The sequence below is a fragment of the Callospermophilus lateralis genome, chromosome 2 (assembly GCF_048772815.1).
Source record: "Callospermophilus lateralis isolate mCalLat2 chromosome 2, mCalLat2.hap1, whole genome shotgun sequence".
Taxonomy (NCBI): Eukaryota; Metazoa; Chordata; class Mammalia; order Rodentia; family Sciuridae; genus Callospermophilus; species Callospermophilus lateralis.
The window spans coordinates 134,705,251-134,777,339 of NC_135306.1; the positions used below are offsets into that span (position 1 = coordinate 134,705,251).

The 72,089-nt window shown below is 34.1% G+C and overlaps 3 protein-coding genes across 5 annotated transcripts in view; 2 read left to right on the top strand and 1 right to left on the bottom strand.

Annotated features, from left to right (window-relative positions):
- Nucleotides 1–2,686, top strand: part of Chordc1 (cysteine and histidine rich domain containing 1) — a 17,419-nt gene extending 14,733 nt beyond the window's left edge. For both annotated transcript variants that reach the window (XM_076846532.2, XM_076846533.2), the window contains exon 11: nucleotides 172–2,686. In XM_076846532.2, coding sequence (XP_076702647.1) covers nucleotides 172–318 — 147 coding nt within the window. In that variant the 3' untranslated portion in view covers nucleotides 319–2,686. The remainder of the gene's footprint in view (nucleotides 1–171) is intronic.
- Nucleotides 2,687–12,267: 9,581 nt separating this feature from the next.
- Nucleotides 12,268–56,314, bottom strand: Naalad2 (N-acetylated alpha-linked acidic dipeptidase 2). Of its 2 annotated transcripts, none has more exons than XM_077108685.1 (19): nucleotides 56,025–56,314; nucleotides 55,098–55,209; nucleotides 48,236–48,422; nucleotides 46,339–46,440; nucleotides 45,394–45,519; nucleotides 42,877–43,063; nucleotides 38,396–38,489; nucleotides 37,295–37,393; nucleotides 32,385–32,470; nucleotides 32,007–32,126; nucleotides 31,838–31,920; nucleotides 29,697–29,760; nucleotides 28,694–28,761; nucleotides 27,722–27,813; nucleotides 22,483–22,573; nucleotides 19,431–19,695; nucleotides 16,120–16,201; nucleotides 14,743–14,835; nucleotides 12,268–12,510 (listed from the first exon to the last, which is right to left on the bottom strand). In XM_077108685.1, exons 2-19 carry the CDS (start codon nucleotides 55,151–55,153, stop codon nucleotides 12,321–12,323), a joined length of 2,085 nt encoding a protein of 694 aa, XP_076964800.1. In that variant the 5' UTR covers nucleotides 55,154–55,209; nucleotides 56,025–56,314; the 3' UTR covers nucleotides 12,268–12,320. The 2 variants fall into 2 exon arrangements, with proteins under 2 accessions (XP_076964800.1, XP_076699998.2); XM_076843883.2 differs by having other exon boundaries at nucleotides 56,021–56,303.
- An 11,316-nt stretch (nucleotides 56,315–67,630) lies between these two features.
- The window catches only part of LOC143387965 (tripartite motif-containing protein 43-like), a 6,261-nt gene continuing 1,802 nt past the window's right edge, over nucleotides 67,631–72,089 (top strand). The window contains exons 1-4 of the mRNA XM_076842033.2: nucleotides 67,631–68,038; nucleotides 68,873–68,968; nucleotides 69,554–69,784; nucleotides 70,567–70,589. Coding sequence (XP_076698148.2) covers nucleotides 67,631–68,038; nucleotides 68,873–68,968; nucleotides 69,554–69,784; nucleotides 70,567–70,589 — 758 coding nt within the window. The remainder of the gene's footprint in view (nucleotides 68,039–68,872; nucleotides 68,969–69,553; nucleotides 69,785–70,566; nucleotides 70,590–72,089) is intronic.

Genomic DNA, 72,089 nt, shown 5'->3' on the forward strand with positions numbered 1-72,089 from the left:
GGCAAATACTTTAATAAGTGAACTACAGATATGTAACTTTATTGTCCTACAAAAAAATCTAAATATTGGTATACAAATGGCCTTAGAGTCTTGAGTTTGGGAAGACCAATGTTTTCCTCTGGACTCTGAGACCCAAGTTTATTTACTCTTACACTCCTTGATATGTTACAGGTGATTGATGTAAAACGAAGCTATGTAACTATGACTGCAACAAAGATTGAGATCACCATGAGAAAAGCTGAACCTATGCAGTGGGCAAGCCTTGAACTACCTACAACCAAAAAGCAGGAAAAACAAAAAGAAGATATTACAGATTGAGGTTGGGGGAGGGCTGTTGCCTATATCAGAATTCTGAATGTGTGGTGAAGTGGTGGCTTGCTGCTGTAACTTTTTGTTGTTGAATCAGGCATTTCAGGGTCATATTAGGTTTTTGTTTTTAAAAGCCAAAGTCAATTTATCTTTTTGTGTTGCCATATTTTGCGTTCCATAAGATAGATTATTCATATCTTCTCATTGGTAGAACCATAGTTATGTCCCTTACTTGAAGAAGCTGAAAAATAGCTCGAGTGTAATTGCAGTATTTCTTAGTGTATTATTATTATGTTAAACAAAGAAATAATAGGGGACATTTGTTTTTTATACTTCTGTTATCCCATAATTATTAAAGCAAGATGAAAATGTCAACTTTTTAATCAGTTTTTTTTTTCCCCCCTTTTTGGACCTTTTGTTCCTATAATACTTGAAAATCTTCAAGAAAGAAATGAAGTTCTGCATTGCTTTTGTTTGTTTTTGTTTTCCATGTGGGACAGTCACTTTTTCCAGGAGGACTATACTAGGTAAAGTGGGGGCAAAATATATGCACTGACCAACAAATTACAATTTATTCACGGTTAATTTAATTTTAAAATTACATCATTACCTATATTACTTGCCAAACAGTATGACTTAAGAGTAAAGGAAACAAGACTGGAGAGAGATCAATTTGGTTAAAATTCACTATTTTTATAAGACTTAAGCAATAATGTTAAAAATCTTTCTCCTGATTAAGGGTCTTTATAGGATGCTATGACTAAATGATACCTGATTTCCAGTCTAAACCCTCTTAAAACCTTCAGTTACCTATAAAAAAAAAAAAAATCTATATCTGGTCTTATTGATTAAAAAAAATACCTAAAATTGTATCTTAAAGGTTTGTGGAAATACAATAGAAAATGAGAAAACTAAATAACATAAACTTTGCTTTATGCCTACTATTACATGTTAAATAAAATAGCTTAATTCTCCCAGAGTCATTTTTTTTTTTTTAAGGCTTTCAAGTAGAGCTTGACAATTATAGTAATACAATGTTGATCATATATTGTATTTTATTGGTATTAAATATATGTAATACATGCTTTGATTTATTTATGCTTCTCAGACCATTAGTGAATAGATCGCTTTTTGAGGTAATACAGAGCTCAAGAAGGAAATTTTAAGAAATGTTATGCCATTCAAACTGGCATAACTTAATAAATTTGGTTATTATTAGGCTTATACAGATAAATGAAAGTCAAAAAGTTTTCCAAACCCCCAGTATATTCTAGGTTAATAGAACTCTTGCAAAGAAAAGTGTGCAGAAGTACTATTTTAGTTCATAAGAGGTTTGTATATATCATTCTATTGCTCTTAGCAAATAACTAGTAGATATATTAGTTATAATAATTATTTAAAGATCTAGCTCTGTCATAGTTTTACAAAGTTTGGCACCCAGGCTTTGTTGACATTAAAACAAATGGCAAGAAATTGGGGGCAATAAAAGTGTGATCCAGATAGAGAATGTAACTATTAGTACTGAGAGAAGTATTTAAAGTTTTGATAACTTGTCTTTCTGGAATTAGTAACCTGTGTTCTTTGTAGGCATGGAACTTTGTTTGGAGAAAGAAATTGATTCGTAAATTTGATTTAAAGTAATTATCATTATACCTTTTGTAATGTTTTCTTCTTGGGGCTGTTTTCTCCTGCAAAATGTCTTCATTTTTTAGGATTTAAATATTATTTAAAGCAGGTGAGATATTCAAACCTCAGACTTAGTTACAAAGCACTGATTATTTTCTTTTTCCTTTTTGATACAACCATGTAGTCTAGTTATATTAGTGAAACTCATAAAAGGACACAGTTATAGATAGGTAGAGTATGTTTTACTCTATCATTTTTTCAAAAAAGTTAATAAATCTTGTTAATTTACTGAGTCATTTGTCTAGAATTATGCTATGTTTTTCATTTCATTCAAAGTAATTAATATAACAAAGCAGTCGAAAGCTGGGTATGTGAAACATTTGGTAACTGACTTCAACACAGGAAACTTGAAATGCCATTTTTATTGCCTAGCTAGCACATTTGCTAATATAAAGGAAGTAATGTTGAGCTTACTTTTTTAACCTCTTATTTTGAGATAATTTTAGATTGAGTTGCAAAAATAATAGAAGTTCTTTATATATCTTTCTCTTATGTTAAAATCTTACATAATCACAGAACTTTTATACAGCTAAGAAGTTAACTTTGGTACAGTATTGTTAACTAAAATAGAACATTTAATTTTAACCAGATATTTTTAGTAAAACTCTTGAAGACCTATCCTATTCTTGAGTCCTATTCTAGTTGTAATAATTTTAGTTAATATAAATGATTAAAAATATTAACAAACGTTTACAGACTGATGATGTAACTTCTTGGTTTACCTATACATGGCAAAGGGTTGATTTTACTTTATAATTTTGTTTTCTGCCAGAAATTTTAATTCTTATTAAGTATAAATTGTTCAGTTTTCTTAAACAGTTCTTCAAGCTCCAAGAATGAAGAGAACCTTAGAGCATTCTTGCACATATTTTAAGGGGCCTTAAAGCTATTGTTAACCCATCCCCCACATTTAAAAAAACAACAACATTCATTTCTAAGCCTATAAATGGATGTCTTGAATACACAAACAACATGTAAACTTTGAAAAATCTCATTTATGAGATCTGGTATCCATTTTAGGGCTGTTTGAATGTTAAAAGATTATTTTTTTATTGTCTTATTGCAAATTAAAGTCCAGCTTGTTTTAGTGTTGTTTTGATAGATTTTTGTTTTTCCTTTTTTTGTTTGGTAGGTGAGAAGTTGTTTCTCTTCCAGCTCCTTCCCTAGGTTCTTAAAATTTAAATTCATCCAGTGTTGCCTGGCTTGCCTTTTCTAAATTGATTATAGATGCCTATGGCTTTGTGCATGTGGCATTGTCCCTAAAATACAAGGCTTGAAAAGTTTTTTTTTTCTGCAGAGTATTGCTTAATTTTAAGTTTTCATGGTGTTTGTTGATGTAGTTTCTCTAAGAAAGTTTTCTAAAGATCGTGTTTTCACTAAATGCTTAATTAATGACTTTTTTTAATTCTCCAGTTTAGTAGGACCCCTTTAATGTACAATAAAATGAAATAAAACAACAGTTAAATGTTTTTATGTTGCTTAAAGCTGCATGTCAAAATAGTTTGTTATTCCTTTCCCACTAAGCAGATATCCTGTTTAGATGAATAGATTGTTAAATTATTTTTTTAAAGAGATTTTGCTAATTAAAATGATATTAGTGATTCAGCTTAGAAAAGACAAACCTCCCTAAATGTACTTCACTTCTCCAACAGAGACATTAAGTGAATGTATTAGTTTTATTTATTTATATTAATTTGTTATTATCTGTGTCCTTTTCAGACTGCATGTAATCTTAACTGTGGGTGTTTTGACCATCGGTATTTCTGTTTTTTAGTAAAGTACTTAGCATATTAGTTGGTTCTTTAAAATATCTTACATGCAGCATTAGTGGGCTACTCACTATTCAAAAAATTTAAATGAGTATGAACATAGTCATAATGAGGTAGTTTCTATTGTTATATTACAATTGGGGAAACTGATTTATTGCTCTGGGTAAGCAACTTAGAGTTTAAACTAGTGAGTTGGGGAGTAAAGATTTCAGACTTAGGCAGCCTGACTGTATTCTGTGCTCTTAACCACTATTGTGTGCTGCTTTTATTTACCCATTGAATGCATAAGTTTTGCAAAACATTGACATATAGCATGGAAAATTATTAACAGTATGTTGATAACTAGGAACAAATTTTTTGTTAGATGTGTTTGGTTAGAAAATAAATTTATAAAATAAATTACACAGTCCTTTTGCCTGGATGGTTTGGTTTTAATAGCCTATTAAAAACTTATCACTTGTTATTTGACAACTTTTAGAATAGTTTCAGAATCCTCAATGCAAAATACCATGAAAGTTTCCATTGCCATTTTGTTAAAGACAATACATCTTTTAAATGAGAATTCATATTTCTGCATTAATGAAATGGCATAACTACTGAAGTATAATCAGGTTCTTTGTTTAATTTGGAATGTCTGGAATATCTAACTGAGAATGACGGAAGATAGGATTGTAAACATGGGGACTAGATAGTAAAGGATCATTTGAATTTTGACTTCATCGTCAGGCCAAGATTATCAGAATACCATTTCTAGACAAACTCTGTCACTATCAGTAGAAACTTATTGGAAATGCAAATTTAAGTTATCAGGCCCAAACCTAGACCTACTACATCAGAAACTGGAAATAGGGTACAGGATGTGCAGAATAATTCCTGGATTCTGATAAACAGCAAAATTTTCAAAATTTTAAAGCCACTAAGAACATGGTAATCTCAGTAGGCTTTTTTTTTTTTTTTTAATGAACTTTTTGTTTTAAGAAAATTTGGGATTTGTAGAACAAAGGTGATGATATTGCAGAGTTTCTATGTACACAACCAATTTTACCCTTCCTTGATGTATTAGTGTAATATAACCCATTACAATTAATTGAACCCGTATTGATTCATTATAAACTATAGTCCATGTTTTATTCAGATTTTCATAGTTTTGCCCATTGTCTTTTTTCTTCAACTATTTTGTCTAGGAGACCACATTATATTTAGTCATTATTCCTCCTGTGTTTCCCCTTGTTTTTTAGTTTCTTAAACTCAAAACACTAACATTTGGTGTGGAGTATGCTATAGAATGTCCCTCAATTGGGATTTGTGTAACTGCTTTTTTAAAGATTGCACTTATTTATGTGTTTGGGAAAGAAAAAACACAAAATTAAAATGCCATTCTCATCTTGTGATATCAAGGGTATACACACTGTCAAAGTCATTTGAGCAACTGACTTGCTCTATGAAGATCTCTTTTATTCACCCTGTTGATCTTCCTCCTACTGTATAGTTCATATTCATGAGGGAGTGGGGAGTTATTTTCTTCCGTTTCCTTTAGGACAGAATATAGAAGCCACTTTGCACAGATCTGTCTCTTTCCATTAGTCATTCATTTGTATTAGTATAGACTCATAGATATTTTATATTTGGGGTTAAAATTTAATGCTACTTTATTTTGCTTAATTTATTCCAAGTTATTTTATCAGTTGGCTCCTATTTTAAATTTTTAGCATAGTTGTTTCACTGTTGGGTTTTGTGTGTGTTTATGATTTTTCTTTTTGTTTTGTGTGTTTGAGCACTTATTTTGTGGCATTTCAAGATGTTCTGAGCTCAATTGTGATCCAAATTGAAGAGTCAGCCATTTCTTTATTGGAGAATAGTTTAAAAACCAGCATCTAAGTACTAGGCATGTTTATTGCAATTGGAATGTCTTTGCCCTTAGGCAAGGAAACATGTTTTTACTAACTTGTGTGTTTCTAATCATCTGTGTCTTTGTTGAGCTAACCATGAACTCATATGTCTCTTAATTCATTACTACATATCATTCCAACGTTCTTCCCTTGCTTATCTGTAACTTCCCATGGGTTCCAAATATACTATATCCCTTTGCTTAATTCTAACATAACATATTGCAGTGTCAGTATTGTTAACCTAATTGCCCATGGGAAACAACTTTATCACCTACAGTGTGTGCATGTAATCTTTAGTTTTAAAACATTTCTAGATACCTGCATATTCAAAAAGTTGAGCACTTCTTCCTTTCATCTCCTTGTTATATTTGTAATACAGTGTGTATTTTATAGAAAGATCATTTTGATAAAAAGGAGCATTTAGAAATGGTATAAAGATCAGTTAGGATCAGGGCATGAAATACAGCAGGAACAGCAGTAAGAGGAGATATATAAGAGACTATGTCTTGAAATGAAAGGAATTTGGTACTAGAGAGAAACTTGAAGATAACTCCTAGGTATGAGAATAGAACAAGACAGGGAATCTAGACAAGATTTTGGAGGAAGTGATTTTGTCAATAGGACTGTAAAGTCAAACTTTTACAAGTCAATATAAGCTATCTGGGATGACAACATTAAGGTCTGAAGCTTGCAGTGAGGGATCTGGCTCTCAGAATTTGGAAATCACAACTAAATAGGCATAATGTAAACGCATCATTTACCTTTTGGGAATGCAAGGTTGATGCATTGTGAACTTTGAGGGTATGTTATTTTCATTCAAAAAACAATGATAATTCTGTTTCTGAGTATGATGTAGTACACAAGTGTGGAAATAAGTAAATCCAATATAGAATCACATAGGTGTATGCTAAATATTGAGAGTATGCTACCCAAACCATCTGAAATGGGTCCTCCGTATGAAAAAACTTTTTGTTATCAGAAGAATGGGAAAGGAAGGCTGAATGAACAGAAGCAACAAAAGTCCATTACAGACCTTGATCTTGTGTGTAGAAATGATAAAGCAACTTAGCCATGATAGATTCTTAGAGGAAAGTGTCAAAGTTTTGTGTGTCAAGAAAAGCCACATTTAAAAAATGTTCATTACTTAAGTCTGATTACAATTAATGAGATCATTATAATTGCAGTTTTATGTAAAACTTTAGGTTCCCCACTAAAGATGTCTGAATTTTAGTAACTGATCCCAGACTACCTACCTCATACTAGAGACCAACTTTGTTCATTTTTGATGCCTTAAAGAATTCTTTATGTCCCTTTTGTTTCCCAATAAGGTTACTAAAATTTATCAGCACAAATGATGAAGTAGCGGGCAGAGAAAGGAAACAAATTTGTAAAGCCAGAAAGCCTATGAAAATGGATAATGGGAGTCAGAATTGGAAGATGGTTAGAGGAAATCTAGTCCCATTTTTTTTTTTTTTTTTTTTAAGTAGGGAATTAAAACTTTCAGGAAAAGTGGGTGTCTAATTACTTCAGTAGAGTAGAGGGCACTTCAAAAATTACATTAGTTGTCTAGGCTTAGGAATTTGAGAAGTATTTTTTACAAGTAGTAACTTGAAGCTGCAGACATAATAGCTATTGCACAAATAAAATGTATCGAGCACTTTGCTAAGTATGTCAGGTTTTGATTTACTCTTAACACCATTCCATGAATATACTGTGTTCTGTTATCTGCATTTAGAGACAAAAGAAACCTTCATAACTTGCCTCAGATGGAAAATGGTGAGATTCTGTTTCAAAATTAGTGACTTATGGTTTAGATATTAGGTGTCTCCCGAAGATAATTAACACAAGGTTTAGAAGCAAAATTTTTTTTTTTTTAATGATATGCGGGCCTTAATGTAATCACTGCATTGATTAACTACGGGTGGTGACTCAGGGTTGGTTGGAGGGGGTGGGATGATGGGATGGGGCCAAGCCTCTTGGGATTTGTATTTTGTTCCTGGTGAGTGGAGCATGCTCTGCTTCTTGCTGGCCATGTCCTGTCCTGTTTTCCTCCACATACTTTTGCCATGATTTGTGCCTAACCTCAATCCCTGAGGAATGGAGCCAGCTATCTATGGACTGAGACCTCTGAAACCATGAGCCCCTGAAATAAACTTTTCCTCCTCTAAAATTGTTCTTGTCTAGTCTTGGTCAGAGGCAGTGAAAAAGCTAAATAAAACTTTTTTTTTTTCCTCGACTCCAGAGGCCTTAAATTTTGGACAGTGAGACAAGACATCCAAGTCAACATGCAAAGCCAAAAACAGACTGCCATATCTTAATGAAGTTTATCCCTGCCTTTTTTGTATCAAATAACTGAATTATGTAAAGAATGTGCTGTCAGTTTTTGCAATAGTCAATTGAGCCATTTACTTTTTTAAAAAAAGAGGAGAGAATTTTTTAATATTTATTTTTTAGTTTTCGGTGGACACAACATTTTTATTTTCATGTGGTGCTGAGGATCGAACCCAGTGCCCCGCACATGCCAGGTGAGCGCATTACTCTTGAGCCACATCCCCAGCCCCAAGAGCCATTCACTTTTTAAATAACTGTTTAAAGGGCCAGTGAGCAGGGATGGATTCTGCAGGACTGAGTGAAAATAAAAGGCTCATGGCTATGAATTTGTGCCCTTTAGGCATTTTGTTCTAATAATCTGTGCCTATAAATAGCCTTGGGCTGATCATCAGTCGGAGTCACTTTTTTTTTTTTTTTTTACATCTCTGTGTTAGGTGTAGACAATTAGAAGGCAATGTACATAGATGGTTCTCTTTGAATTAGGAAACAAGAAGCAATATGTTAAAGTTTAGTATATGAGGCACACAAAGTTGAATCATTTCAACTTGTGTAAAACCAAGGAAAGTTAGGAAAGATATCCCATCACATTACAAGAGAAAAACAGTTCCTAAACTCTTGGTGTTTTAATGAAGAACCACATATACAATTGTTATTGGACACGTCTGCGTAGTTTATCTACTTTCTGTATTTATGTTTTGTCAAAATCTTGAAGTGTTGAGATTTCTGAGTAGTTTTTTTCTCAGAAGAACTGTTTTAATGGGTGTGAAATTTATAAGTTTTACTTATGTTTTTAACAAGATGAAAGTGTCTCTTTAATAGTGTAGTCATCACTTTGCTTAATTAGTTTTCATCAACAAATGATCTTTGGTGTGCTGGGGATAACTGATCAAATAAAGACACTTTACTTTCAAGCAAGATTCCAAAAAGAAAAACAAGATCATTAAATAAAAGTATGCCAAGCTGGGCATGGTGGTGCATGCCTGTAATCCCAGTGGCTTGGGAGGCTGAGGCAGAAGGATCACAAGTTCAAAGCGAGCCTTAGCAAATTATAAAGAGCTGGGGATGTGGCTCAGTGGTTAAGTGCCCCTGGATTCAGTCCCTGGTACAAAATTATATATATATATATATATAAATGTGGCTGTGCAGCATATTTGGTACACTTTTTCAAAAAGTTTTGATTATCTCCTAAATTAAGGTGGCTCAGTCCATGCCAAGCCTGAACTTTAGCCTAATGCCTAGAATTGGAGAATGCACCCGGGAAAGAAAATAGTTGGTGATCTCAGTTATCCAAGTACTCAGAGATCTTTAGCACCTCTGATTTTCAGTGCTTCCATAGTTCTGTGGAATCTCTGAAAATATCTTGAGAAAGTTTAAAATATAAAAGTATTTCTAAAAATATTTGTTATCTCTAAATATATTCAATCCAATTTTTCCTAGTTGTAACTGGAGCAATTGTCTGTCAGTTACTACAACATCCCTAGGAATGAAACTCCCTATTGAAGAGATTTTTAAATAGTGCATGTATGCTTACATTTAGGAAGATCATTCTATAATTATGGATATAAAGGAGAAAAGGAAGTGGAATGATCTCAAGAGAAGTCAGATCATTTAAGTGAAAGATAGCTTCTCTGAATTTAGAATAATTAGGTTGGAAATTAGAATATAAGAACTATTGAAAAGTGGCTTGGGAGGCTGAGGCAGAAGGTATAGGCATGGTGGTGCACACCTGTAATTCCAGGTACTTTAGAAGCTGAAGCAGGACAGACTGTCAGAAAAGAGTATATAGAGCAAATGACTTCATAGTTAGAAAGCAACAACAAGGGAAGGCTGTCTAGCTTTTACCTATGTAGCACTATCATTTATTTGGAGGTGACTATTTTACCCTAAACTAATTTCTACAGGATTAACTAATTCATGTTCTTCAAAGTATGAACTTCAGTAAAATATTCAGATGGCCAGTGTGTGTGTATGTAAATGAATATTATTTATATCCTCAGAAGAACCGCTAAATTAAAAAACTGGAAGAGGATTTATATTTGTGAACTGTATTGCATCCCATAAATTCATATACTTTTTCCTGTTCAAAATGAAATTTTTTATTTTACCAATTAAAAAAGGAATATATCCTGATATTAAAAACTTAAGCAACCCAGAAAAATACTGAGTCTTGCCACCCCAAAGTAAGCACTGTTGACATTTTGTTGATATTTTTATATTTAGATTTATCACTTTTTTTTTTGCAACAAAAGTCACGAACAATTTACCATATGAATTAAAATGTGTATATCATCAGTTTTAGGATTATACAGTAAGTTAATCAGTTCTCCATTGAAATTTTGTTCATTACTTACTCATTTCACTATGATATAGAATGCTGCAGTAAACACCCTTGTGTTATATATTCTGTTTAATTTCTCTACAGAACAAATTTTTAGAATTTCTAAGTATATACATATATATATATATATATATATATATATATATGTATATATATTTTACATGCCTATATCTTATTGGTCTACTTTAATATTATGTAACTTCTGACTGTATTAAACATGTTTAATTTTTTTTATATGACTAAAGTAAATTACTGTAGTATAATAGGAATGTATGCCTTATTTAACTTTGATTTTAAAAATCATTCATAAATCAGGCAGTACACACTGACAACAATATATTTCTTTGTTATTATTTTCTATGTATTCTTAAAAGAAATAATCGTTCACTCGGGGGAATAATGATTAACAGCTCAACTGTTAATCAAATGCTCAGGAGGAAAATTAAAAAAAAAAAACAACATTCAAATGTGTAATTAACATGGGATAGCACATACCCTACATCCAGTATCATGGACTGATTACAGTGTTTCCCACATAGCTGCTTGTTCTGATCAATTGTTGATGAAAGATGAGAAAAACAAAATAGCTTGCCAATTAAAGGAACAGTAAGTTGCAAAGATTAATACTTTGTCCCAAATACATATTTCAAGTCACATATGTTGGTTAGCCCGTGTATTTCTTCAAAAAAAGCTGCCAGCAGGAATAATACCCTTCAAGAGATTTCCAAACTTTTGTGTTTTGTCTCCTTTAGAAATGATGTAATAGAGTTGGAAGGAACTGATGTCCAGTTATATATAATTGACTCAGTTGGATAGTAGAAATGTATGACTCATGGGTATTAATCCACTCTTTTCTACAACACAGTGCCTCCCCATGCATGCCAGGCAAGTGCGTTACCACTTGAGCCACATCCCCAGCCCCAACTTGTTATCTTTTTAAAGCAGAAGACTTTGTGGTATTTTTCATAGAATAAGAAAACTTATCTTGATGACTCAAGATTATTGTTACACATGTGCTTATTTTATTATGGGGAAATGGTGAGACACCCTGTAGTAATGTTGAGTTATAAAAGTAATGTCTGTTTCTAAATACCCGCAACTCTTTGTTATATTAAATCATATTGTTGGCCTTGTAAGGAGTGGCAGATGTAGTTTCTCCTTGCAGTCAAACTTGGAGTTGTCCCTTACTTGTGTGTGCCTGCCAATAAATCCATTCTAATTTTTGATTCTCAACTCTTTGGTAACATAGTTGAACAGTCAAGCTAATTGAAATTTAATTATGTTCAACTGTAATTCTGTGACTTCATAAAGGCTTGCAGATGCTGATATGCTTTATAGAAGCTAGACTGGAACTTTGGGGCAGCTACCTCATCACCTATTAGATTTATGTATTTATTCAGTAGAGTAGAATTTATCAAAAGCTTAGATACTATTGACTTTTTCTGACGATTGGCACTACATTGGTAATTTTACAAGAGAAGATGTGCTATCCCAGTTTTTCTACCAGACCTTTATTTTTTTGTAGTCAAATTTACCAGGGCATAATTTTCATACAGTAAGATGTAGACATTTTTAGTTTGATGAGGTATGGCAAATGTGTACACTGCTGTAACAGCTCAAGATACAGAAAACACATTTATCCAAGAAAGATTTTCCATACATCTTTGTGATCATCCTTTCCCTCTGGTCGTTTGTCCAATCACCAATTTATATCTAGTTTAACACTTCTTCATGTAAATGGTTTTGCCTTATGTACTCTTTTATGCCTGGCTTCTGTAACTCAACAATGTCTGCCAGTAGCATTGCTTCCTTTAATTTTACTGCTGAGTAGTATTCCCTTATGGATATGTATTCCCACAATTTATCCATTTATCTGTTGGTAGACATTAAAAATCAAGATTTTAGAACACTCTGGCTTCACAGGCCATCAAAAAGACTAACTTCATCCTCAGACTTTCAGCAACACTTTTAATAGTTATTCTCTTAGCTGATGCCTTCTTATAACACTTCTTTCAGTGTTCCTGCTGCTGCTTGAATTGTGAAAACTGCAATAGAAATATGTTTCTTTACTTCTGTCCAGGCCAAATGAGAGTCTGCTTTATTTTCAATATCAAACATAGCATCATAAATCCCAGGAAATGATTCTCCAGCATATTTGTTGTGGCTACTTGGAGCAAAAATGATGTGCCTAAAAGAAAATATTCTTATTATTTAAAACAAATGGAAATGAATTAGTACCATAACTATATTCACTTCAGAAGTTATTTGGGAAAGTGAAAGGATGCAATACATTATATATTCACTTAATAAAGTAACCTTTACAATCATACACGGAAAAATTATTCCTATACCACTGCAGTAGACAAACTCCATAATATAACTACTTTAGAATATACTTTTAATATTTAGTTAATAGTCAAAAATACAGTGTAGGCCAGTCACAGTGGCATATGCTTGTCATCCCAGTGATTCAGAAGGCTGAGGAAGAAGGATCATAGGTTTGAGGCCAGCCTCAGCAACTGAACAAGAACCTGGTTCAAAATAGTAAAAGCACCCCTGAGTCCAATCCCCAGTACAAAAAAATAAAATTAAAAAATCAGTGTAATTTTTTTGGAGCTTAGGTTGTAGTAACCTCATCAAATTTTAAAATGTGTTGGTCCTTAGACCTGAAATCCCAAGTCCTAATTATGGAGATAGTAAATGTTCAAATAGGATACTTCCATATATATTTATCATGTCCTATAGTAATAAATAACTGGGAGAAAAGACTCAAAGTGGTAGAGTGCTTGCCTAGCACATGTGAGGCACTGGGTTTGATCCTCAGCACCAAATAAAGGTATTGTGTTGTGTCCATCTGCAACTAAAAAAAAAATTAATTTAAATGAGATAAATTATAAAATGTGAGCCATATAATATAGCAGTAGGGTGCAAATAAAAAGAGCAAAACTATACAGTATCATAGAAAGCTAGAAGAGATTATTAAGGGAAAAAATATGTAAACTCCTATATGTTTCCATTTATCTTTAAGTAAAGATAAATGTTCATATTATAATGTGTGCATGTATATGTATGCAGACAATATGTGTATTATAAGTAAATGTATACATATATACATGAATACGATTTATGCATACTTACATGTAAACAATATATACAGATTATAATGATATACATTTTATATATTCATACAAATATATATATATATATATATATACACACACGTGTGTGTGAAGAAATTCCCAATAAACACTGAGTTTCTCTGAAAATAGTGGGACTGAGTGAAATATAGGAGGGAGTGATGAATTGCCTTGTCTCTTTTTTTTTTCTATATGCTCCTATAAAGACTGATATTTTTATATTTTAAAATAATAGGTGTTTGATTATAAATAATAGAAATTTAAAGAGACTAATAACAAGATTATAGATATTGTTTTTAAATTTTTTATTTATATACTTAACTAATTGCCCTATTTCATTTGCATGAGTAAACATTTATGTTCTTATTTACAATTTATAAAACTAATTGCCATGTACTGAGTGTATGCTTCTTTAATTTTGCCTCGCTCACACTCACTACGTGACAGAGCTGGGCTCCATAAACTTCTTATAATTACTTAAATGTTAATAATAATCACTGACATTTAGGAAGGTAATGTATACAACAATTTTTGGCATGTTATTTGTTGATAGATAGCCTTAGCAATTAACATCATCTTAATTGAGATGGGAAAGCCATGGAAGCCACTTAAACTAAATCTCACATCTGTAAGTGAACTTGATCATACACTTTATGACTTTACATTTTAGGACCTTTCTAATTTCCACAAGAAACCATAATTTACAAAGGACCTTGAGAAAACATGACTGATATGCAAAAAGAAAACCATTATATTTCTTTAGAGGAACATGGCAGCCATCTTTAAAAAACCTAAAATGTTATATGGAAATGTTACTCTACTTTGGAGAAAAGATCTGGGTCAAAGGAAGAACATTACAGAATAATAGATTTCAGATCTTTATGAAGAAAGTTTTGTAATAATGAGACCTTCTCTAACAGACTGACTTCCTCATGAAGTAAGCTTCCCATCCTGTATATGTTAACTGAGAGTCTGTAAGGATTCATGTAGATAGTTCAACTAGCTGAACTCTCTAAGATCTCCTTTTAAATTCTATGGCTTGAAAATTTTGTTATTAAGAGTTCTTAGTCAATCCTCACCATTTGTAGAAAAATGTGTAATTTTTTGGTATTATGTATTATACTAGTATTAGATGCATAATATGCCCATGTTTCTTTCAGTATACATAGTCACCCTCTATTCATTTAATAATAACAGTTTACAGCAGACTTTAGGTATTTTTTTTTTCTTGTCAAAGTGAGGTATTTGGTATCCTTTAGTGGATTCCCTACTGTTTTCCTTACCTATAGAACTGTCTCCCTGGTAAACCAAGGGGATCAATGAATGCTCTTTCCAGAAGCATCAATTGGTCATTCATAATTCTCACTGCAATGGGACTTTGAGAACAAGAAATATGTAATTAAAACCTTTACTATAGAACCATATTTAAAATAATATTAAATAAAGATGACATGGAAAAATAATTAAAATCAATATATTTTTTTTCATTTTAACAAAAATGCATATTAATCCAGTACTGCTTTACATGATAAACTACATAGCAAGGTCATCATTCTGGCATTTATAACAACAGTCCTACTGGTAATGATTTGTTTTTCAAGGCCACAAGATGATCAAAAAGAACTGGAAGATAGTCAGCTAGGCATTTTGGATAGTACAGGGTGAACTACCAAGTTGTTCCTGACAAGTCACTCAGCCTACTGTGGAAGAAAGGAGCCAAATAAAGGCAGAATAGCAAACAATGACTGAAGGTTTTAGGAGTCCATAAGAAGGGAAGGAAACACTGGGCTGGGAATTCCTTTTGCACTTGAAATTTTCAGACTGTTATCTTGAGTTCCCTGGGCACTCCTACAATTCAAAGGAGAAGAAAGTCTCCTTAAAATGACTGACAAAGCCAGGTGTGATGGCTCATGCCTGTAATATCAGCAGCTCAGGAGGCTAAGACAGGAGGACTAGAAGTTCAAAGCCAGCCTCAGCAATTCAATGAGGCCCTAAGTAACTTCAGGAAACCCTGTCTCTAAATAAAAATACAAAAAAGGACTGAGGATGTGGCTCAGTAGTAAAGCACCCCTAGGTTCAATCCCAGGTACCAAAAGAGAAAAAAAAATGACTGGCAAAGCGTTCTGTTTTCTGATTAAGTCTGAAAACATAATGTCATGGACTATAATGTGGAGCAATTTATGTTTATTACATAATGTTTTATTTTGAATATAACTTTTAAACTATTTTCAAGCTAAAACTGGCAACAAGTTACATGAATTCGATAAAGAAAGAATTATAAATTGATGCATAGAAGTGTTGGAAAAGGACTATATTGAAATAGAGTACAAATGCACTTAAACCCATAAAGCTATGCTAAACAACACAAACTCCTAAAAACATGTTTCTCGCCCTTGTATTGAAATGAGTGTTTAGACTTCCATTTACAACAGTATCTCCTAAATCACCTGAAGTGCTTTTTAAAAAGCAAATTTTAATTCTCTGTCTTGGGTGGGCTCTGATTTCTGCCTTTCTAACAAGCTTGCAGGTAATGGTGATGCTATTGATTTGCAGACCATAATTTGAATAGCAGTGATGTAGAGCTGAATGCTTAAGTGAGTGAAAACAGTTCATTCCTGCAACCAGATTATTCTTCAAAACAGTAGGCATCTGAAACTTACTTATTAAGATCAACTTCTGTAAGTCTTCTATGAAAATCTGAAGCAGCCTCTGAGAAGTTTTTTACAGCAGAAAACAAGGAGTCTTTTTTTTAAGTAGAAAAAAGAAATTACAGGCATTAGTGAGTCATATTTTAATTTCATTTTTCTGTCCTCTCCACACTAATGTGACGGAATAGATGCTGAAACTATTTTGTTACTGAACCTTCTTGTAGATTTATGAAAAGTATTAGAATATGTCACCAAAAATATTGTATGAAATTTTTTAAATGGCTAAAATTATTCTTAAGGAAATTACCACTCAAAAATTTAGAATATAGATAATTCTTTGACCTATAATTTACCTAAAGCCAATATTCATTCCTTTATATATTCATTTAATACATTTTTATTAGGACAATTACTCCACATAAAACACTGAATATATAGCTATAAATAAATTATAATCCCTGTAATTGTTATAGGATTAAAACAATAACAATTTTTTTTTCTGGCACCAGGGATGGAACTCAGGGGTACTTGGCCACTGAGCCACATCCCCAGCCCTATTTTGTATTTCCTTTAGAGACAGGGTCTCACTGAGTTGCTTAGCGCCTTGCTTTTGCTGAAGCTAGCTTTGAACTCTTGATCCTCCTGCCTAGCCTCCTGAGCCACTGGGATTATAGGTGTGTAACACTGAGCCCGACTCAATTTTAATTTCCAAGCAGTACATTTAAGATCTTACTCAAAAGACAACCTGTGACAAACTGATATATCCAGACTCAATGATCAGGTTTGATGGGTTAAACTTTTCTTTAGTTTACAAATTAGGTTCTCAGGACTTTTTTAATGCTTACAATTTATTGTTTTTCATGTTTTCTAAGCAGGAGTTGATTGATGGATACTGGGAATTGAACCCAGTGTTTCTTTGCCACTGAGCTACATCCTCAGCCCTTTTTATTTTTAATTTTGAGACAGGGTCTTGCTGAGTTACTGAGGCTAGCCCCAAATGTGTGATCCTCCTCTCTCAGCTTCCCAAGTGTCTGGGATTACAGGTATATACCAACCACTGCACCCGGCTTCTAAGCAATACATTATTGTTTTGCTATTTGCATCACTCTGTTATGCAGACAAAGTATAACATAAAGTATTCATTTTACAGATACAGCATCTACAGCTCAGACAACAGGATTTCTATTAGGTTACTCTGATAATTGGTACCTTCAATATAAACACATTTAGAATGAAAAACAGGGTCTTTTCATCCTAGATTTTCTTCAATTTTACTTGTGTTTTAAATCTTGCTTAAATAATAACAGATGTGATGGAAACTGAGGGAAGAGAGTATTGACGTTTTTAATTTTAACTGTAATATCAGAAGTTACAAGGCACAGTGGCACATGCCTGTAATCCCAGTGACTGAGAAGCCTGAGGCAGTAGGATCTCAAGTTCAAGGCCAGTCTCAGCAACTTAGACCCTAACTCAAAATAAAACATAAAAAGGACTGGGGATGTAGTTCAGTGGTAAAGCCACCTGGGCACAATCCCCAGTATTGCAAAAAAGAAAAAGAAAAATTTACTGAAGTCAAGATAAGAATGGAAATGTTTTCCTAGAATTTAGTGGCTCAGGTCAATGACAATTTTGGCAAAAGCCACTTTCAGTAGATAAAATAGCACAATGAATTAATATGTGTGGCATGGAGAACTGGAGACAGGGAATGCCAATTTTGTATTCATTCATTTGGTAATTCATCAGACCTTTCTTCTTCATTGAAAACATTTTCCAAGATAATGTTTTTACTGGAACTAAATGAAGACTTTCAATAGTGAAAGAAGTAGTACACATCAAAAAAAGAAATACTGTTGAAAGATAGGAAAATATTTCATCTGAAGGATAGTCACCAATGAAGAAATTACTAAACTAGAGCAGAGCAAGGCATTAACAGAGCAGACTAGATCCCAAACACGGTAAGCTGGTAGAAGAGTGAATACCATTTAAAGGGAGCCCTTCTGTTGAGCCTGTGTAGTTTATGCCTCTTGATTGGACCCTGACTTATACAAATGGATAAGACATAATTCCACCAAAAGGAAATCTGGGCACTTATAAAGGCAATGGTATGCTAAATAGCCAAAGAAATATCAAGGACTGTCTTCCTGTTAACTCTGCTTATTTCTCTAATTTAATCTCTTCATTTCCTTCACCATGCAGAGATACCCCAATCATTGGTATAACCACAATTCTCTGTATTTTCTTTGCTTTATTTTATTTCTATATCAAAATACCTCTGTTCTTTGTAACTTCATAAAGATTACTAACACTTATGTAATAATACTTAAAATAACATATGACCACTCCATATCACTTTTTCTGTGCTATAGTACTCTGTGTACCCTCTAATATCCTATGCATTTTGTCTTCTCCTTGCCCACATAAGATTTTAATCTTTGAGTATTTTGACTAAGTCTTATAATACAATCTCTCATAAATAACAGCACTTTCGACAGAGTAAACAGTTCATATTTTACAATTTTGTTATATAAGAATAAGTCTCCCTGAATAATAAAAGAAAGTGATAATAAAATAGTAATAATAGGCAACATTTATTAAGACAGTGCTAACCACTACTGCTTTTATATTACTTAATGATCTCCACAATAATCATTGACATATTATAGTCTTTCATTTATTGTTTCACTTCTTAAAAAAAAAACTGGGAAATAGAGAAGTTAAATAACTTTCCAAAGAACACACAGACTAAATGGTAGAGCTGGGATCTAATTTAGGCAATCTTCCAGACCCAATACTCTATGCTACTATTCTATATTATATTTTAATCCCTACTTTATAGGAGATATATAAAGTAGAACCAAAACTGAGTGGCCAGTTATAAAAAGAAAGATTTACATAGTTATAACATATTTACATAGCTTATAACTATGTAAATAATTCTTCATTTACACAAACACTAATGGAAATGTTCAGTGATACGAATGTTTAATACATATATGTAGTAGAACTGGTGGTCTTCTCTACTTTTCAATATTTTTACAATTTCTTCACTTTGCTTTTGTAAAAGTGAAAAATGTTCTTAAAGGCAGTATATTATAAGGAATATTTACCAATCCACTGCTTGTAGCACTAACTCAGCCATAATGGATTCATTCTAAACACATCAGATTAAATCAGATTCCGAATTAGGTAGATGTTTATTTTTGTGTAAAAGAATTAGTTAGGCAAAATAAGTAATTATGACTAATTCTAGAATGAAACAGTATCTATTGATCATAAAAGATAATATCATCAAGCACTACCTTAAAGAGTATAAAATGTCTTACCAAATGATACCCCCTCGTCTTTCAATTGCTGGTCATATTTCTTGGATAAATTGAAGATAGTTGCTGCATAGTTTTCCAAAGCTGTTCCATAGTCTTGAATATTGAAAGGAATGATTATAGATTCTGCAAGCTCATATACCAGTGCTCCTCGTAATTGAGCCACAGAGAGCTGTTTCTTAAATGTGGGGTCATAAAAATTCTCTACTAATTCAAATGTTTCATAAATTGTGTGATATACAGGGTAGCTGCTGTATTTATCTGTTTTCTAAAAAAGAGAAGATGCAAGTGTAAAATAAAATTGGATATTTATTCAAATTAAAATATTTTATGTAATCAAGAGAAGTGACTGAAGAATTAATATGTATCCTGAGTTTTAACACAATAAAGCAAAAATACTGAAATTTAATTAACTAAAATATTGCAACCAAAAATTCAGTGATTTAAAATTTTACCTTTATTCATTTTATATTCATGCAGCTTCTATTCAAAATGCCGCTGCTTGAAGTTTTTCTTTATTGTATTTCTAATAACTAAAATTAAGGAATATATATTCGATCTGCACACTAGCAGTTTGAAATTATCCATCAATTGGGAATTAAAGGTGCTTGGCAGTTAGGTATTTATTCAACTGAACAATGGTGTATTTAATGTCTTCCCTCCCGAAGAAGTGTATAACCAAATTATTTAACCTTTATTATATAATTAAGAGCTACTATAATGAATATTAATTATGGTATAGTAGGATCGTATAAGAATATATGTATATATATATATATGTGTGTGTGTGTGTGTGTATGTGTGTGTGTGTGTGTGTGTGTGTATATATATATATATATATATATATATATATATATATATATATATATAATTTTAGTTCTTAGGTCTTCCTATCCTTAGTTTACCACCTGCTACCTTGTTATAGGGTTATCATTCATATTATCATTCTTATTTAGTATCACTAGAAAAAAATTTGTCTTAGTCACTCTCCTTCTAATTGTCTGTTTCTAATCTGTAGTGGTCTTAGAAACTACATAACTGCTCAAATTGATGACAGGGTACAAAAGTGAAAAGGCCTTGAAAATGAATTAAAAGCTCACCTTTTATGTATAGTTGACCACTAAACAACATTGGTGTTAGAGATGCTGATTTGTCCCCACACATATATTTCAAAATTCAAGGATAACTTTTGAATCCCCAAAAACTGAACTACTAATATCCTGTTATTGACAGGAAGCCTTACTAAAAACAATAACAATTATCATATATTTTGTGTGTTATATGTATTCTATATAGTGAAAATATGTGAGAATCAGAAAAGATTACTTTTTATTATGCTATGCAACTTACTGGAGAGACAACTGATAATGCAGGGATGATTAGTGTCATATGGCATTTGAAACAGATACTCTCAACACTTAAGCTCACCACAATACAATAGAACACAGCTATGAAACTATTATAGTAGTATAGTGTAGACTATAATTAATTTTAATACTTCTTTACATGTTTATATTTCTTTCTCCTGCAAATGATACCAGGTCTCCTTAAGCATTTGTGTGTGTAGGTTTTGATAAATTCTAAGTAGTTATAATAAACTTTCCTGGTAGTAAATAATAAAACAGACTATTATTTAAATACATTTAATGTATTCATGACATACCTAATCTTTTATGTGTATTTTTTGACAGGGGGGGCTACATTATTCATCTGTACATTTTTCAAATTGTAGTGAATCTCCAAAAAAATCTACATATAAATGAACCCATGCAGTTCAAACCCATGTTGTTCAAAGGTCAGCTGTATTAAGTATAAGGCATATTAGTATACAGAATTTATACATCTATTTTGTAATATTCTGGAACTGTTCTAGCTTAATTCTTTGTTCTTAATTATATTTTGGACTGTCAATTTTATAATGGATACATATTATCAACATACAAGATGTTGGTGTGTTGCACTTTTTATTTGAAAATTGATTAAAAGCTGTGAAAATCTGTGTTTACTAATGTAATCTTCAGTGTAATTTATGGTTTAATTTAAAATATAGACAAGTCAATATGGTATGTTGACTATATCCAAGTTAACTATATCATCCAGGTGCTTAAGTGACAAGGATGCAAACTAGACACTGCAGAACAGAAGAATATCAAGTTAATAATTAAGAGAAACTTGCTGTTCTTTACTCAGAAGTCCTGGACTCATGATAGGCAGGATTTGGAATATGAAGAGGGGCTACTGACAATAGATAATACTAGTGTACCCCTCAAACAAAATACATCCTCCGACTGCATTTTCCTCAGGAAAAGGACATCAGAGCCTACAAGATGAGGCTAGGAAAAAATAAATAAAACTAGGCTAGAAGATGAGATTTTTCCAACTTACCCTGAATCCAGAAAAGAATATGAATTACCTACTACTGATAACCATGTGGCATTACTCTGTGAACTGCCATTTCAGTGAATAAACCTAGTAGTGAAATACTCACAAAATAATCCAAATTACTTCCTGGTTTATCTAAAAGAGCAGGCAGTCTGTCTGCATCCCTGGAGTTCTTCCCAGGCCACATGTCTATCTGGTGCCCAGTGCCAAACAACTCAGAAAACAGTTCCTCACCAATGGAAGGTGGATTCATTACATTGTCGCTATAGTTTAGATCTGAAATGTCCCCCAAAGTCCCATGAGTTAAAGGGTTGGACCTCAGGTTGCACTACCAGAAGGTAGCAGAACTTTTAAGAAGTAGGCCTTGTGAGAGGTCTTAGTCTTTGGGGCATGATAGCCTGGAAGGATAGTGGAAATACTTCTTATTCTTATTTCCCTCTTGGATTCCCAGCTGTAAGGAGGTCAGCAGCTTTCCTGCACCATGTGTTCCCCACAAGATGTGCTTCCTCAACCAGGCCCAAAAGCAATGATGCCACTGACCATGGACACAATTCTCCCAAATGCTAAGTCCAAATAACCTCTCTCTATCAGTTGTTCACCTCAGGTATTTGTTACAGTAATGGAAAGCTGACTAACACAAATGCTATATATTGAAAATAATAAAGTGGCTTACCCTGTTCTTGGTGTAACGAACTCTGCCTGAAGCAATTCCAAGTCTCTGAAAATAAGCTTCAAAATCACTTCCAGATCCCAGCTTGTTGATTCTAGATGTAAAATATGGAAAAATAAATAAAATACATACATACATTAATATATAATTAGATAACACAAAGTTAAGAAGATGATTAATGAATCCTGCCCCAAGAGTAGTAAGAAATTATGTAGTGTATGTACTACAAGGAATAGTTCAAGGTAATAGCCTTCAAGGTAATTTTTTCCTAGCATACATTGGAAAATCACTGTAATAAATTTATAAATCTGCATTGAAGACAACCAGAGATTGGCAGTGTCATCAAAACTTGTAGCTTAGTGATGAAGCCATCATCCAAATTTTCAGCATCTAAGAGAAGTGCAAAGCAATGTAGCTCTCGTGCCCACATCGGAGAACTATAGTCCAATATGAAATTTGCCACAAGGAAATCTATATTTAAGATCATGAAGAATCTATGTGTGCCTCATTTCATTCCCAAAACAAATCTATTTATAATATATTTATTTGCATATAATTAAAATCACTGTACATATGCACATGCATATATATGCATATACACACATGATCTAATTATGTGAAAATTTTTTTGTGAACTAATGGTGAGTCAATAAAGCAGAATGTAATATTATATTTGCATTAATAACTGTGCCTAATAGAAGAAAACGCAGGCCCAAATCTTCACATGTTGCCTTAGGAGATGACTTCCTTAACAAGACTCCTAAAGCACAAAAAATAAATAAATAAATAATCAATCAATGGGATGGATTCAAACTAAAAAGCTTTTTCTCAGCAAAGGAAACAATCAATAACATGAAGAGAGAGCCTAAAGAATGAGAAAAAATCTTTACCACATGCACTTTCAGATAGAGTACTAATCTCCAGGATATATAAAGAACTCAAAAACCTTAACAGAAAAAAAAAATAAAAATAACCCAGTCAATAAGTGGGTTATGGAACTGAACAGACACTTTACAAAAGAAAAAATACAATCGAACAACAAATATATGAAAAAATGTTCAACATCTCTAGCAATTAGAGAAATGCAAATTAAAACTATTCCAAGATTTCATCTCACTCCAGTGAGAATGGCAATTATCAAGAATACAAGCAACAATAAGTGTTGGTGAGGATGTGGGGAAGAAGGTACACTCATACATGCTGGTAGGACTACAAATTTCTAATACTGCATTAGGAAAGCAGTATGAAGATTTCTTAGAAAACATGGAATGGAACACCATTAGACCCAGCTATCCCACTCCTCTGTTTATACCCAAAGGACTTAAAATCAGCATAATACAGTGACATAACCACATCGATGTTTATAACAGCTCAACTCACAATTGCCAAATTATGGAACCAACCTACATGCCTTTCAACAGATGAATGGATAAAGAAAATGTGGTGTGTATACACACACACACACACACACACACACACACACAATGAAATATTACTCAGTCTTAAAGAATGAAAAGATCACATTTGCTGGTAAATGGATGGAGCTGGAGAATATCATGCTAAGTGAAGTAAGCCAATCCCCCAAACCAAAGGCAAAATGTTTTCTCTGATATGCAGCTGCTAATTCAGAATAAGGCAAGCAGGCAGCAACTAGAGAAGAGTTACTTTGGATTAGGCAGAGGGGAGTGAAGGCAGTGGAGAGGATACAGGGGTAGGAAGGATAGGAGAATGAATCAGACATTATTACCCTGTATGCATAAATGACTACACAATCAGTAGTGTGATTCTATATTGTGTACAATCAGAGGTTGAGAAGTTATATTGAATTTATGTATGATATATTAAAGTGCATTCTACTGTCACATATAACTAATTAGAACACATTTTAAAAATGCCAAAAGAAAAACAAAGTGTATATTTCCAAACTACTAGATTATTAGATGTGTTTTGAGATTGAGGCCTTGGATGCTCTTAAAATACCTTTTGTATTCTACTCTTTGTTGAACAAGGATGTGAAACTTTTATGAAAGAAACACATTTAAGCTTTCAAAAGACTGATTTGGGATATGAAATGAGGCTATTAACTTCCACCTTTATTTACTAGTATTAGAAATAGCACTGTAATAGAAAATGAATATACAATAAATTCAAGGAAGCTGCTGTTGCATAAATGAAAAGAGGAAAAAATTAACATATTATATATTATACAAAATCTTTATATATAATCTGTGTATATGTTCTATATATAAAATCTGTATATATTATATATATAATAACATTACATAGATATAACATATATATATAATCAAAAATAATTACAGGTCAATACAATTTGGTGGTTGCTAACAATGCCTCTTGGTAAATTTACAAGCAAATAGTCCATTATTTGTTTTTCTTCCCTTCATCAATATCATGGGAAGTTATATTTTTATTAGTATATCTACTACATATTGGAATAAAAGAATACCAAATAGTGACTAATAATATAGCAAAAACATTTTGATCAAAAATTTGCAAAATTACATCCATCTGTGCTCTATTATAGGTTAAAAAATATAACCTATAATAGAGATTATAGCTCTATGGCTGTGCTGAATGATTAGCAGAACAAAACCTGGGAGAAGAAAGCTTTTATCAACTTCACTCCATGGCACCAAAATAGTCCTGTCACCAATGGAACAGAATAGAGAACACAGAGTCTAACCCACAAAACTTCAGTTATCTTATATTAGACAAAGGTGCCAAAAACATACATTGGATAAAAGATAGCCTCTTCAACAAATGGTGCTGGAAAACTGAAAATCCACATGTAACACAATGAAATTAAACCTCTATCTTTCACCATGCACAAAACTCAACTCAGAGTGGATCAAGGACCTAGGATTTAAACCAGAGACCTTGCACCTAATGAAAAAAAAAAAGTAGACTCAAATCTCCATCATGTCCATTTAGGCCCCAACTTTTTTTTTTTTTATCAGTTGCTCAAAACATTACAATGATCTTGATATATCATATATCATACATTTGATTCAAATGGGGTATGAATTCTTACTTTTCCCATGTGTACAAATTGCAGGATCACATTGGTTATACAGCCACATTTATTCATACTGTCATACTAGTGTCTGTTGTATTCTGCTGCCCTTCCTATCCCCTTCCTATCCCCCCCTCCTTTCACCTTTCTCTACCCCATCTACTGTTACAAATTTCTCTTTTTTTTCCCCTTCTCCCTCACATCATCTTATCTGTAATTTTGTATAACAATGAGGGTCTCCTTCCAACTTCCATGCAATTCCCCTTCTCTCTCCCATTCCCTCCCACCTCTCGTCCCTGTTTAATGGTAATCTTCTTCTCATGCTCTTCCTCCCTGCTCTGTTTTGAGTTGCCTCCTTTATATCAAAGAAGACATTTGGCATTTGCTTTTTAGGGATTGGCTAACTTCACTTAGCATAATCTGCTATAATGCCATCCATTTCCCTGCAAATGCCATCATTTTGTTATTTTTTAGTGCCGAGTAATATTCTATTGTGTATAAATGCCACATTTTTTTTATCCATTCATCTATTGAAGGGCATCTAGGTTGGTTCCACAGTCTAGCTATTGTGAATTGTGCTGCGATGAACATTGATGTAGCTTTATCCCTGTAGTATGTTCTTTTTGGGTCTTTTGGAATAGTCCAAGAAGGGGAATAGCTGGGTCAAATGGTGGTTCCATTCCAAGCTTTCTAAGGAATCTCCATACTGCTTTCCAAATTGGCCGCACCAATTTGCAGTCCCACCAACAATGTACAAGTGTACCCTTTTCCCCACGTCCTCGCCAGCACTTGTTATTGTTTGACTTCATAGTAGCTGCTATTCTTGCTGGAGTGAGATGGTATCTTAGAGTGATTTTAATTTGCATTTCTCTGATTGCTAGAGATGGTGAGCATTTTTTTCGTGTATTTGTTGATTGATTGTATGTCCTTCTCTGAGAAGTGCCCAACTTTCTTAATAAAATTCCTGTAGTGCAAAAATTAAAACCTAGAAAAAATAAATGGGATTGATTCAAACTCAAAAGCTTCTTCTCAGCAAAAGAAACAATCAGTGAGGTGAATACAGAGCCTACAGAATGGGAGCAAATCTTTACCACAAGCACATCAGAGCACTAATCTCTAGGACATATAAATTCTTTCCCACAAGCACATCAGAGCACTAATGTCTAGGATATAGAAAGCACTAAAAAACGTTAACACCAAAATAACAAATAAACCAATCAATAAATGGGCCAAGGAACTGAAGAGACACTTCTCAGAAAAGGATATACAATCAATCAACAAACTTATGAAAAAAATGTTCAACATCTCTAGCAATTAAAGAAATGCAAATCAAAACTGCTCCAAGATTTTGTCTCACTCCAGTCAGAATGTATCTATTAAGAATATAATCAACAATAAGTGTTGGCGAGGATGTGGGGGAAAAGGTACACTCATACATTGCTGGTGGGACTGCAAATTAGTGAAGCTGATATGGAAAGCAGAATGGAGAATCCTTGGAAAACTGGGAACGGAACCACCATTTGACCCATCTATCCCACTCCTAGGTCTATACCTAAAGGACTTAAAAACAGCATACTACAGGGACACAGCCACATTAATGTTTATAGCACCACAATTCACAATAGCTAAATTGTGGGACCTTTCAGTAGATGAATGGATTGGGAAATTTTGGAATATATACACAATGGAACATTACTCAGCAATAAATGAGAATAAAATCATGACATTTGCAGGTAAATGCAGTTGGAGAATATAATACTAAGTGAAGCAAGCCAACACCAAAAAACCAAAAGCTGAATGTTTTCTTTGATACGAGGATACAGATGAATAATTGGGGGAAAGAGAATGGAAGGAATGGAGGAACTTTAGATAGGGCATAGAGGAGGGAGGGGAAAGGAGGGGGCAATGGGGTAGGAATGATGGTGGAATGAGTTAGACATCATTACTCTAAGTACATGTATAAGACCTGAATGGTGTGAAAATATTCTGTGTATAATCAGTGTCTTGAAAAGTGTGCTTTAAATGTATAATATGAAATGAATTGCATTCTGCCATCATGTATAACTAATCAGAATAAATAAAAATATATATATATATACATTAAAAAATTCACTCCAATTATTGATGATACATATGAGGATTACATGTTTGGGGAAATGTGGGGCAGAGGGGAATTTATGGAAGAAAAGATGAATGTAAGTGATTTACCTAGGAAAACCTTTATTTTCAGGTGAAGGGTCTTTTTCCAACCAGCTTTCATAAAGTGATTTACTCTCAAAACCATCATCTGGGCTAGACATCTAGAAAGATAACCAAATACTGGTGATTAAGAACAGAAACAACTAAATTTATTCCATTATAAAACTATATATTTGCTGGGCATGGTGGCAGAAGCCTGTATTCCCAATGGCTTGGGAGTCTGAGGCAGGAGGATCACAAGTTCAAAGCCATCCTCAGCAACTTAATAAGGCCCTATGCAACTCACTAAGAACTTGTCTCTAAATAAAATAACAAAAGGGGGCTGGGGATGTGACTCAGTGGTTGAGTGCCCCTGGGTTCAATCCTCAGTACCAAGTCCTCAGGTTAGAAACAATCTGGTGTCCAGGCACAATGGTATTCCTACAGTTCTAGCTTCTGGGGAGGCTGAGACTGGTGGACTGCCCAAGCCCAGGAGTTCAAGACCAGCCAGGGCAAAATGGTGAGTCTGTGTCCTCTCTAGCTTTCAAAGTTTTTAGTTTTGATGGTCTTCTACTTTTATCATTGTTGCTGCCAAACTCCATCTTATGAGACCTGACAAAGTAACCACCCAATTTATATATGTTGTATGAAAGGAGTTGCTGGGAAACACAATTTTTTGAACTCTGAGATTTTTCTGTAGCAGTTCAATGTTCTTTTCAGTGTAACAAAATGCTCTGTCAGATTAATATTGAGCCTACTATACATTATAAGTTAGGATACAATGAATAAGCATTATTATTAGAAAGAACAGACTGAAAATACTATCTTCACATTTATGTCACATAGTAAATTTCATATTAAAAGTTTTGTTTTTATTTGTCCTTTATATGAGTCAACCATGTTCTGTCACCAACTTAAAATTAAGTGCCACTAGCTTAAGGGAAAAAAGTGTTATTCATGTATCCATTTATCAGAAAACATAGTAAGACAGATCTTATATACCTCTTTTGTCAGTTTATACATCAACTGGTAAAGAAGGGGTGTACAGTCAACTCTGAGAGTATAATTGCCTGAAAAATAAATGAAACTACTATTTCATACTTCCAAATGAAACTTGAATTGTGCTTAGTTCTAACATTATTTTAAAATTTTAAATAAGATATAACAGTCTTTATATCAAATGCATCATTCCCATGGAATAAAAGAGGGTAGAATTTTCTCTCCAGGAATAGGAGAATCTGCCATACATATTTTGGGCTGAAAAAGGAGTAAATGGCCTTAGGTGTCTGAGGCAAGAGCTCCCACACAATTCAGACCTCATCCTTATGGCAGTATCTCTCTTAGGAAAAAGCAGGATAAGGCTACAGAATTCCCTCTATATTCACTCATTCATTTCAATATTACATATTAAGATATTAGAGTATGTATGTATGCTCTGACATTCATTTAGAAAAATTAAAATTCAACAAAAGTCTAGGGACATACATATGTCAAATTCAAAAGGAAATAGTTTGTGCATATTCCAATAAATACTGGAAATATTCCTGTCTTTTTATACTTTTTAAGAAACTGTTTTTAAATAGGAAATATATCTGTATAAAATATTCTGTAAATATTATTACAGGAAATATTTCTGTGTGAAATATTTTGTGGAATATTTTTACCAAAATTTATTTAATATATCCATAGCAAAAATGTGGTTAATACTAGAGTTTAAGTAGCAGACCACGGTAGACAAATAAATATGGTAAATATAACAAAGAAACTAAGAGCAATAGGTTAGTTATGATTCCCAATAATTGATATGAATCATTATTTTCTCCGTAGTAAAATAGAAAATTAAGTTATTACTGTGAAGCCTCATAGGAAGAGAATATCTGAAAAAGATAAGAAGTTGGAATTTATAGACTTAAAGGACACATAATGCATAATAACCATAAAGGAAAATTACTCTAAGTAAAATTTACTTTATAAACATCTTACTTAAAAATGAAATAAAATTTACCTTCTATAGATGAATCTGAATTGATATAAGCAACACTTCTCTCCTGGAGTATTTTTACATTCTCCTATAGTTGAAGCAAAGTTGTTAATTCACAGTATTTACTATCATAAAAACAAACAAAATAAGCACAATAGTTTTGTGGAAGAGTGATCTGCAAATATCTTTATAACCAAATACTTACACCTGCCTGTGACCATAGTTTCTGAGAAAATGTTGATAATTGGTTGGTTGTAAACATTATGTAATTAAAACAAGAAAGAAGATTACTATGAATCAGTAGCTAATATATATAGTAATAGTAGAGAGCCCCAAAGGAAAAGAAACATTTTCAATATGTGGTTCTTTGATTCCTTAATCAATAGATGTAGGGATGAGGTTCCCAGATTTGGGGGACTCAGCCCCGATATACTAAATCAGAATTGCTCAATGTGAGGCCTGGAAATCTGTATCATCAGGTATCCCTGAGGATTAATCTTCACTCCTGTTGAGATTCACTAAGAGTGAATACCCATGTAAAGTTACCATTTTAAAAGCAAAAATAGAAAATTTTCATACTATGTTAATAAAAATATAAAGAAGTGAAAAATAAAAAAGAACAGAGGAAAAAATGGTGGAAAGAAGGAGTGACAGGTTTGAACAAAAGTAATTCTGCCACACACATACACATACACAGAAGGGAACATGCTGAGAGAGCCCTTTACCTCTCTCTCAACCTTTCTTCCTCATGAGAACAAGTTATAGTAAATACATTTAAGGCGGTATGGCTAGGCCCAAATAACTGTCACTTCTTTGCTCTTGCCTACAAAGGCAAGATGATAGCTGCCTTTTCATTACATAGAAATGTACTCAGAGCTTCCACTGTAACAGGTTTATAGTGGAAATAAAGAAGATTTCTCATGTGTATTTAAGTGTTAAATATGCTGTTGAATATGATAAAGAGTCTGGTAATAAACTAGAACAAGTATTATTTCTTAATCGCTATTTATACAAGTTAATGCAAAACATATTAATCACTTTCTGTTGTAAATTTCTTTAAGCTTCTGAAATTAAAGAAACAGACATGTGTATTTATGTATATATGTATCATAAGAAATTACATATTTCTAAAAATAAGTTATCTTAATTAATATTTGATTCATCTAAAGTAATGTTCTTCCAACATGCCTTCAGAATACTAATGTAAAAATTAAAATCTACAACATGCATATTATCAACAAAGCATAAGTGATATCAGATAAGTATCTATGTGCATGATTGTATTCTCATGATTACTTGATTTGTAAATTTAAAGGAATGCAAGAGGAAATGAGTCAAGAGGGAGGCATTTTTTTTTTTAACTAAACACAATGCAAAACACACATGCATGCTTCATAAGAACTCTATACAATCTGGACTGACAAAAGTTAAATACAGGGTAGAAAGATAGCAAGTACTTTCACAGTACACCTAAATTTATAAAAATGTATGAGCTCACCTCAAACACAGAAGAACTTAGAGATTACTCAGTAGGGAGGCATAGGAAAGAAACAAAAGAAAGGAGCATATGACACTGAGAGAATTCAGAGCCAGTTAATGAAAATCAATCATCTCTCAAGAAAAAATGAACCTGTGAAACTACACAATAAATTGATTTACTAAAGTAATCCAAGTTACAAAGTTATCATTTTATATATATCCTTTTACAACATATATATCTTTAGCAAATGGTATATATGTTATAAAAGGCAAAATGTAACTATTGTTGCTATTTTATGTGGAATTTGTAAATGTGAAATAATTATCAGAATATAATCATCTTAATTAAATAAGCTTTCCCAGAAGACCGCCAAGGAAACTTTAAAAATTTGAAAATTAGTTTCAATTTACATGTAAAAAATGCTTCCTAATGTTGAAGTTACTGATATTATTTTCACAAAACAAATGCAAATAGATTTGAGTAGATTTGTTTGTTGACTAAGAGGCTATTCTGTTTTGCCAAACTAATAAGAAAGTAAAAACAAATTCTATTTCTTAAATTCACTCCAATCATTCTCCAAATTAAAACCATATAAAGTAATGGAGTCTAGCTGTGCTCATCCTGAGATATATATCTGTTCTTTGTTGATCAAAACAATAACAAGAACCTTGGCCATCTTATTTACCTCAGCCCATTCTGTAGAACCCAGCAGTCCAAATTCTTCTGCATCCCAACTGGCAAAAATGATAGTTCTCCTAGGTCTCCAGCCTGTAATCATTGTTAAAATACCGAGTTAGGTACACCTGCCTAGGAATAAAGGAAATATAAGGAAGTCACATTCTCTTATCACTTACCTCTTCTTATCAATTTTCCAAAACTCTGAGCAATTTCTTGCAAAACGGCTGTCCCAGTAGTTGGGTCAATACCTCCAAACACCCAAGAGTCACGGTGCCCTCCCAGAATAACATACCTGTCTGGAAAACAAAAACTTTGAATACATTGTAAATATTTGTAATGTATGTCTTTAAATTAAACTTCCTCCTGCTTGAGTTTCTCCCACAAAAAAATAATCAGCAAAAAGTAAAACCTTTAGAGTTGTACAATTTTTCCCAAATTCAGTAGTTGCAAATAAGTCAGAAAAATATCAATTGATGACTAAAATTTATATTTTCTTTGTAAAAACTTTTGTTTTTAATCTTTGTAAAAACTGCTAAAAGAACTTGATGACTCACCAGGTTCTACAGATCCTCTAATAGTTCCAATTACATTGTAAATCCTTGTAATTTTATTGGTGTTATGAACTTGCATTCTAACTTTCCTAGAATTTCAAAAGGAATGAATTACTTCAAATATGGTATTATATTTACAGTTTTACAGTTTTCTTCCAACATTTTTTTTAGTTGTCAATGAGCCTTTATTTTACTTAGATATGTGTGGTGCTGAGAATTGAACCCCGTGCTTCACCCATGCTAGGCAAGTGCTCTACTACTGAGCTACAATCCCAGCCCTTCTTCCAACATTTTATTATGAAAAATCACAAAACTACAGAAAATTATACAATAATAAAAATATGTATATCAATCACCTAAATTCAACAATCTTTAATATTGAATGCTCTGTAAGGGAGTTGATTTGCAAGGAAGTTGCAGACATTGTGACAATTTACACCTAAGTATTTAATCATGCAATTTGAAGTCAGATTTTCAAAACTACCTAATATTTATATTCTTCCTTCTCAGAGCTGTATTATGGATACTTATTTACAATTCTAAGTAGTCTATTAAATATCTTGGGCATTTATTCCAAAAACTTTAAATACATCTTACTTTAAGTATTAAAACATTAATGAAGACATCCTATTATTAATTAATAAACAGAAGGAACATAAGCCTATTATTTGAACATTTATCTTTATAATCTATGATGGTGGTCCCATAAGATTATAATACATTATAGTTGGGTAATGTCATAGCCTAAAATAGTAGTCATACATTTGTGGAGATGCTGCTGTCCACTAACCTACTGCACTGCCAGCCATATAAAAGTGTAGCATGTGCAATTATGCATAGTACATAATATTATTTTTATCATTTCTTTATAGTGTATACCTTCTATTTATTAAAAGTAAGTTGGTTATAAAATACTATTCCATGTTACACTGGCAGAAGCCTCAGAAATCTTGTGTTTAATGCAAATCAGCTAGGTTTGTCTAAGTACATCCTCTAATGTTCAAGCAATAATGAAATTGCTAATATACATTTTTCAGAACATATTCTCATATTGAGTGATGCATGACTGTATTAATTATATTAATTCCTACTGTTCAATAACTTTCTTCAAGACTATGAAAGTAATCCCTAGGTACACAGTTGAAGAATAGCCTGAGTGCTGCCTGTGAGAACCATGATAAATTCTGTTAAATGACAACTTGTGAAACTCCTGCTAAAATGCACAATTACATAATAAAAAATTTTCAGACTCTCATTGTTAATTCTGATTTTAAATAGTCATTCATGAATCAAACTAACCAAATTAGAAAAAAAGCGAAAGTACAATCAAGCTCTGCCAGATAGGAAAAAAAAAAACAAAGTTTCATGAATCCAGAATGACATGGGAAAATGTTGAGCCATTTTTTTCACAAGAGAACATAATAAGCCTTTATTTATTTGGAGGATGGAGGCACCAGTTGGTTTCAATTTGTGATTATATTTAAATGGAAGAACAATGAAGCTGTCAAAACCTGTATATTGTTAAGTGCAGATTCTGTCTCCCACCAAATTACAGTGTGTTTCAGAATACACAATTAATCCACATGCAGCATTCAACTAAAAGTACCATGGAGAGAAAACTACTCAATGGTTTTTACATGTTAAGGCATTAAGTAAATTATTTTTGCTACTGAGAGATAAAAATTCATAACACAGCTGGGGTGCAGCTCAATGGTACAGCATTGCTTAGTATGAGCAAGCTCCTGGGTTCAATAACCAGCATCAAAAATGATAATGAGGATGATGATTATGATAATATATAAATACAGAAATATTGTTTAGCATGTTTCTAAAAATATGATCCTAAAATATATGACTAGTAAGAAGCTACAATTTATTGATATTATGTCATTAAATTAAGAAAATTAAGAGTTAATGTAACAAATGAGAACTGAAGAAAAATGTTAGTCCAAACATGAAAACAAACATAGACCATCTGCCCAGACTCTCAAAGAATCTCATCTAAGTCTTTAATCTTTACATCTTTTTTATTTTTAGTGTTTTTAACCTCCAGAGGTATTCAAATGAATATCTGTGAGCCAGGCGTGGTGGCACACCCTTGTAATCCCACCAGCCTTAGCAACTATTGAGGCCCTAAGCAACTGAGCAAGACTAAGTCTCAAAATAAAAACTTAAAAGGGCTCAGGATGTAGGGATGTAGCTGGGTTCAATTCCTAGTACCAAAAAAAAAAAAAAAAAAAAAATCTGCATGTTTATCCTATCATCACTGCAAACTCAATACATCCCAAACAAACTGATCTCTGGGATGTAGGCTCCATAGGATAGGGCTGTTTGCCTACTGTTCACTTCTGAACCCCAAGATCCCAGAATGGCACCTGGAGTTTAGTAAATGTTCAATAATATTTGTGAAATGAATGAATATACTCCTGTAAGGGAAAATTGGGAAAGATGCTATATCACTTGTAATGAATTCCTCTCATTTATTATCTTCAACTAGACTATTTTACAACTCTGTACCACAAATAATTCACGTCCAATGAATTGGTATCTAGTGAAGTTTCATCTGAATCCTCCCTTATTATGAAATATGCCAGCTTTCCTACTGTTAAATATATTAATTACTCTTGATTAAATTTGACATTCCTGATGAACTGATATATTTTGGTATTATCTGTAAATTCTTCTTTGAACCCATTCTTTCTTTTGGAAGGGTACCAGGAATTGAACTCAGGGACACTTAACCAGTGAGCCACATCCCTACTATTCTTTGTATTTTATTTAGAAACAGGGTCTCACTGAGTTACTTAAGGTCCCACTAAGTTGTAGAGGCTAGCTTTGAACTCAAAATCCTCCTGCCTCAGTCTCCAGAACCTCTGGAATTATAGGTGTGCACTGCCATGTCCACGTGAACACATTCTTTTTTTAATTTATTCCAGTACTTGGGACTGAACCTGTGGCCTTGGGCATGCTAGGCAAGTTCTCTACCACTGAATTATCTACTTGGCCTTTTGAACCATTTTTGACATAATTCTGGATTTTTTTATTAACTAAAGTTAAATGAAATCTGTAATACATGTTCATTTACATCCATCTAATAATCAGTTTTTAAATTATCCTTCATTATTTTAGAGGTCCCTTTGAAACAAACGGTAGATTCATCTTGAAGAACAGATGTAGTCAGTTGAAACTCATTCTTCATATTTTCTATGGCTCTCCCAACTTTGCTGACATGCAATATGTCTAATTTTACTTTTTTCCTTACTAGTTTTGTGTTCCGTTTATGTTTCCTCTTTGCTTAAATCAGAATAAGCTATTATTCACTGGTAGCAGCAATGATTAGAAATCTCACTTTATGTCTTATCATTTGGTTATCTAAGTAAATCAATGAATTCTGAAGATCTCTGTGGTAGGAGAGATAGGAAAGAATCTAGTTTTTAGGAATTTTTAACATTGTTCATTGTGCATTGTAAACTCAAATCCATCAAAAATTTTGTTTCCACAGTGGAGAACAGTGTATTTGATATCTAGACCTGAGATTTCTTATGTTTTTGAGTTTACTCTTTTAACTATGACTGAAATTATAGAACTGAACTTATGTTTTGTGTCTATATACTATGGTTTGTAAATCAGATAAATTTTTACTTTTTGTTATATTATGTGTTTTTTTCCCTTCAGAAGACATAAATAAACTAAATAGTCTCTTAAATTAAAGGAACTCTATAGTGATTGATTATAGAGATTAAAAACACAGAAACTGAATGCTTCTGAAGTTCCTATCAAGGAAGGAGGTTGAATTTAACCTAGTACTTTAACCTTTCTGAAATAAAAAGAATTTCAAAAACTAAAAAACATTCTATCACACTGGGCATGGTGGTGCACTCCTATAATCCCAGTGACTCTGGAGGCTGACACAGGAAGACTGGGAATTCAAAGCCAGCCTCAGCTACTTAGCAAGGTCCTAAGCAACTTAGTGAGGCCCTGTCTCAAAAATTAAAAAATAAAGAGTTGGGGATGAGACTTGGTGGGGTGGTTAAGTGCCCCTGGGTAGAATCCCTGGTACCAAACCAAATCAAACCAAACAAAAAAGAAACAAAAAAAGCAAACTATGGCATTTCTGATTTATCCTTGACATTTCTCTCTCCTGCAACATTTTAAGTGAATCAAACTTCTTAGTTCTAATCATGCAGGGCCATTCCACAAACTCTCTCCAAGTTCACATGGTAGCTAGCATTTCCTGCCTGCCTTGAGCCATTTGGAAATTTTTATTCTTTCTATAGATCTAACTTAACAGATACATTCCACAACACTCCTCCTCTAGAATGATGCTTTCATGTGTTCAAAACAATGAGTCTATTGAGCTTTATAGTAGCTACATGATCTATTCATTTAAACTCACTTAATACACAGTAAATAACCAATAATTGTTGGCTCCTTTCTCTGTTCTCCAATATTCCCTCCCTTAACATAACCTAATGTTTCACATACATATATAACATTCTGAAAGTTACTGGAAAAAATTTTTTTAAACTTTAGGTGAAAGGAAAGTTCAAAAATTATTACTTGAAATGTTAAGTCTATAATTCAAATACAGTAATTGATGAAATTCTGAAACTAATGCTGAAATATTACTATAAAAATTCATTGATTCATGGTGCTAGGGATGTGGCTCAGTCATAGAGTGCTTGCCTTGCATGTGTGAATCCCTTGGTTCAATCCCCAGCTCACCAGGGGGGGAAAAAAAGGAATTCAATGTTTCATTCGGTAAGTTCTTCTTAAGTGATATAAAATGATAAGTTTTTCACTACTAACAATAAGAAAAAGATACAAGCAAAATATGCCTGGTGGAACAGTTATCTTCACATTTCCATTCAAATACAAAACTTTTCCAAGTTATTAAAGTAATATAAAATTACCTGAAAGACTCATTCCCTGTAAAGCCAGGTCCTACATTGTAACTCACATTAAGAGCTCCCTTCCAGTTCTTATCTGGTGGAGCAGTTCCTCCTAAGTGGCTGTCAAGAGAGAATGAGAGGACAGAAAAAGGCTGAGTATCACCATTTCCATGAAAAAAAATCAAGAAATTCATGCTGAGGTAATATTTCACTCTACAACTAAGAGTTATTTATTGACGAACTTGTCCAAACCCCTTTTATTCTCTATTCTGAGGAGCTTTTATTCTAATGAGAGAGCTATAACTGGAGCAAATAAGTAAAATATGTAATATTTTGGTGCTAAGAGCTGAGGAGGAAAAACATATAATAGTGAAGGCAGATGGGAAGCAAAATTCTCCTCACCCTTGATCTTACTTCTGTGGGGAAACAGTGAGTACAAGATCTCCAACATTAGGAAATTCATAACTGTGTTAGGAAGAAATGAATTTTAAAGAAGCTGTCAACTATGTAGTGTGTACCCATAAAGAAATCATGAAGTTGTTCTGGCAGAAACATTTAAACAATGGGTTGGGAGATACGTAAAGAAACTTCAGTTACAGAATACAGTATGAGCAAACATTAATTGGTGTTTACTATATTCTAGACACTATGCTAACTAGTATAAATTAATGACAACCCCATCAGGGAGAAAATTTACTGTCCTTGTTTTATAAATAAGCAAACTGAATCAGAGAAGAATCAATTGGTCCAAGATCCTACATCTAGTAAGTGGTAAGCATGATCGTATTTCTAAACTACAGGTTGGGTATAAATAAGTATTTATTGAATATCTAAGTAAATTCAAATACCTGAAAACAAATCTCAAACCAGTATCCATTTTTATCTTTAAAAATACCTTTGCATTTGAGAATTTCATTTAGAGCAACCAAGGCAATGTTTTATTATTTCCTAGTCACTAAACTGACTGCTCCTGTTATGGAATAAAAGTGTATTCCATCATTCCTACTTCAGGAATTATTTTGATACAAGACTTTACTTTTAACACAATTGGGTTTTATTCGTTTTAGATGAGAAAATGACAAAATGTCTTCCTCTCATATCCAACTAAAAGAAACTATATACCGTAGTAATATTTCTGCATCATTATGTCCAATAGGATGTACAGGTATTTTCGGGATTCCAACTCCTTCTTCAATATTTAGTCTGAAAGTATAATCTGCAAAATCAAGTACATAAATGAAAACAATTGAAGAATCTGAGCAATAACTATGTAGGAAATATTTGTATTATTATTATAGCTTTGCTTGCTATACACATTGTTTTTTCAGTACTGGGGATTGAACCCAGAGCTTCACCCATGGTAGGTCGGCCCTCTACCACTGAGCTATATCCCCAATATTTTTCTCATTTTATTTTCAGACAGGGTCTACCTAGATTTCCCAGATTAGCATCAAACTTATAATCCTCCTGAGTAATTGGGATTATAGGCATGCACCAACATGTCCAGCCAATTTTGCTAGACATTTGCAATTATATAAAAATTAAAAGTCCCCCCCCAAAAAAAAACCAAGCTATTGTTTTATTATGGCCTATTAGATTCAATAGTAAGAATTAAGTTGTTTACATTTTAAGGTAAAACTAATTGTAGGGTTTATAGATTCTCGATTTTGTTTTGACATTTCACCTAATTCTCTTTAACTTACAAGAATTTTCTTTAATTTCCTGAAGGATATTTTGAATCCTTCTTTGAGAAGTTTCAGTTAACTAGATGCCTAGAAAATGTATCTCAGATTCTAAAACTACAATTATTGGGAAAAATTGAATTCATAAGGTCTTGGGAAATAAGAACAAATATTTTATTCAAATAGTAATGCATTATTCTCTTCAAAGAAAGACAGAAAACTATTGAAAGCCTTAAAACCATGTAAGAACTTTTGCCTTTCAGCCAAGATTGAAGAAATGTTTCAAACAATGTAAAAATGACAAAATAGATGAAATGATTGTTTTGCCAAACAACTATTTCTTATTAGATATAGTAATTGAGTATTGAAACAAAAAGTTTAACAATATATCTAGAAATTCAGTGAATACATAACTTAAATAGAAGTATCAATCTATTAACTTAGCCAAATTGAAATTTATAGAATACTGTATTCCATTTTTTTCAAATACATATGAAATATGTGTTGGATACATTATATTTTGGACCATAAAACACATTTCAGTATCCATAAAAATCATTAAGTTATATTCTCTGACCACAGTGAAATTAGAAACCAACATTAGAGAGATACTTGGGAAAACCCTGAATATTTGAAAACTAAATAACACAATAACACATAATCTATGGGTTAAAGTAGAAATGCAAACTAACATGATAAACTATTTTTGAACGGTATATCAAAAGTAGTACAAGACAGAGCAGTGCTTAGTAGAATAATAGCACTAAAACACCTATCTTAGCAACAGGACAGGTTTCAAACAAATGAAATCAGATTCCAACTTAAAAGTTTAGAAAAAAGAAGAAAAAATTAAAGTTAAAACAATAGGAGAAAGGAAAAAAATTGGAATAAATCTAAAAAGATATGAATCAAACACAAAATAATAGATTTAAAAATGACACTGAAAGCTGGTTCTTTGACAAGATCAATAAAACTAATCAATCTCTAATAAGACAGATAATGAACAAAGGGGAAACATAAATTGTTAAATAAAAAATAAAGGAGAAAATATCATTATGGTCTTAGTAGAAAAAGTTTAAAAAAAATAATATGAGTATTATGAAAAAATTCTACACTCTTAATTGTCTGACAAATTCAATAAACAAAATCCCTGAAATGAATTACCAAATTTCATTCAGGACTAGATAGATAACCCGAACAGTCTTATGCCTACTAAAGAAATTCAACTGGTAGTTAAAACAGAAACAATTTCTACAAATAAACTTCAGGTCCAGAGGAATTATGGCGAATTCTATCCCAATCTCTATAGACAAGATTTAACCAATTCTACATAAATTCACATAGAAAAATAAGGAAATTGTAAGTGTCCCATTCCAGAAAGGCACAATACTATTACAAAAACATTCACAGACCACTTTACAATATGACCATAAAGAAAATATTCTTAAGAAAAGTTTAGCACACATGAAATAAAATAGAAAAATCAAAATAAATTGTGACCAACTAGTTTATTCCAGCCTGGTATTGGATTAGCATAAAAATATCTGTATGGATTCAATGAAAGCATTAATATCATAGGATTGCTCAATATACAAAGAAAAAGCATTTTAAAAAACCCAATATAGGTTATTGACAAAAACGTTAAGCACATAGAAATAACCTCCCTCAGTCCAACAAAAACAATTCATTAAAACCTAGAGCTAATGTCATATTAAACAGAGAGTTGACTATGTTGGTTCATACTTGTAATCCCAGCTACTTGGGAAGCTGAGGCAGGAGAACAGAAATTTTGAGGCCAGCCTAGACAATTTAGCAAAACCCTGTCTCAAACTAAAATTTTATAAAAGCACTCAGCATGGAGCTCAGTGGTAGAGTGCCTGCCTGGTATGTGAGAGCATCTAAATTCAATCCCCAAAATACTCTGCTACCAGAGAAAGACTGAATGTTTTCCTATAGAACAAAGACAAAGCAAGAATGTCTGCTCTAACAACTGTGTTCCACATTGTAATGAAAGTGCTTGCTGGCCAGTACAATAAGGCAAGAAAAAGAAATGACACATATAAAAATTAGAAACAAAGAAAACCGTATTTATTTGCAAATGATATAATCATCTATGTAAATATGCTAATGGATTGTAAAAACCTTAAAAATAATTAGTGAATTTAACAAGTTTGCAAGGTAAAGGGTTAAGTTATTGTTTTCTAGAAATACAATAGCATTACTGTATATTGGTAATGAGCAATAGGACTTGAGATTTAATATAATTTACAATAGTACAAAATTATGAAATGGTTATGAATAAATCTGACAAAGATGTGCATGATCCATACAGTAAAACTATAAAACATTGCTGAGAGAAATTAACTAGTAAAGAGTTGTACTTTTTTCATATATCAAAAGATTCAAACATTTTAAGATGTCAAATCTCCTCAAATTGATCTACAGATTTCTTTTAAACTCACAGAAAAAAAAATGTCTGTGGGATTTCTAATTTCTGGGAAATTAGAAACCCAGCTCTAAAATTCACATGGAAAGGACCAAGATGTGACAATAACTTTAAAAAACAAGAGTTGTAACTTAGAGGACTTACTTAAAATCCAGAATTAAAAGCCACTGCCACATAACTACTGGCAAGGATATAAGAACTGGATTATTAGGTGGAATATAAAGTAGAGCAGTCTTTTTGGAAAACCAATTTGAAAATTTCTTTATAAGTTAAATACCAATCTGCCGTGTTATTCATTCATTCTTCTTCTAAGTATTTACCAAAGAGAAATAAATGTATACACACTGACACTTACTTGTAAACTTGTTCGTAGCACTTTTATATGTAAAAGTTTCTAAAATGAAACAATCCAAATGTCCCTCAACAAGTAAATGGATAAACCAACTCTGGTATAGCCAGTCAATGCAATATTAGTCAGAAACAAACTATGACAGAAATGCCAACATGGATGGATCTCAAAATAATTATGCTGAGAAAAAGCAGAACAATGGTTGCCTAGGCATTGGTATTGAGAAGGCAAGAAGAGTAGACAGAGAAAGGAAGAGTTTTAGGGGTAATGAATTTGTAAAGATGGCTTTACAGGGCTGGGGATGTGGTTCAAGCGGTAGCATGCTCACCTGGGTTCCATCCTCAGCACCACATACAAAGAAAGATGTTGTGTCCACCAATAACTAAAAAATAAATATTAAAAATTCTCTCTCTCTCTCTCTCTCTCTCTCTCTCTCTCTCTAAAAAAAAGATGGCTTTACACATGTCAAAACTTCAAAATTGACATTTAAAATAACATTAATAAAAAAACCTCATTGGTATTTTTAAATACAAATGAGTGATCTAAAGAAGCATTCAATCCTAGATAACTTAGAAAATGCAAATCCTAGTTTGTTAAGAGCAATATTACTTTGGGTATGAGGAGCAACATTTCTGAAACTCTTGTCTAGTAACGGTAAAAGGAGAATACCAACTGAATATTCCCTTCCCATGCCTACATGTCATGAAAATTCAAACTAAAACATAATACAAAGGCCAAGTGCAATGGCACTCACCTGTAATTCTAATAACTCAGAAGGCTGAGGCAGTAGGAGTGCTAGTTTGAGGTCAGTATTATCAATTTAGGCCTTAATTAACTTATTGGGACCTCATGTCAAAATAAAAAGATGTGGGAATGTAGCTCAGCAATTGAGTGCCCAGGGTTCAATTTCTAGCGCCAAATACATTCACACATACATACATACATATATACTACAAAGGCAATTATTTTGAATTCCTAGTATTAATAATCCAAAATTACATAATGCATACATTTTTTAGTTATTTTAATGTTATTCTACAGATGCTTGCTTTTTTCCCCATCTAAAACAGCAAGGAATCTTTTTGCAAAGACGGTACACTGACAGGCTCATAGACTCATCCATTACCTTTAGCTGGATAGCCTGGAGTGAGAGGGTCACCAGCACCATTCAAATTTAACACATTTCCTCTCTGCACTGCAGTCCCAGGAAGGTTCCAGCCTTTGGGATATGGCTGTACCCCAGGGGCAAAGTAATCAGCTGGATCTGAGTACAAGATGATTCCTATGGCTCCTGCTAACATGGCATTTTTAACCTGTGTGAGGAAGGTACAGAAATAGCAAATTACTATTTATATAAAAAATCATAATGTAAGAAAATTTAGACATTGCACTTGATTATGCCATTACCTATTTAGTTCTCTTTGCTTTGAAGACAGTTCCCCTCTTTGTAGGCCTCACAAATGTGAAATATTCTATGGTTTCCAAACCTGAAAAATTAAAGTCTCCTTTCTTCTTTGGATTTATTCTTTGTATATATATTTATTGTAGGGCAGATCATAGTGTATTAAAATGTCTTTTAAATATCTGTCTTCTCTACTGGACTGAGGATATTATTGAGAAAATACATCATGTCTTAATTTTAAATACCCACCCTCCAAAATCTCACACATCATAGAGTAAGCACTTTACAAATATTGGTTTAATTAAACTGACATAAAATTTTATGCAAAACAGTCATAGTGTATGAAGAACTTCTCAGCCTGTTTTTCAAAAATATTTTAAACAATGTAAATTGACCAACAATATGAAATCTACCGTTTTATTCAGATTTTTCGCTGCTATGACTAAAGGATTTGACCAGAACAACCCTAAGGAGGAAAAGTTTATTTGAGAGCTCACGGTTTCGGAGGTCTTAGTACAGAGAAGCCTAGCTCTATTCCCTGGGCTTGAGGTGAGGCAGAATATCATGATGGAGTGTGTGGCAGAGGGAACCAGCTCTCATCATGGTGGTCAACAAGCAGAGAGAGAAACCCCAGCTCCAGATACAAAATACATATACTATAGCCACACCCCCAATTAACCACTTCCTGCAGCCACACCCCACCTGCCTCTAGTTACCACTCAATTAAATCAAATTAATTTACTGATTGGGTTAAGACCTTCACAATCCAGTCACTTCTCTAAAACTTCTTGCATTGTCTCACAGGTGAGCTTTTGGGAGACACTTCATATCCAAACCATAACATCTACCCTGCGAGGTACTAAATCTTTCATCAGCAAAAGTATTATAGCAAAAGATGTAACTATCAGTCTTGATTAACTAAAAGAGATCCCAATATTCAGAAATCATTTTGCTGTATCAGTGAAAATACAATCTGTCACAATTTGGGGGAAGGACTGTTATCATTATGCCTGTCAAAATGCTGTACAAAGCTACACTATTATTTAGCCACTCCATTTCCAAGAATCTATAGTATAAAAATGTTCATACAGATGTGTGAAGTATATATGGACAAGAATGTTCACAATAGAATTATTTGTACTAGTAACCAATTCAAGATAAGCACTCGCTAACAAAGAAATGGTTAAATACACTGCTTTTCATTCCTACAAAATATTATGTTGCCACTTAAATTAGTGAGATATTAATTAAGATATAGAAATTACTAAAACCAGCTATTACCCTAAGTGCTTTAAAACATAAAGTCAGTTAGCCCTAGTGTGGCAGAGGGAAGCAGCTCTCATCATGGTGGTCAACAAGCAGAGACAGAAAAATTCCAGCTCCAGATTCAAAATATATATCCTATAGCCATACCCCCAGTTAACCACTTCCTAAAATTAGTGAGATATTTATTAATTTATTTGCAGCACATGCAAAGCAAGAATTCCTACCACTGAGCTAGTAAGAAGATTGTTGTGAAACAATCTGAGCTTCACTTTGAGATTGTTGCTATAATTAGCATTCCCATTTTATATATGAGGAAATTTTGGCACAGAGAGGTTAAGGATCTTGCTCACAATAAAAGAGCAGGAGCCCAGAGGAGAGCAGACCCAGGTGGTAAGGATCCATGGACTATACTCTTAAAGACTATGTTACATGACTTTCCGTGTAATGATATGAAAGAATATCCAAGTCATGGCTGAGTGAAATTATAAAGTTATCCAAGATACAGTGGATAATGACCTGTGTTTAATAAATACTAATTAGATCTATATGTATTCTTATATACTATAATATATATTACTGATGTTATATAATATACTATATATTAAATATAATTACATCCATATATATGTGTGTATAGTAAATATATAGAGGTATGTTTATATATCACAGAATTAGGTTTGGAAAAAGCTATTAAGACTGATTATGTGTAGCCAATGAAGTTGAATAATGCAAGGGAGATTTTTATTTTTTAGTTTGTGTGCATTTCTTCAATTATTTTTTTAAAAGATATTATTCTTCTAATAAAACTCTTTTCCTTTATGGACATATGAGGTGAATAAAAAATAAAATTTTCTGTGTACCCATGGCAAATAGAAAAGAAATTTCAAAGCAATTTTGGAAACCATGAGGCAAGCTGGTCATTTACATCCACAGTATCTGTCCCAGTTCCTTTCCTCTAGAAAAGCTCCACCATACTTTATTTCCTCTGAAGATCTTCCCATATCTTGCAATAACAATCTTTCCAGTGCAGTTAATATTCATCTCTCTTTCTAGTTTGAAAAAGTCTTCAGTACGAGCATAGTTCACATATACGAGATCTCCCTACAGAAAAAAGAAGAAAAAAATACCACTGCTAAAATTAAAGAAAAAAATTAAAATAAATGTGTTTCACAAAACTGCATCAGCAGAAGGTTTTTGTTTTGTTTTGTTTTTTCCTTTTTTGTTTTCTTAATTTTTTTCTATACTGGAGATTGAACCCAGGGTCCTGCAGCATATGCAAAGCAAGAATTCTACCACTGAGCTACATCCTCAGTCCTTTTCTTTCCTTATTTGGGATTAATAAATATGCTATTCTATAGAATATTTTAGAGAAACTATCAAAATACTGAAAAGACTGGAGAAAAGGCAATCAGTAAGACATATTTTAAGTAGTGTGGTTTCTTTTGAAGAGACTATCAGTGTGTACAGAGTCATAAGAACTAGAGTAAATGTCATTTAAAACATTCACAACTATGTTTAATTTCCAAAATAACATTAAGTTAACTGCTCATATGGTATGTAAATTCAGACTAAAAACAATGGAAATCAATTTATAAAAACATCTATTGCCCTTGCTGAATTAAAATCATCTTCAGAAGTTTCTTTGTTATTGCAAAGAGTGGCCTCTGCCTTACTGGGATCTGTTTTTAATGTATTTGTTTTCTTTTTTGTTTTAAGTAGTCTTTTTTTAATTATTATTTTATTTTGGGGGGCATGTATAGTACTGAACATAAAAAAATGGGTGAGTATGTCTAATCTCCAGGTAAATTCCTTGGTTTTATTCCTCTACATAGTTTTTATACAATAAAGAAAGTTTTTAAAACTTGAATTAAAAATAATAGAAATAAATAAAACTTGAATTAAAAAAATGTTTTACTTTACCTCTGGTTTGCCTTGGGCTGAGAAAGCATTATAGGGAGGTACGATATTTGTCACATTCTCATATCCATCTGGAGGTGGTTCAAGATATGATGTTTTGAATACCTAGCAAGAAGTAAAGCATGTCAAGCTAGAAAAATAATTCCAGGTTATTATTAAGGTATAATTAATTTTTTCCAAGTATAGACTTAATAAGCATCCTAGATTCCATAACTAAGTAGGTAAATTCTACTGACAATAAGAAAGAGCTTTATTATTATTATTATTATTTTCAAAATAATAGAAACTTTTATAAATGCATGTAGTCCCAGACAATTAAAAGCTAGGATACAGTGTAAAATGACATCAAAGTTGGACATGGTGTCATGTGCCTGTAATCCTAGCATTCAGAAGGATGCTACAGGAGGACCACTTGAGTCCAGGAATTTGAGACCAAACTGGACAACATAGCAAGACTTCATCTCAACAAAACCCGAAAGAACAGGACTTCAAAGGCAGCACTCTTGGCTGGGGATGTGGTTCAACGGTAGAGTGCTCATCTATCACGTGTGAGCCCCTGGTTTCCATCCCAAGCATGAAAAAAAAAAAAAAATTGCTAACAAAGGTAGCACACTTGTGATTTTCACTTCATGACTACTCCTTTCAGCCTCCTTTGTGGTCCCTTTTTCTTTCATTTTTATTTGAATGTTACACATATTTTATCCCTAGCCCACCACTTGCCTTATATTATATTCTCTCTCTGTGAGAGTTCATTGACTAACAAAATTTTGCCAACAGCTGATGTACTTATGTTGTCCAGACTCATATATTAAGAGCCCAAATAGTCACTTAGCTTTAATGTCTAAACTCAACAAGTTAAAATTTGAATTTATGTTCTCCCACCTGTAGCCGGTTCCTGGCTCTGCATCCTCTACTTCCATTAATAGCCTCACTAAGTTAGTCACCCGCCTCCTACAGTCTAGCAGTTATCCTGAACACTCTTCACTTCTTTCCTCCAAGACACTAAACAAGTCCTATATACTTCCTCTTTCTCAAAATCATCATTCTTTCTCACCTGCTAACATGCTAATTCAGGATTTCATCATCTTTCATCTGAACTACTGTCTTTAAATTTTAACTCTAACTCCTTGCCTAGTCTAGGTGTAATCTGCAGACTCCCCCATCTATGTAAAACAGATAGAATTTTGTGGTCACATCCTTCCCATGCTTAGGACTTGCTTTTGTTCATGAGGATCCCTCAAGACTATCTTCTCTGTGAAGCTTGCCCTGTCTATATCATTAAATGAAAGCTGCAAATACAGATGCTTAATAACTTAAATATTTCACTGGTCTACCTCTTACGTTGGTCAGTTTGTATTTTACAGTCTTGGAAATCATAAAAATCTTAAATTCTACCAATAATACTAAGATAGTCTATTTTCAAGCCTTTGCAATATTTTCTTCCAGCTAGAATTTGCTTACCTTACTTTTTCATATTGTTCATCTCTTGTGCTCTTTCATGACTTATATGTCAACTTATACAGGAAGACTTCTCTAACTCCCAGTGTGGGGGCTAGGTCTTGGGTGTGGGGGCGGGGTGAATGACCCATTTCTGTATAAAGACCCTTTGTCATACCATTCATGTCATTTACTATACTGATTTGAAACCCTGTATCCTATTGTCTGCCTCACCTTATTTAAGCAAAGGACCCATGTCCTAATCTTCATTCTGGCCTGAAGATCTAGCTTAGCATCATGCCTAACACATACCAGACACTGGCTAGTTTACAACTTATTAACTTTTCTATATAGTGTGAGTTCTACACACTATTAACAAATTTATATTTTTACTGGACCGTATATTCTAATCCATACAAAGTGTGGCATAATTATATGAAAAGAACCAACAATTCTCTATCACCTCAGTTCCATGTCCATCCACAATCGATATGCAGTTAGCATTTGTCTCATTAGGGTAAGAGAGGAGAACATCATAATGAGCCAAGTCGGCTGAATCTAGTCCAAATTTCTTCCATTGGGCTTGAATTTTTTTGGCAAGTAGTAAATTTTCTTCTGTTCCTGCCAGATGAGGAAGTTTTGTGAAAGAACTAAAATGAGAAAAAAGAAACCAATGAACAAACAAAAAACAAGTGTGAGTTAAAGAGTATATTCAGCTTCTGTGCCTAAGAAATCTTCTACATGCATTACACATCTTTTACACACTAAGTTATGAATTATATGTCAAAAATACTAAATGACACAGCTAGAAATAACAATTTATAGATATGCCAATTTTTAAATTACTTATGTACAACTACAATTTTCATAATATTCTCCCTCAGAAAAGAATGCATTCCTTGGTAAAGACAATCAGAACAGATATGAGAAGATACCCTAAAAGAAAGTTAGACTGCTATACTAATGGTGCTCCTCCTTGCTGGTGGCTGGTGTTCAGTAGATAGAGGACATTTGGGAAGAAATAATCCCAGTGTTTTCCAGGGACCAGTTAGGCACTTGTACACTTGACTTAACTATTTCTACTATTGATTATGTCAATATAGTTGCTTGTTTATCTCACTAAGGTTAAGATCTGTATATATTGATATTTAAAATTCCCAGGGCTTAGCACTTGTCAGGTACCATGGAAATAATGACTGATTGAACTGAGTTTAGGCAATGCCACCTTGGTTCTGGGTGTAAATGAGTTATAGCAATTAAATGAACTCACAGATATACTTCTTACTGAGACACATTTTGCTTTAGGTGAATATTGTTTTAAAGTTTCTCAACCATCCCACTTCCCACCTGTGTCAGATGAACAATAATATAAACTTTTATAAATTATTTTTTAAGTTAAGCATAGGACAACCAAAAAATATATGGCAATAAAGGTCAATTAATATTTATTGAAAACTTTCGACATGCTAAGGACCCACTGGCACTTTCACGTGTGTTATCTCATTTAATCCTTACAACCTTCTACCTTTGTCCCCATTTTACACAAAAGAAACTGAAAAAATGGTTGAATAGCTTCTTTATAATTGCGTAGCTAATAAGTGCTGGAGAAAGAAGCTGAAATTATACTTGTCTGAGTTTCAGAAATGGTGATATTTCACTATATATCACCTAATCTTATTACCCAACTGCTTACATCCTTGTATAGCTCCCTACATTCTGCATTATCAAATTCACACTGCAATGTGGCATAGGAAGCCCATTGGTGTCTGTCCCATATTTTCAACTTCATTTCCTCCCACTCTCTTTATTAACTGCTCTGATCTATGTCATTGAGCATACTTCTTTTCTCCCTGAAATGATTATGCTTTCTCTCTCATACCCTTTAGTCTTCACACAAGACAAGCTTATCTCAGACATGAATATTGTCTCATCTACTGAATCTCTCTCCATCACCTTTCCCACCTGCAAACTGTTAATGGTTCATGAGGATCCCTCAAGACTATCTTCTCTGTGAAGCCCTCTCTATATCATTAAATGAAAGCTGCAAATACAGATGCTTAATAACTTAAATATTTGTTTTAAAAAGTATAAATGTGTTTAGAAAGAAGTAATTTTTTATACATAGGGAAACAATGAGTCTGAGATATTTAATTTTTACTTTACATAATATATTTTCATTTTCTTTTCTGTAATGAGCAGATACTATCTTACAATTAGGGAAAAATAAATGTATTTTCTTAAATTAAGATGTTGGATTAACCATAAGCTTTTGCCTTTCATCTTTTAGAGAACCCACTGAAATGAAATACAGAAATGAAAAAAAAATTAAGAAGGAGCAGCTGGAAATGACATCATTTACTTTTGAATTTCTCCCTGTGATGTAAGGTGGCCATCACATATTAACTTGGCAATGTTTAGGACAAAAAGCTTCTTTTCAAAACAATCATTGCCAAAAAGAAAGAATTAGAATGTGACTGGCTTATGGACTAATCAGGAGATCCCTGGGCTGAAAGGAAGGTAATCATTACTGAACACATGCCCTCCTGGAAGAAGACAAACACAGTTGACATTCTGCCAACAAGAAAGTGATAGGGGAAAATCAAATTGTTCCCACAACTAATTCTTTTAACACAGTCTTGAATCTGTCCTTTCCCTGCTAAACTATTTTTCTGCATGTATATACATTCCTTAAACTTATGATCAACAATTCCTCAATATCCTCTGCTCCTTCATGGAAAGTTTGCATTAACTACTGGCCTTAACAGGTATCTTCTGAGGACTTTGCTTATCTGCAAACTATTTAATTTCCATGCCCCTACCTATCTTGGAGCAAGAAGGATAACTAGGAGCCCTTCTTATTTTTCATTTTTTTTTCTCATACTTTTCCTTCCTTTCACATAGCTCTTTTGGTGCTTATAACCAAATGGGTGCTCTCATTTGCAAAACTGTGGGCTATTCCTTTTCCTTCATTAAAGTCATGAACTCCTAGGCTGGGGATGTAGGTCAGTGGTGAAGTGCTTGCCTAGCAGCACAAGGTGCTGGGTTACATCCTCAGTACTGCAAAAAAAGTGAAAAATATTTTTTAAAAAATTGTAGACTCCTGGGGCTGGGGATGTGGCTCAAGCGGTAGCGTGCTCGCCTGGCATGCGTGTGGCCCGGGGTTCGATCCTCAGCACCACATACAAACAAAGATGTTGTGTCCGCCAAAAACTAAAAAATAAATATTAAAAAAAAATTCTCTCTCTCTCTCTCTTTAAAAAAAAAAAATTGTGGACTCCTAATGCACTGTATTTTCCTCTTTTCCTATTCCTATCATCCTTCTCAGTATGCATTTGTGTATTCAGTCATACACAAAGGAAAGAAAAGCCAGTCTCAAGGATGTTCTTAATCATCATGAAAACCATTAATACATCATTTATCACCATATGTATGGTAATATATCCAAGGTAATATACAGCAATATAATATGGTATATTAACATAATATATTAAACATACTTTATATGCCGGGGTCCAGCCCCAGCGGGGTCCAGGGAGTCCTGAAGGAGGAGTGGCGTCGGCGAAATGATGAGACAGGAGTCGTTCCGTTTGAGCAATCTCCAGAGAGAGAGCTAAAACTGCTTTCTCTGGGTCCCCTTTTTATTACAATTTTTCTCATCATTATAGATTCACAATACGTCATTGATTATATAATTTAAAACTTTGCCAAGACATGACATTTCCTTAACCATGATTGAGAGCACACCGATCTACATTCTTCCAGGATATGACCCCCAGCCATACAATCATCAAAGTATAGAATCATCAATAAAACATGTCACCAATTTACATCCTTCAGATTTTCCCAAGATTTACTATTTTTCCCAAGATATGTTATTTCCTTATTAACTAATGCCAAACTACGTAACCAGACTCTAAGTCTCCTAGCCAATCATTAACCTAAAGTACACTTGTACTTTATTTCTAATTCAAAATTCCCATCTAAAAAAGTCCCTTTAAATCTTATATTTAAAATATCCTAAAGTTTATGAATCATCCTTAAAACATATATCAGAAACCTATACAACTAAAGACTTAAGAATTTCTAAACTTAAGAATCTAAATAAAATAATATTTTTAACATTATTCTAAAACTGTGTCTTATAAACCTATTTTAATTGATTCCTACATTTATTCTCATAAAACTGGTTGAGCTGCTTTCTCGAAGAGTTTCTTTGTTTCTCAGTCAAGGTACACTAGTTCTCAAAGAGTTTGTTTCTCAGTCAAGGTACACTAGTTCTCAAAGAATTTGTTTCTCAGAGGATGATTGTTGTCCATTATTAGGTTTGTCCACAATGTACTAAGATAGAAGAATAGCCTTTTACTTTGTCCTTGATATGCTGAGGGGTGGGTAGAACGGCCTCCAAGGCATGAACCACCTGTTCTGTTCTAGCCATCTGAAATTTAATTTGTTTGGCATTTAACATACTCATGCCTCCTGTGAGAAACATAAGCATGAAAATGCAAAGTCCCAATTACATAAAAAAGGGTCTCATGGTTTCGGTTACCCACCAACCAGCGTGGCTTTGCCAGCATTCATCCTCACTGTGACCCTGTCAAGACAGTGGGAGAGCGGCTTTGCCAACACTTTTTCTCACTGTGACCCTGTCAAGACAGTGAGTGGGGGATCGCCTCCACCATTTATAGATTAGAGCAAAGTAATAGTAATAAAAATTTCAAGGTAAGAGCCAGCACCAAGGTTTACTCCTGATAACTCATGTAATTTTCTACGTGCTTTCTTTTGGACACTTCATGATATGCGGCAGAGGTCAATAATGTTAACATCTTACCTGATTTTTTAAGTTATACAAATTTAAACATGTTGTCTCATTTCATAAGATAGTCTGCATTTTATAGCATTTTACCAAATGAGCAATATAGACTACAAGTGATAGTCATCCCATTGCCCACTCATTCATTTTCTGTGTCTCCAAAAAAGCATGTCAGAACAAACATTTTGAATTAGCTTCCTGATATCTGATGTACCTTGGTCATAAATTAGCTCAAATTTACCAAGAACAGTATAGCTGTTTTTATTCCTCATTATTGCTAATTCTAATTCATCCATGGGCATTAATATGGAATTGTGTGATCTCATTAAACCACAGCATGGACAAGGAGGAAATGTATCATGGAGTATGCACTTCACTCTGCATATTGATCTCTAGGGTTCGATTGAACTCTCAGAAGAAGAGAAATGAAGAATATAGGGAAAAATGTCTTAAGAAATAATGAACAAAATCTTCCTAAGAAGGAAAGAAAAGTCTTTTCAAGAAATTTTGCAGGAATAATTGACTATTTGTATTTAAGATTATCATCAATCCTTAGATCGCACCATATCAAAAATTAAGTCGATTTGGAACATTGACCTTAAATGTGCAAACTACCATTCTAAAACTTCTAGAAGGAAATATTTAAGACAATAATCTCATAGACAAACTTAGATAAGATAGAGAAGTAGGAAGCATCAAACAAACAAAAATTGATTAAATGAACTTCATTGAGATTAGACATTTCTGATCTTCAAAAACTCCACTATGAAAACAAAGGCCAGCTGCAGTAGAAAATATTTGTAATACATATGATTAACAAGGAACTTAACCCAGAATATGTATTGGAAAATATATGGACAGAAACTTTATAAAAGAAGATATACTAATGTCTAATAAGAACATGAGAAGATGTTTAATATCATGAGTCATGAAGAAATGCAAATTAAATTACGATAATATAGCACTATTCAACAATTGAATTGGTTAAAATCTGAACAACTGACAATACAATCATTGCCCAGGATGTGGAGCTACTAGAATACTTACACTGATGGGTAGAAATATAAACTGTATGACCACTTTTGAAATCTCTTTAGCCTTTTCTTAAAAAACTCTAAAGGGCTGGAGGAAAAGCTCATTGTTAAAGCACTTGCCTAGCATGTGCAAGACCTTAGGTTTGATCCCCAGCAAAACACACACACACACACACACACACACACACACACACAGAGAGAAGAAAAACACAGCATATGCTTATCCTCCAACCCTTTCTAATAGAAATGAAAATATATATCACATGAAGACTTGTAACATTTATCTACATAAGCTTCTTTTACAATAATAAAAAGTAGAAGCAATCCAAATGTCCCTCAAGTACGCATTATAGAATATCTATACAACGGAATTCTACTCAGTGATTTAAAAAACAAGAAGGAATTAGTGACGCATGCGACAACGGTCAATCATTTTTATTTTATTTTATTTATTTATTTTTTGGCAGTATTGGGGATTGAACCCAGGGCCTTGTGCATGCCAGGTAAGCAATCTACCAACTGAGCTACATCCCTAACCACCTGAGTCACTCATAAAATCATTATTCTGAGTGAAAGAAGCCAGACAACACACAGAACATGCTATGAACACCACATTTATTTAAAAATTTTAGGATATGCAAGTAAATCTATAGTGATGTAAAACTGAACAGTGATTATGTAGGGTCAGGGGTGAAGGGAGGAACAAACTACAGAGGGTATGCTAGAAATATTTTGTATCGTGATTGAGGCGATGGTTTGTTGCATACCACAGACATCTGTAAAAACTCTGAAGTTGTAGATATTATAGAGATCAAGATTACTTTATGTAAATTATCCTTCAATAAAGCTGATTTTTAAAATATCACTTCTTTGAAACAGCCTGAACACAGAAATAAATGTTATGCTAATTGCTTTCAACAAGTTCACAAATATCACTCTGAATATCACTCTTAGAAGATGGAAGATTGGCACTGATCATATTTTGTTTTCATGTTGCCCTATTTTTGAACCACAAATTTATATTAGCAAGAGAGGATCAAGGTTTAACCTGTGGCAGACAGAATCTGAAACACTGATCTCCTTTTCACTAAATCACTGAGCAAAGAACAAACTAAGCGAATATAGTGTATAAAAAATAAATAAAATTGCTGATTAAATTCAGGCTACTGATTATATCCACAGTGAGGAACAAAGAATAGCATTCACTTGCAGCCCAGAGCTGCATGAAGTTGAAACATCCCCCAGTAAGACAACAGATACTTTTCTGGAGGATGAAATTAGGAAGAAAGACCTACTTCTTAACAAGTTATGGATTTCACATCAAGAGTGGTTTAAAGAGACATTTTAACTAACCGTAAATTAATGAGTAATATATCATTTCACACAAAGATTGTTCAACTGATTATAACCAGTTTTAATACACCTATGACTAATAATACTTTAAATACAATGTTTAGAATAAAAATGCAAAACAAACCTACCGAAGAAATGATCTAATGTTTTCAGCTTTCATTTCTGACAACAGATTCCCTCGCATACTTTGACCATGGTGTGGTGCACGGATTGTTTCTTTGGGAGGCTTAATAAACCAGCCTGTGGGGGAAAAAATGCATATACACAATTACTTTTGACTTTATTAGAAGTAGAAACCAGCTGTGGTGCAGTGGTGCATGCCTGTAATTCCAGAAACTAGGGAAACTTAGGCAGGAGGATCTCAAGTGTGAGGACAGCCTGGAACACTTGACAAGACCCTGACTCAAAGAAAAATAAATAAATAAATAAAAAGAAGAAAAAAAGCAAAAACCAAAAAAGGCAAAAAGAAAAAGAAAAACTGATGCCTAACAAATAGCTCATAGTGAACTTTTAAAAAAAGTTCCATATAAAATGCAGAAAACCTCCACATTCCTTTGTGTGCTGCAATTTTGAGTGGGTTAAAACGGGTTTTACTTGAGAGATGTGCTTTCCTTTCTTACATGTTTGCATCTAGGGGATCTAATTTGTACCAGTTCTTGACACACAGGGAGTTTTCCAAAATTTATGTATTTAAACGATAAGGAAAAAGTTCTTTGCAGTGCTTAGTCAATAATAGCTAATAATTTTGACTCATTACTATTACTTGGAAATGCAAATAAATTTTTCATCCCTGTAAACAGTGACAGCCCTAAATTCTCTTTTCAAAGCCCACAAAAAAAGCCTGAACTCAGTGAGTTTACTTATTTTATTTTTTTTTTATTGCGGCCACAAATACACTCTGTCCGGTTTCTAGTCTGGGTGCAGTTTATGGAGTTAGCCATGTCAGGAGCGGAACTAGACACTGGCCTGGGACAACCCACTCGCTCCAGCTACAGGCTTCCTCCCTTCACCTCCGCAGAGAGACAGCCCGGAGATTTGATTGTACACTCACCCACCAGAAAGCCCACCAGAAAAGAAGCCAGCACCGCAATCAAAGACATCCAAAGGTACAGACGGCCCCTGGACTTCGCCATGGCTTCTGTTCTGAGATCTGGGCGCCAGCAGCCCTCGCAAAAGCTCCGGGCTGCAGAAGAGCAGAGAGCGAGAGCCTTGAAAGCGGTGACCTCCCAGGCAGCTTTCACCGCCGCTGACCGCAGCTGACCTTCCAAAAGGCGGCTCAGCCCTGCCAGTGGGTCCAGAGACTAACGAACAGGAGCGAGGCCCGAGCTCCTTCTGGCCCCTGAAGTCCCCAGGAGCCCAGGCGGGGAGAGAGGAAGCCCTGCAGAGGGAGGAGGCACTCTTCCTGTTGGCCCGCAACTTCCATTCCATGGATCCTGCAGTATCCGGGCAAAGTCGGCGGTCGCAGCTGCGGGAAATGTTCCTGCTGCCTCAAAGACTAAAGCACTGCTTCTTCGCCAATCCCATCCCAAGAATTCCGGAATCTCGGCTGCAAAATGTATTTGAGCGTTATTTTTCATTCCTTTTTGATTGCTCCAGTTCCAGATTCTCGGACCCAATTTCCAACTTGTCAAACTTGGGAATAATCCGGATCCTGACTGCTCCACTGCAACTCACTAATGTCTCAACCACACATCAACACCAAAATGAGAATGAAATTCTTTTGTTCCACCCCCTCACATGAACAAGTCTCCAAATTCGGGTAATTCCTCTCTAACTGAGGTTTTCACATTCCTCACTGGAATGTTATAAATTCAAATTAATACAGCTAGCCATTCAAAGGATCTTGCATTATTACAGTCAGTGAGTTTTGAGCAAATGTCACTGCCCCAGCCCTATCCTTCCCTTACACTTACCACACATTTTCTTTAAAGGTGTTTAGAAGATTTGCAAACAGAACTCCTGCATCCATCTATCTCACCCAGAGGGAAATTTTAGGAATTTACAACGGGCTACTCATATGTAAGCAAAATCATTTTCTTTTTCAGCCAAAGCAATCTTTTTGCGTGGGATTGGAAGGAGATGGTACCTCCAGGACTATGCCCTACCAGGACTATGCCCTACCTTTGCTGCATTGTCTGCAGTTCTAATGGCCTTAGACAAGGCATCTTTCTTCATTTTTAACAAGTTATTACAAGCAAATGATTTATTTCTCCTCAGTGTCATTGTTGGCTGATATATCTAATGTTTTTTTTTCCTCTTAGAACTTTTGTAAAATCCCTAAAAGTTAACTTTAAAACAAACATCTTTATTGAACTAATTGCTTTTTTAGAATATTTATATATTGTTTAAAGCCCAACTAACCTCAGCTCCTTCAGCTACTGGCCCCTCACACATTCCTCAAGTGATTCTTCTGGTGTTTTTTATTTCAGAGACAAACACCTTCCCATGAATATTTTCTTTAAAAAATAAGTTGGTCCCTAACCCTATAGATACACAGTAGCATATACAGTAAGTTAGAATGAAATTATTGATAATGTGCAACAGCTGGTGAAATAATTATCACCCTCAATCTTGGAGCACCCAGATGTATTTTATCTGTTTTACTAATAAAGAATATAGGGCTTTAAATAACTATCTAGTGTCAAACATTGGGACAAGAGTCTTCTCAATATCTAATATATAATATCTAATTTGATTTGTGCTTCACATAAACATTTTGAGGATCGCTTATGTAATTTGTTAATTTCTAGACCTTTGGCTATTTTTCTTCTGTTTTTCATGAAAACTTTGCTATTGCTGTATAGCTCTCAAAAGAAATATGTAAATGACCTCTACAACAAAATTTTGTTGGAGAGAGAAGGTGGAAACTAATGATTAAAATAGCTGCTTGTTAAATTAGTTTTTTCCCTACTCCTATCTTTTTAAAAATTTATTTATTATTTTGATTTTTTATACATGACAGCAGAATGCATTTCAATTCATAATTCACATGTAGAGCACAATTTTTTCTCTGCTTGTACATAGAGTCACACCATTTATGTCTTCCTATATGTACTTAGAATAATGATGTTCAACTCATTCCACCAGCTTTCCTACCCCTATGCCCACTCCCTTCCCTTCCCTCCCCTTTGCCCTATCTAAAGTTCCTTCATTCCTCTCGTGCTCCTCCTAACCCCCAGCCTTCATTATGCATCAGCATGCACATATCAGAGAAAACGTTGGGTATTTGGGGGTTGGGGATTGGTTTACTTCACTTAGCATGATATTCTTCGACTCCATTTACCTGCAAATACCATGATTGTATGCTCTTTTAATCATGAGTAATATTCCATTGTGTATATATATCACAGTTTCCTTATCCATTCTTCAGTTGAAGGGCATCTAGTTTGGTCCCATAATTTAGCTATTGTGAATTGTGTTGCTATAAACATTGATGTGACTGCATCTCTGTAGTATGCTGTTTTTTAATACTGTTCTGTGGTGTGCAGTGTTGTGGCTGGTGATAGTCTTCATACCCTGTCCTGTGTCCCCAGGTGCAGGCTGTCACAATGAACACTACAGAAATGCAGAAAATAATTAGAAATTATTTTGAAAAATCGTACTCCAATAAGTACAGTTCTATGGTGTGCAGTGATGTTGCTGGTGATAGTCTTCATACCCTGAAGATATCAAAGACATAGACAAATTTCTAAAATCAGATGATTTACCCAAAATGAATCAGAATGATATATACAAGTTAAACAGATCAATTTTGAACAATGAAACAAAAGACACCATCAGAAGACTACAACCAAGTAAAGCCTAGGACCAGATGGATACACTGCTGAGTTTTAGAAAACCGTCAAAGAAGAACTAATACCAATACTCTTCAAATTATCCCATGAAATATAAAAAGAGGGAACACTTCCAAACTCATTCTATGAGGCCAATATCACTGATTCGAAAACCAGATAAAGACACATGAAATAAAGAAAACTTCAGACCAATATTTCTAATGAAAATACATGCAAAAATTATCAATAAAATTCTGACAACTCAAATACAAAAACATATTAAAGTGATAGAGCACCAGGATCAAATGAGATTCATCCTAGGGATGCAAGATTGATTCAATTTATGGAAATCAATAAATGTAATTCATCACATCAGTAGACTTAAAGATAGAAATCATATGACCATCTTAATAGATGCAGAAAAAAGCATTCAACAAAATGCAGCACCCTTCATGTTCAAAACACTGGAAAAACTAGGGATAATAGGAACATATCTCAACATTGTAAAAGTTGTTTATGCTAAGCCCAAGGTTTTTTCCTCATTCTAAATAAAGAAAAAATGAAAGCATTCCCTCTAAAAACTGGAACAAGACAAGGATTCCCTCTTCCACCACTTCTATTTAACATAGTTCATAAAACTCTATCCAGAGCAATTGAATGAAAGAAATGAAAGGAATACAGATTAAAAAAAGAACTCAAATTGTCTATTCGCTTATGACATGATTTGTGTGAGAGCAGCTGTTGGAGGTCCTCTAAAAACTTGCAGACAGTGTTTCCACTGCTTGAATCCCAGGTCACAAAGCTGCAAAGAATGCCATCTCCCTGTAGCCTGCCATCTGGATCTTCTACTCCTAACTTAATTATACTAATTGAAGTTTGGCTAATAGAAAAATTGATGTATTATTTAGCAAAATTTTCCAAATTGGCTAATTTTCCCATATAAAAATTAAATCACTACTGGGCACAGTGGTACATGCCTGTAATCCCATGACTTTGGAGGTTGAGGCAAGATCACCAGTTCAAGGTCAGTCTCAGCAATTTAGTGAGGTCCTGAGCATTTGGTGAGACCCTGTCTCAAAATAAAAAAAATAACAAGGGCTAGGGATGGTGCTCTGTGGTAAAGTATCCCTGAGTTTAATTTCTGTACCCTTCCCCCAAAAAGGTTGGTTTACTAACTCAACCAACACTTATTGAAATGCTATAGCATGCCACTCATTGTGCTTAATCCTGAAATTAGTATCACTTTATTTATAAACCTACAATGTATGAGAAGACAGATAATGATTAAATAATTAAATGTAACAGTTTCAAGAAGGAACAGTATGTCCTCAAATATGAACATCATTATGCCCTATTAGGCAGCATTTGTAATCTGTATCTTTGTTACCGCTTTTGACCAGTGACGAGTCCTTGCTTCTCCAATGTTAAAGAATAACACCAGAGAAGCACGCCGAGGCAAGGTCAGAGTAGACATTAGAAGTTTATTAAAGGACAGCAGAAAAGACCTCTCCCAGAGGAAGAAGGGGTCCCAAGAGGTGGAATCTGTGGAAGTGAGGTGGTTTCCCCTTTTTATAGTTCTTTCAGTGATGGAATGTAGGTTGGAAGGCCCAAGGGGTGGGACACAGGTGGGCCAAAGAAGTAATCTGGGCAGGAAGGACTACATTAACAGTTCCCAGGGATGGACTTTGGGCCTAGGGCTTTTCTCAGGACTTCATTAACATTCATTAACATTCCATGAGTTGTTCCCAGAATTCATTCTCAACATGGCCTCCATTTTAGATCTTACTCCATATTAGACCCGATTTACCTAACTACACTGACTACCTAATTTTAAATCTGGCTTCATCTTGACAATTCATTATGAAAAGTCCAGTTAGTTTGTTCAATAAGTCTTTGGCCTTTTGTTAATAATAGAATCTGCAAGCATTCAAAATTCCATTTTAATTAAGCTCATAACAGAAGAGGTCACTATCAAAAAATAGTTTCTAATTATTAACATCTCAACAAATATTTGCATCTTGCAAAACACGATTAACAAAGCAACATTGTTGGTTGATATGAACCCTTTTCAGTCTTTCCTTCAAAGCTGGAAAGTGAACTAGAAAGGTATTCTATTGGAAAAAACAATCTCAACAAAACTACTTGACGTGTACACAATATTTTTCATCTTCCTTTGAAGACAATATCGCATTACTGTTGGAATCAAATATTTGTCATTCATTCCCAAAACCTTATAAATTCCATTTTCCCCAATTATTTCTAGTTTTAGAATCTGAGACACATTTTCCAGGCATCTGGTTAACTGAAACTTCTCTAATTTAAAATATCCTTCAAGAAATTAAAAAAAGGGCTGGGGTGGTGGCTCAGTGGCAGACGCGCTTGCCTAGCATGTGTGAGGCACCAGGTTCGATCTTCAGCACCACGTATCAATAAATAAAATAAAGGTCCATTGGCAACTAAAAAGAAATTTAAAAAATATTGTGAAATTAAAGAGAATTAGGTGAAAGGTCCAAACAAAACTGAGAATCTATAATCCCTATAATTAGTTTTTCTTTATAATGTAAACAACTTAATTCTTACTGTTGGATCTAATAGGCCATAGTAAAAAAAAATTGTTTGATTTTGGGGGGAATTTTAATTTTTTATAAAATTTCAAATGTCTGGGAATCCTGGCTGGACATGGTGGTGTATGTCTGTAGTACCTGGATATATTTTTAATGTTCACAATTAACAAAGTTCACACTTATCCTTTTTATAACCATACCAAAAAAAAATGTCTTAATTATCTAGGGAAGTGGTTCCTGGCATGAAGTCCCCAGAACAACAGAATCAATATCACTTTGCAACTTGTTAGCCATGCAAAGTCTCAGGTCAATCCTAGAACTACTGAATCAGAAACAAAGCAATTTATGTATAGCAAGTACCACAAGTGGATTCTGATCATGCCAAAGATTGAGAAACACTGAAATGAAATGGCAGCCTGAAATGAAATGAAATTCCAGCCACTGTGGAGGCTGAGGCAGGAAGATCACTTGAGTCAAGCCTTGAGCCAGGAAAGTTGTGACCAACCTGAACAATACAGAGAAATTTCAGTTTATAAACAAACAAAAATCTCAGAGATTTGTTTGTGTTTTAGTTATGTGAAGGTTTATTCTGTCATGTTGAAGCCAGATTTAAAGTTAAGTAGTCAGTGTAGTTAGGTAAATCAGGTCTAATATCCAAAATGGAGGCCATGTTGAGAATGAATTCCAGGAAAAGCAGAACAACTCTTGGAATGTTAATGAAGTCCCAGAAAAACCCAAGGCCCAGAGCCCATCCCAAAGAAGTGTTAATGAAACAGCTCCCAGGAAACATAAGATGCTGACTCAAAAGTCCTTCCTGCCCAGATTACTTCTTTGGCCCACCTGTGCCCCACCCTTCTGGCCTTCCCACCTACATTCCATCACTGAAAGATAACAGAACAAAGGATAGGAATGGGGGGGGTGGCGGACCAGATGAAGACCTTAGGTATAAAAAGGGGAGACAACCGCACTTCCACTGATTCCACCTCTTGAGACCCCTTCTTCATCCGTGAGAAGTCTTTTCGCTGTCCTTTAATAAACTTCTACTTTCCACTTTGACCTTGCCTTGGCGCCTCGGCATGCTTCTCTGGCGTTATTCTTCAACATTGGGGAAGCAAGGACCCAGCATAAGTCAACAGCAGTAACAATGTATTACTCTTTATCTCAGAACAGTTCTTGGGAGAACAAGAGATAAAAGTTTCATAAACTGCATGAATCTTCTTCTTCTTCTTCTTCTTCTTCTTCAGTTCAGGGGGAGTGAATTCAGGGGTATTTTACCACTGAGGCACATCCTTTATATTTGTTATTTTGAGAAAAGAGTCTCACTAAATTGCTTGGGGCCTCACTAAATTTCAGAGACTGGCTTTGAACTTGCAATCCTCCTGCCTCAGGCTCCCAGCAGCTGGGATTATGGGATTACAGGTGTGCCCCACCCCACCCAGTTTAGGTGAATCTCTTAAAGTTTCACAGAATAGGCTGGGACTGGGGCTTGGTGACAGAGTGCTTGCCTAACCTAGAGAGCTCTGAATCCTGGTGGGCCCTGAGTTGAATTCACTCCCAGTAGGACTAAAAAATAAAAGAAAAAAGTGTTATACTTTCAATGTGGTGATGAGGCATAACTATCCCAGTCAGTTTTTTTTTCTTTTAGTAGAAGACTTGATGACAAAAATTAATTAAGGAAGGCAAGCCTAAATTCCCAATATAAAAATAAAATTTTAAAACTTTTTCCCCATCATAGAATGTCTCCTCAAAAAAAGTAAGGGTTTAATATACTCGGAGCATGAGATTTTCTTTAGTATATTTCTCAGCCATAGCTCTTCCATTCATAAGTTGGAGTCATTGCAAAATTAAATAGGTGATAATGTTTTTTTTTAAATGTGTTTATAAAGCGATCAAAGTGTAGATTCCATGTGTGTGACATCTGAAAATCATATTTTTCACTTAATCTTTCCGATGTTTTAAAAAGAGAATTCTGCATACATGTGATTCCCCCCAAAAAGCTGAATCAGCACGAGATCAGCATTTTCAAAGTTCATTACCTTCAAAGAGGTAACCGGGTGTTCCCTAGCGTTCAGTTACCCAAACTGCCAAGGCTACTATTTTAAAAATCTTTCCTCAGTCCCAGGTTCCACAATCAGTACCGTTTTGATACTGGGAATTGAACCTAGGGGAAATTTAGCTCTGAGCTACATCACCAGCCTTGTTTCCTTATTTGTTTATTTTTAAATTATAAGACAGGCTAAATTCCTTAGGTCCTCACTAAATTTCAGAGGCTGGCCTCAGACTTGTGGTTCTCTTGACTCAGTCTCCTAAGTGGCTGGGATTACAGGCATGCACCACCACTCCTGGCCTGGATTTTCTTAATAAATATAGATTTTAGACTTTACTGAAGAGAGAATGGTGCTAGAAATTTTGATTAAGAACTGGACATAAAGCCCCTGAGTTTAACATTTATGGGCCCCCAGAGTACAGCTGTGCTTTTAGAACACAAGATCATTTCTAGAAAGCACAATTGTAAAACTTACGAAACCATGAGTTGTGTGTGTGTATATATATACACACACACACACACACACATATATGTATGTTGGAAAACTAAAAGGTCAGGTGAGAATTCTCATTCCTTCTGAAACCCGTTCATTCCTACAGCTAAATCTTGGTTTAAAATATGCCAGGAAAGGGAGGCACCCAGATTTAAAGATCATTTTGGAAGAGTGGGACTATGAGTTATTCCTTTCTAAAACACTATTTTCCCAAATTAATAATTAAAGAAACCATTTCTGATTTTTTCCATTGTTGTTTCCTTTTTGTTATAATAAGCACATTACAGCTGACACAGTGAGCTCCATCTCTAGTTCAGCTATTCAGAAGACTAAGGCAGGATGATGTCAAGTTCAAGCCTGAACAACTTAGACTGTATCAAAAAATAAAAATAAATAATTATAATGTAAATTAAACATTAAGTTGCCCCACAAAGTTCTATGAGCTAGGACTTCTTGGCCTTTCTCCCCTGCACCCCTGAAGTGGGTCAGGCAGTGCCAAACCAAATTTCTGCCATTTATGGAGGCCTTGGGAAGTGTGATCTGGAATGTGAGGGCAGGAGAAATCTCCAGGGTGGAGTGGGATCAGTGATGTTCTTAGATTAACATAAAAAAAATCATCATTCTCTGCATGACAGGATAGAATTAAAGCCAATCTCAAAGAAAACATTTTCAAATTTTCTAAAACATTTGTTAAGTGATGATACCTCTTTTCTCCCATTTTATAAACAAAAATAAAAATATTCCAAAAAATATATTCAAATTTGACATTTGAAGGGTAAATTGGTATATAATCAGCGACTGTTGATGAGAGGAGGTTTCTACAAGATTGTTTATGGAGATCTCTAATTTGGACACACCTAATCAATCATCCAATCAATCATCCATTCAAGACTATCCCAAACTCCAAGAAATGCAATCTTTTGGAGAAAATGGGTGTGGTTTCTGGGGCAATAAAAGGACACTGCAAGAGCCCAACTTGTTCTTCTCCAGAACTCACACAGTGCCTCTGGGACTGGCTGAGAGATTTCGGAAGTCTTCCACTACCACAAGAGGCCCTGATTCCTGTGTCAACTTCATATCATTACTTCTGCAGCAAGTATTGGTGAGCCCACAGACATATTTCTTAGGTGAGTATACAGAAAAGCAGCTCCTGCTACTTTCCCATATCAAAGCAAGCAAATTTGTGAATTTTAATTATCAGTAAAATGAACTTTATCAGTAAAATGACTGCTGTTTGTTGTCTTGTTGCATGCCTTGGAATAAATTTGATGATTAATTTTACATAAATAATTTATGTATTCCATTGTTGTTACTATGTATTAAAGGAACCAGTTTACAATCTCACAAAAGTGTACAACAGTTCCTTTTTCTTACATCCAGAATTTATTATTTGTTTTGTATTCTTGATGATTGCCATTCTCATTGGAGTGAGACTCACAAGTTTAGTTTTGATTTGCATTTGCCTGAGGGATAAAGTTATTAAAATTTCTTTCTTTTTTCCTTCCTTCCTTCCATTGTGTGTGTGTGTGTGTGTGAAGAGCAGGAGAGTACTAGAGATAGAACCCAGGGGTGTTTTACCAACTGAACCATATCCCCTGACCTTTTTATTTTTCATTTTAAGACAGGGTCTCATCAAGTTGCTTAGGCCCTACTAAGTTGATTGAAGATGGGCTTGAATTTGTAGTCCTCTTGCCTCAGATTCTCTAGTCTCTGGGAGTACAGGTGTGCACTTGGTGCACACTGGGCATTTTTTCATATAATTGTGGGTCATTTGTACTTCTTTTGAGAGCTGTATGTTCAGTTCATTAGCCTATTTATTAACTGGGTTATTTGTTTTTATAATACTTAGATTTTTAAGTTCTTTCTGTTCTGGATATATCTATATCTATCTATATATATATATTATAATATTATATATATTATCTGTGGGAAGAGAGTTGTTTCCGTGGTATGCAGAAAGCTTTTAATTTGGTGCCATCCCATTTACTGATTCCTGGTCTTATTTTCGGAGCTGAGCAGGTCCTATTCAGGAAGTGCGCTAAAATGCATTCTGCCAGAAAGCACTGCTTGTTTCCTGGTGGCAATTAAGTTAATTATGTGTTTTTCCAGTGTGATAAGTATTTGGTAATGATTTTAATGACTTGCTAGATATACCTATTTGTTGTAATTTATGTATTTTTTTTTATTACAAGAGTATAGATAATAAAGATAGGAGAGTACCTCAAGAGGTTAGTATATTCCTGTTAGTAGATTTTGGCTGAAATCGGTTTCAATTTTGCAATGTTAAGCTTAATCATCAGCCCTTAGGTATTTATTTATTTGTTTTTATGTAAATTTTTAAATTTATATATGACAGCATAATGCATTACAATTCTTATTACATATATAGAGCACAATTTTTCATATCTCTGATTGTATACATAGTATATGCACACCAATTCGTGTCTTCATACATGTACTTTGGATAGTAATGATCATCACATTAACCCTTAAGTATTTAGAAATTGTTTTGGGGTAGTGAATTCTAGTTGAAATAATAATAATAATGATAATAATAATAAGTAATAATATCTAAGGAGATATTTAAATAAAATAATTAAAGTAATAGTTCAAGGGTAGGGGCATTTCTTTCTCTTTCTTTTTCACTTTTTTTTTCTTTTTTTTACAGTGCTGGGAACCAAATCCAAGGCCTCTGCCATTTTGGGCAAGACTCTACCACTAAGTCCCTAGCTTTCATATGCCCTTTTCTATACCAATTATGGGCAGTGAGCAATATGATTGATGTTAAAAGCATTCAGAATCCACATTATAAAACTCTAATTGGGTCAAACATTCATGGTTAAGATCATTTAGAGAAATGTCACATTTTTATGAAACTGAGGTTCTTTCTTTGTTTAAGAAAAGAAGATTTATAACTTTATTTGATAATTCACATTTTCTGTAGGTATTTGAATGTGGCAACTGCAACATAGGATACCAAAGTGTCATGATTATTGGGTGAATCTTTATCCTAATTATGTTTCCCGAACAATTGAACATGGATACAATTATGTTTTCTAGACAGCTTTGCTGAGCCTGGTATCCATGTGCATATCTAGAGTCCCCATCTCCTTCACAGCAAATTTATGGATCTTGAGTGCCAGAGGTACATGCCTTGAAGCCCACTCCCTGGATGGGCTTGTGATTGCTGATGGGGCATTTTTTGGTCACCACTCCTTGATGGCAAAACAACCCTTCTCCCCACCATTCTTTGTGGGAGCCACTCTGCCTGTGCCCAAGCTGGAAAGGAAGAGCACTAGGGATTATAAGGTTCTGTTTTATGCATGAGGCAAAAATAGGATGGGGATGCTGATGACTAGGTAAGCAATAGTGATTTCTAAAGTTTTTGAGAGCTCTCTTTATACCTCCATTTTCTGTTTGTGCCATGCAAAATAAAGGCTATTCTTCCTAGACATAGGCTTATTACTGGGTCATAACTTGAGTACAATTTTGATTAGTTTAATCCTAGAAGCTTGGGAGGCTGAAGCAAAAAATTGTGAGACCAAAGCCAGTCTCAGCAAAAGCAAAGAGCTGAGCAACTCAGTAAGATCCTGATTTTAAATAAAACACAACATAGTACTGGGAATGAGGCTCAGTGGTTGAATGCCAATGAGTTCAATCCCTGGTACCACCCCCCGTCCCCCAATTTTTTTTGTTTACTTATTTTTCTGTCTTTCCAGACTACATATATGAAACTGTTCTGATTCTCTTCGCTTAAAAAAATAGGGAAAAAAGGAAGAAAAGAATGGACTCAGACATCCTGCAAGTCTTCCAGAGAGAACTCACCTGCTCCATCTGCATGAATTATCTTATAGACCCAGTCACCATATGCTGTGGGCACAGCTTTTGTTGGCCCTGTCTCTGCCTTTTGTGGGAAGAAGCCCAAACTCCTAAACGTTGCCCTATGTGCAGGGAGCCATCACAGCAGATTGACTTCAAGAGCAATATTCGTTTGAATAATCTGGTATCCATTGTCAGAAAAGCCAGTGTCAGGCATTTCCCGAGCTCTAAGGATCACATATGTGTGACCCACAAGGAGAGAAAGATCTTCTGTGAAGAGAACAAGACCCTGCTGTGTTTGCTCTGCTCCAACTCCCAGGAGCACAGGGCTCACAGACACTGTCCCATTGAAGAGGCTGCTGAGCAGTACAGGGTAAGCGATGCTTCTGAGATAGCTAGAGGGCAGGGTGACTAAGACTATAAGGCACGAGAACCATTGTTACTGAGTGCCATGTACAAGTATAGGTAGCAGTGATAAAATTATGAATAAAGTATGTGAGAGTATCTATATTCATGGAAACTGAGTGTGAGGAAATTAATTTATTATAACCTATTTCAATAACTTGATGATATGGTTTTACTGCTTAGGGCAGTTCTCATGATTATAAGAGTGTCTAAACTAACAAAACTAAATGTTCTGCTGGATGTGGTGGTGCACACCTGTAATTCTAGCTACTCAGAAGACTGAAGCAGAAGGATAATCAGTTGGAGGATGGCTTAGGAAAATTAAACCCTTTCTCTAAAAAAACATATATAATAACTCTTAAAAGGACTGTTGATGTAGCTCAGTGGCATAGCACTTTCCTAGCATACATGAGACCCTAGGTTCAATTGCTAGTATGGTGGGCAGGGAAGTGGTACCACAAATTCAAAGGACTTTTATATAGGATATATTAGAAGGAAACTCACAGAATATTAGTGTCATTAGATCCAAATTCTGAAGCAAATTGCCACACTACCTAAGAATTAACTTTGCCCATGTATTTGCCAATTTCTCTAGGAAAATGGTTTTATGACATAATGTGATTCCATAGTCTGAATCCCCTAAAATTGATAATTATCCACACCAAGCAGGGAAACCCTAGCCTCTGTGCTGCATAAAACTTTTTTTTTTTTTAAATATAAATTGCTTGAAATTCTTCATCATTGTCGGCCTGAAAACATAATCAACCTGCTTGTCCAGTGCTCAAATTTTGTTCTCTTACAGGAGAAGTTTCTAAAACTAATGAGATCTCTTTGGAAAAAGATCCAAGAAAACCAGAGAAATCTAAAAGAAGAGAGCAGAAAAATTAACCAATGGGTTGTAAGTATGAGAGTCTATTTCTCTCAGAATCAACCTAGGATAGGAAAGGTACACATTTATTGATTCATCAAGTGAGTTGGAATCATCACAAAATTTTAGGAAGATCTTTCTTGATAGCTTCTACTTGTTGGAGTACAAAACCACACTGCTACTCAGTGAGAGTTGTTGAGCTATGGAGCAGGGAAGTTTGATATTATTGACCTATTTACTAACAAAAATGAAAGTATTGCATACAATTATTTGTGAGTTATGCATGAATTCAAAATGGCTTGCATTCAGACTTTCTGATTTGAAAATATATATATACAGGAATTACCAATGAAAATCTTTCTTTCTGGTTGTTTCAAAAGTCACGAAGTAGATGAGTTTGAGAGAGGAGTGTTCTGCCTCTTAATATAGTTAATAATGAGTGAAAAATAAATGAAGAGAAGAATGAATTAATGGTTTATGAGAAGCAGAAAGACACAAATTTATGTACATAGTTTACTAGCATAAGACATGAGACAAAATGAATAGATGATGTTATAAAGTGGAGTAGGGTAAAGTTGACCTGATATTTGATCTAAGAAATTTGTGTCCTTGCAGTGGTATGTGCATCTGCACAGAGAGAATACCAAGGCAGCTTATAGGATGCTGCATCCCAGTGTCCATGAAGAAGAAAAAGAACATTTGGAGACACTTTTAAAGGAACGCAAATTGACTATACAGCAAATTAAGAAAAACAAAGCCAAAATGCTTCAAAAGGGGAAACAACTAAAGAAAGACTATCAGGAGCTAATGAAAATGTGCCATAAACCATATGTGGAGCTGTTTGAGGTAAGTAATTGGGACATGACTGAAAATGTTTTGTGTCTTGGCCCCATTATTTGGTGCCAAAGATATATTTATATGCATTCTGCATTTTTGGTGGGATCTTCCCCCTTTGGGAATAACAGACACTGGGATTTCTATCCTCATGCAGCAAGCAATCTTTGTTAAATTGTGACAGTAGGTTCCTCAGGATATGTTTATTTCTGAAATTATCGTTTTGTAGGTTACTTCATTAAGAAATAGAAAGAAACCGGCTGGGGCTGGGGCTGGGGCTCAGTGGTAGAGCACTTGCCTAGCATGTGTGAGGCACTGGGTTCATTTCTTAGCACCACCCCTAAATAAGTAAATTACATAAAGCTCCATCAACATCTAAAATATTTTTTAAAGAAAGAAATAAAAAGAGCTATTTATTCATGGGTATTTCATTTTTGTCAAGCTGAGCAACATGAAAAAATTTGAAAATAGTTAACATTTATTACTTTCTTTTTTAATTTGAATGTCCTTAGTTCAAATTGTCCTTAGCACACGTCACTATGTGAATAAGACCTGCAAAAGATTTCTTTTCAGACAGTTGCTGGTTTGCAGCATTGCAGAATAACCCTCAGGGTTTTGAATTTAGCAAAAATTAGATTCTTCCTGTTTTACCTTTATGGTAGAAAATTAATTTACAAGGAGTGTTGAGGTGGTGGTTGTAATTTTTTAAGTTTCTCAAATACAAAGGCTTAATGGTAGAATAGCTAATTCTGATGAAATTTAAGCTTTTCTTTCTTTTTGTTTTTTCATTACAGAATTTAGAAGACACATTGGCAGAGTAAGTTTGACTTTTAATGCAAATTGGGACACCACAAAGGCTGTGAATACCAATGTGTTTCTGATAATGAAGAAAGTACTTATTGAGATGGTGTACATTTCCTCTATGTGTCTGTGTTTTACTGAATATGATTTCTTGTTCCCTTTTTATCAAAACTGAGCTTTTCCTTCCCTGGAGCTGAAGGGTGTAGTTATTACTGAACTTAAGCAGAGGTTTCTAAAGACAGCTATCTATAATTTTAGATTTCAAGTCATAAACAAATTGAGGTGCGTGGAATAGTCCTTACCAGGTGATAGGTGAGAGAAGTAGGCAGAGAAAAAAGTAAGAAAGATTCCTTAAGACTAGAACAATCCTGATCTGGGCACAGTGAAGCAAGCCTGTCATCCTAGTGGCTCAGGAGGCTGAGACAGGAGGATCATGAGTTCAAAGCCAGCATCAGCAATTTAGGAGATCTGTCTCAATTAAAAAAATATATATATATACGGGGGATGCTTTCATCACTCCTTGGTATCAATAAAAACAACAACAACAACAAAAACTAGAACAATCCTACCCCATGATTATGTAGTTACACTAAATGTCAGTGTTAGATCATTGTTAAGTGATATAGGAACCTTTAGGATAAAACTCCTACATTAACATACTGTCAAAGTGTCCTTTCATTTATTTTGGCTAAAACTTTTGGAGAAATTTACAAAGACTCAGCCAATATCTCAAAGGTCACTGAGGCAATCTAAGTTTTTCTTTTAGACCCATTACATCATTTAGCTGAGCAATGTTTTTTTCTGTCAGCCAGAAGTGTTTGCATCAGCTATCTTTAAGTGTTCTCATCTGCCTTTTAAAACTTTTATCATGTGCTGGATGATCTCCACTTGAGAAAAGTAAGAAATATATGCCATCTCTTCAACTTGAACTATGGATCCTTAATTGAGCATGTTTAGAAAGGTACATATTTTGGCTGGTCACAGTGGTGCAGGCCTATAAACTCAGCAATTCAGGAGGCTTAGACTGCAATTCAGGAGAATGGCACATCCTTTGAAGTCAGCCTCAGCAACTTAATGAGACCCTATCTGAAAACAAAAATGGTTATGTGAGTAGCTCAATGGTAAAGTGTCCCTAGATTCAATCAATGGTACCAAAAAGAAAGAAAGAAAGAAACAACAGAGAAATGTACATCTTTTTCTTTTTTTCTTCCTTTTTATTCATGGGGATTTCAACAAGGGCCTCCTACTTCTCAGGCAAGTTCACTGAGAAATATTCCCAGTCCAGAAATGTACATCCTAATGCAATGGTCCCCAAAGGGAATATATATAGACTCCCAGAATAAAGTCCTCAAGCTTTCTTTCTTTGGAGAGAGCATTGCTTTTCAGACAACTCCCATCCTCTTCTTACTTCCTGTGGGCTATAAATATTTTTCCATTCTTTTATATTCTGGTGTGCTCCTTGGCTTTACAATCAGCAAAGTGCAAACCCTTTTCATTAGGTTTCATTAGAATATGA

Excerpts from the sequence above, each read along its gene's own strand:
- Naalad2 (XM_076843883.2), bottom strand. The coding sequence starts at position 56,102 with ATGGCGAAGTCCAGGGGCCGTCTGTACCTTTGGATGTCTTTGATTGCG. Across the intron at positions 19,696-22,482 it reads TTCGTTACACCAAGAACAGG|AAAACAGATAAATACAGCAG; the intron begins GTAAGCCACTTT and ends TCTCTTTTTTAG. Across the intron at positions 14,836-16,119 it reads ACAGAAGTTGATCTTAATAA|TCCCATTGCAGTGAGAATTA; the intron begins GTAAGTTTCAGA and ends TTGTTCTCAAAG.